The sequence below is a fragment of the Ceratotherium simum genome, chromosome 27, assembly GCF_057802395.1.
Source record: "Ceratotherium simum simum isolate JZ-2026a chromosome 27, ASM5780239v1, whole genome shotgun sequence".
In the NCBI taxonomy this organism is placed as follows: domain Eukaryota; kingdom Metazoa; phylum Chordata; class Mammalia; order Perissodactyla; family Rhinocerotidae; genus Ceratotherium; species Ceratotherium simum.
In genome coordinates, this window is record NC_141926.1 from 7,902,560 (window position 1) to 7,969,006 (window position 66,447).

A 66,447-nucleotide genomic window follows, 5' to 3' on the forward strand; every position below is an offset into this window, starting at 1 on the left:
AAGTCAGCAGCTTTGTGAAACATGACGGTCCTTCGGAGTGTCCTGAATGTGTGTTTCTTTGGGTGTTCAGGAAGCGCTATCAGTCGTGAGCGAGGACCAGTCTTTGTTCGAGTGCGCCTACGGAACGCCGCACCTGGCTAAGACGGACATGACCGCGTCCTCCTCCGGCGACTATGGACAGACATCCAAGATGAGCCCACGCGTCCCTCAGCAGGACTGGCTGTCTCAACCCCCGGCCAGGGTCACCATCAAGATGGAATGTAACCCTAACCAGGTGAACGGCTCCAGGTAAGGAGACCGCTGACTCTGTTCTCTGGGACTTCTGGTTTTCCTATCCCCTGAAAAGGCGGAGTAGAAGTTAGTCACGCTTCTCCAAAGATTATTTCAGAAAGTAATACCATTGAACAGTAACGTTGGGCAATGCTGAGAAAATGTGTTCTCCAGTGGTTTGCGCTGAGGATAGAGGTGGTAAAACCCATAGTACATTTACCAAGAACTCGCTTTGAAGATGTGGTGTTCAATTGCATTTCCCAGGCATGAGGGCTCTGTGGTAGGGGGCCCATGCCTGCATATGGCAGAATTCATCTCTGAGGTTTCTATTGCCTGGAAGATAATGCTGTCTTATGTTTTTGTGGAGGGAGAGTGTCGGCTAGTGGCCCCACAGTGTAGCATAAGTCCAAGCCATTTGACTTTGCTCATGGACCTACTTCATCTGTCCTCCCCTACCCACCCCTTTCCCCTCCCCTCTCCCCATCTCTTCGTGCACGCGGTTTCTTCTCATCTTTACTTACACTTAAAACCAAGCTCCAACATCGCCCATAATTATTGACTTTCCTGAGTTTGTCATGATAATGCTGCTGTCAGAATGTATTATCAAATGCAGAACAATCCCTGGGACTCAAAAGTGTTTCATCGGATGCAGTTTTGAAAAGTAAAGTTGATTTCAATTATGATATAGTATGCCATATATATTCAGGGAGGAAGAATATAATGTTGCATAATCTGACATAATGTCGAAAGAACAGCTCACATTTTTGAGTACAAAGCCCTTTTACATCCAATGCCTTGTTAATCTCCCAAGCAGCCCTGTGAGGGATGCTCGTCCCCATTTGATGGATGAGGAAACTGATGCTCAGGCATTTTCTGGCTAACCCAGGATCACCACTTAAAGCAACTCAGAATTTGGATTCAAACCAAGCATATTTGACTCCACACCCAGTGCGTTTTCCACTCTGTTGCAGCTATAATAGGCCCTTTTTGCTACATATATATTTTAATGCTAAATACGTTTTTTATAAGTGTCATGTTTTATAAGTGTGGAAACCATTGCGTCAACTTCTAGTGTGGTGTTGACAAAGGTGCCAAGTCACAGTACCTTAGAGGGAATGTCAACAGTGAGGCCAAATGTGCCAAACAGGGAGATGGGAGATGCCAGAACTTTCCCGGACTCTGAGACGTCAGTTCATTTCTGTTCATCTAGTTTCTTCTTGAAACTGGGAACAATAACTCTGATGTTGAATTTTGATACAACACAGGTCCCTGAAGTGGAATTCATGCCAAGGCAGGCCCATCTTGGACATCATCAAGAGATTAATTCCTAGACTTCTGAAAGGACCTCAGTAGAAAATGCAATCATAGGGTCCAGGATACCAGAGTCCAGGGTAGTTATTCATTATGCGTAAATATTTTACAGGTAAATCCTATCCATCTGATAGAATGTTTCCACTGATCATTAGCTGTATATATTTCTGAGACTTAGAAGAATGCAGTGTAATCATGTTCTAAAGAATGCAACTATGTTTATGTGGAAGAATGGTGTGGAGCTAACCCTGGAATCATTGAATGGCTTCTAATTTTGATGAAGTCATGTGATCCTGTACCCGCCAAGATAGTCACGGTGCAAACAGTAAGAGCCAGATGCATTTCTAAAGCTTTCTTCTTCGAAGGCTGGTTTCTACCTACAGGAAATACATCAGCGTGTGTGTTTGTGTGTGTGAGAGAGAGAGGGAGGAGAGAAAGGGAGAAAACACTTGGGGCAAAGGGTCACGGAGATGATTTCCAGCTGGTAGTTGCAGAGCAAGCCGTGGCCTGGCCCTTGTTTCTGGACTCTGGCCCAGGACCAGCTCCAGAGTGCCAGTCTGGATTTAGCAAGCCTCAGAAGGGAGACTGACTGAGAAGGTGAGAACGGTGTTGCAGAAACAAACCTCTCTCTTGTTTTCACCGTGCTGTTCCTGAATTTGAAAAAAGAGAGAAAGAAAAAGCAGCCTGCGGTCTTGCGGGAGAAACACGAGTACCATTTCCTTTGATGCCGGCCTGTGCTTTCCTTCACTAGCTGATATCCACTCGCCCACCTGGCCAGGCCGTGGGGCCGCCTTCCCAGCCTGAGGTGGTTACCACAGGGATTCTGGAATGGGGCAGGGGCTCGGGGCGACCCTGAGCCTGGCCAAGGGGCTTTGGTCCCCAAGAAAGACACGGACGCCTGAGCAGCCTCTCCCACCTTCCTCAGCTCAAGACTGGGGAAGGCCCTTCAGTAGTTCCTCTCTCAAGCAGGTGCAAAGATGGGGGCTCAGGTCAGGGTCTCTTCCCTGGGGAATGAAATTGTTTTTGGAGGAAATGGACAGTTTTCTTGCAAGGAAACAAAGGAAACTTTAATATCTTCCTCTCTGGGGCCCTCCCAGAATTCTAAGGTTACTCAGAATGCTTCCATCGTAGAATTTTAAAGGCAGTTTCAGCTTTTGAAGCAACCTGTGACGTGTTTTGGTGGTGGGTACGGAGGGAAGTCCATCACGTCCCTCTCTGGTCTTCTTTGAGGGTCTGTGGTGGTGTTGGTCTGGCAAGGCCTGTCCGTGAGGAGAACACTGTTGACTACATCTGCCTTTCATCAAGGTGCACGTGCTTCCTGGGTGGGAAATGGCGGGCCTGATGTGAAATAGGGAAGGAAGGGGCACATCCCTTCACGAACTTGCCCACCTCTGTGGAACTGAGCTATCGTACAGAGGTCAGCTGGTCACTGGGTGTCACTATTCCCCACCCGCAAGAATGTTCTGGGGAGACAGGAGGGTGACATGTATTGATCCTCTTTGTAGAAGAGAAAAGTACAGTGTTCCTGCCCATCCTTCCCAGAGCTCAGTGGGTCTGCTGGAGGTGAGCGTGGGGCTTGGCTTGGTGTGCCAGTCAAAGTTCTGCAGAGAAATAGAACCAATAGGATACATATTGAAGAGATTTGCAGACACACCTTATTTTATTGCGCCCTGCTTTACTGCACTTTGCAGATTCTGCAGGGTTTTTTTCATTTCTTTATTTTTTTGTGTGGTGAGGAAGATTAGCCCTGAGCTAACATCTGTTGCCAATCCTCCTCTTTTTGCTGAGGAAGATTTGCCCTGGGCTAACATCCGTGCCCACCTTCCTCTACTTTATGCGGGACACCGCCGCAGCATGGTTTGATGAGCAGTGAGTCTGTGCACGCCCAGGATCCGAACCCGCAAACCCTGGGCCGCCTGAAGCGGAGTGTGTGAACTTAACCACTGCACTGCTGGGCAAGCCCCAGATTCTGCATTTTTTACAAGACCCTCCACCAACAAAAAGATTACGACTTGCTGAAGGCTCAGATGATGGTTAGCATTTTTTAGCAATAAAGTATTTTTTAATTAAGATATGGACATTGTTTTTTAAAGACATAACGCTATTGTACACTTAATAGACTACAGTACAGTGTAAACATAACTTTTATACGCACTGGGAAACCAAAACATTTGTGTGACTCATTTTATTGTGATATCCACTTTATTGTGGAGCTCTGGAACCAAACCCGCACAATCTCTGAGGTGTGCCTGTGTTTTAAAGAAGCGGCTCACACAGTTGTGGAGGTTATCAAGTTTGAGATCTGTAGGGCTTTCTGGCAGGCTGGAAACTCAGGCATGAGTTGACCCTACAGTCTTGAGGCAGAATTTCTTCTTCAGGGAAATCTCAGATTTTCCTCTTTAGGCCTTCAACTGATTAGATGAGACCCACCACATTATCAAAGATAATCACCTTTATTTAATGTCAGCGGATCGTAGATGTTAACCACATCTATGAAATACCTTCACAGAGACACCTCCATTAGTGTTGGATTAAATCACTAGGTACAATGGCCTGGCCAAATGGACACAAGAACTTTAACCACACCTGGTGCTCCCAGGCCCTGTGCTGATCAGTGGTTGGTGGCGCCATTCTTTTCAGACCAAGGTTCAAGGGTTCTGGGAGGATGGAGAAACTTAGTTCCCAACCGAACAGTGGAATTGTACAAAACCTCAGCCCCAAGAGGCTCACAAGCTCCTGAAATGAAATACAAGTGGTGAAACGAGATCTGTTGCCGTTTTAACAGAGCTCTATAAAACGTAATAAAAGGAAAATAGGAGAGAAAGGAACCACTGCCTTGTGAGCCAACGGGGAGGTGATTGTGGGTTTTGCTTGGCTGCTGCTGTATCAGAGGGCACGATTATTGCAGACACTAATCTAGTTGCACGTTGTGTAGACACAGGACATGGTTTCTCAGCTTCAGTGGTTCAGGCCACCTTGCTTTTTTCTTTCTTCACTCCAGCCTCATGCACAAGAAACCCCCATGTGTGTTCACACACTGGAGAAGTGTTAGTGTACAGCCAAACTGGAACCAGCTGTTCCCTGCACGGTACGCACAAAGGGCCCTGCTGAGGGTTTCAGTGCCTGCCTGGCCTCTAGCAAGTCCCCTGCTGACAGCCTTAATTCGCTATGAGGTTCCTAAGGCTCAAGCCACTATAGACTGACAGGATAGGCTAAAACATAGATGCACACACACACACACACACTCACACATGATCCACAACAAAATTGCCTTCCCATTACCAGCAGGCATTACCATGTGCACAGCAGGCTGCTTTACTCCACCTAAGCATCCCTGGCTCAGAGATTCAGCCGAATCTCAGGCGGGTTTCACTGGGCATATCCTTCATCCTTCCACAGGCAATGAAAAATCCTTGTAGCCCACCTGGAGGCTCACTGCAGCTGGGACTTAATGAATTTGTGTGTCATGCTGTGAGTCCTCCTCCAGCCCCGTCCCCAAACCACCTGGAGTCATTAACTCGTTGTTTGAGTCTGTTGGGTGAGGGTCCCCCTGGTGCGGTTGTTCTCATAGTGGGTCCCAGGACCAGCAGCATCAACAGTACCTGGGAGCTTGGGAGAGAGGCAGATTCTCAGGCCCCGCCACAAACCTGTTGAATCAGATGAGCCTCTGGGATGGAGCCTAGCACTCTATTTTAACGCACCCTGCATGGATTCTAGTCCTCAGTGGTCCAAGAACCACTGCTCTGTTGCAGGATCCAGGGAGACGAAGAATGCGAATCCCCAGTAGCTGGGTGAAGGTGGCCCGTAGAGTGAATAGTCTGGGAGAAAACAGCGTGTAGACGAGGGTTTGCTCCCAGGAGGTCGTCTGCCTGAGCTGAGGAGCTCCTCTCTCAGCTCACACCACAGTGGTGTTTTGTCCAGCTGAGCCTGTGCAGTAAGAGATGGGGCCTTGCCTCTCTACGCGGTCTGGGAAGATTCACTGTGTGACATGACTAACTCTGCCTAGAATCAGATAGCAAGGTGATTTTGACATCATATTTAAAAAGTCTGTCACCCGTGGTGTGATGTAGATGGCAGAAAGGGAAGGTTACCCTATTGGTCCATCTTGGCATCAGACATACTGGTTGTGCACGCCATCCTTCGTTCATCCAACAAGTATTTATTGAGTGCCTACCATGTGCAGTCACTGTTCTAGGTCCTTGACATACAGTCATAACCCATACAAAGTAATTCTGCCTCGCTGTGTTCCCTTTCGAATGGGGAAGACGGCCATTGACCAGATAACGAATTAAAATACACGGCAGGTTAGATCCTGGCAAATGCTCAGGAGAAAAATAAAGCAGGATAGAAGCTGACGGTTCTAGATAGAGTGGCCTGAGAACTTCACCTCTGAGAAAGCGACGTTTGAGGAAAGCCTCAAAGGCAGGGAGGAAGAAGGCTCTATGGTTAAGCAGCAGAAGAATATTCCAGGCAAAGAAGGTGGTAAGTGCAAAGGCCCTGAGGTCAGCCTGAAGTGATGGAGGATAATCGTGGCCGACCTGTAGTGACCAAGGGGAAGAGGAATAGGAGATGAGGTGGAGGGATTGTGGGGCCATTGAAGGACTTTGATCTTCCCTCTGAGTGAGCTAGGAGACCATCGAAGGGCTGTAAGCAAAGGAGGCATGTGATTTAGCAGGCTCTCCTTCGCTCCTGTGTGGAAGCTGAGACCTGCCAGGAAGTCCCTGCAGGGACTGGGTACGGGAAGGTGGGGCCCGTGTGAGGGTGGTAGTGACAGAGGGATGGGGAGAGGCGATTGTGTTCTGGACGTATTTTGAAGGTTGAACTCATGTGCTTTGCTGATGGGCTGGACCTATGGAGTGAGGGAGAGGGAAACGAGGATGAGCCCAAGGCTTGGGGGGTTCACCCCAAATGGGGTGTAGATAAACCACAACTAAGAATCCTCCTGAGGCAGAGGATAGGCCCCCCTAACTGTCAGTCCAGACGCTGGAGACGTGCACTTAGCTCTAAAGACGCCAGGCAAAGTGGGAGGAGCTCTGGCCCCCTTGCCTGAGTTCAGTGGATTGTAACTCATTAAACCAGCTGTTCTCAACCACAGTGTGACCCCAGCGGACATCTAGCAGTGTCTGTGGACATTTTTGATTGTCACAGCTGGGGGGCATTCCTGGCATCTAGAGGGTTGAGATCGGGGATGCTGTTCAACATCCTACAACACACAGGACAGTGTCACCCCAAGAAAGAATGATCTGGCACCAATGTTAGTAGCGTCAAAGTTGAGACACCCTGCACTAAACCTACATTTATTTGGCGTTTACTCTGCATTGTGCACTGTGCTAGCTGCTGTGAAGATGAGTTAAGAGAAGGTCATGGTCCCTTAAAGGTGAACAAGATTCTGTGGGATCGCCTGATAAGGACAAGTACAGAGGGATGTTCACTGTCTGGCCCTAGCAGGGATGAGGGTGTGACTCACTCCTCCTGGGCAGGAAAGGAAGACCCCAAAAAGGGCAATATTAATCAATATTTCTACAACACACTGTGATTTATTAATAGATTTTAGGACACAATATATCATCCAATTTCCTCATTAAATCTATGAGATGGCATTTTGATTATACCCATTTTACAGATGAAGACCATCGAGTTTCCAAAAGTTTTCATAACTTGCTCAAGTCCACTGGTCATAGGCCATCTGACCCAGGCCTGTGCTCCTCTTCACTCCCTCGAGGCTGCTTCCTAAAGCTGGACATCTTTTCTGTGTCGACAGGGACAGCAGAGTTTCCTGCAGGTGACAGACGAGCATTATGTTCTCTCTCTCATCTTCTGAGAGGTATTAAATGCAAACACCAACCATATTTTGATTTCTTACATATTACACATTTAAAAAACGTTTACTTTCACCTCATTTTGTTTCATTACAGCAGGTCAATTTACCTGCACTCACCTTTACATTACCTTCACGAAGTGTCTCCAAACAAAATCACATTTTAAAAATGATGAGTGTGATGAAGAGCCCTGCAATCTGAGCACATCAGTGGCTCTCTGTAAATGCTTGCGGGCTGAAATTAAAAGTGAAAAATTCTCAGTTTTAGGATGGTGACTGTTCTAGTACCTATTTGTCATTGTGTTGGAAGAGGTGCTTTGATCAATTACTACCTACAAAATAGAATCTTGGCTGAAGGTCTTGTAATATCAGGTTGTCTCATTTTATGTGCAACACCCAATATTTGATATTTGAAAGTGGTTCACAAGGACTGGTCTCTCTCCATGCCTTTCTCCTTTGACTCATCGAGATTTGACTTAGTGCGTATTTTCTTACATTTTCCATGAGACTTTACGTATTATTTTAGGACAGCGAAATTCACAACTGTAATCGCATTTGCTCCTTTCTGCCTCAGGGTTCTGAATCAGATTGGGATAAAAGATGTCTCCCAATTAAGCTCGGCCATTTTCCAAGGTGTGGGTGGCACGGTGTTGGAGACTTGCAAACTAGTGATTTTTCTGCGCTGTGACAGTGAGGTCAGTTAGTAATAGCTTTTCCTACTTGTAAGGGGCTTTGAGTCTTTACGACGTCAGTTCATTGGGCTGCAGAACTGAGACATGGATTGAGAGAGACTCACTCAGGGGAAAGTTAGGAAGGGGGACAAAAGCTCTGTTGCTGTTTCTCTGCGTGGAGCAGAATTTTGCTCATCCCTTCTCCTTAGCAGACACTCCTAACCGTCTTTTCCATCTCTTGGGTGGTCAACTGGGTGGGCGCCCTTTTGCAGAAGAGAGCCTAAGAGTTATGCTCTTCATTATGATGCAAGTGAATTCCATCGGGTCACTGTGGGTATTGACAGCGGGGACGGGGGACTGCTTTGGCATTTTCTATCTTGAAAGAAAAATCATTTTGGTTAACCAGAATTTACATAGCCTGTTATGAAAATAAAAACCTGAAGCACCATAATGGCAATTGGGCTTAATTCTTTCCTTTCTGAAAAATGAAAGTGTTTCAGGCAAAAAAGAAAAAAAAGAACTTACAAGATAGAAAAGACACCACATCTCATCTTTATCATGTAACTCTTTGTAGAGAATTTATTTTATAGAATATGTTATTTCCAGATGATGAATCCCCAAAGGATGCATTTCCCCCCAGTTTTCAAGATCTAAATGGGACATGGTCTTCCTGATACTCGTTTTCAGCTGTATAGAGAAATATGTACTTACATAATGAAACTTTCTCAGGGAAACTTCAGACCCCTTGTAGGGACAAAGAACGAACTGTTGGTGAGTTGGTGGTGACTTTTTAATTAATTTAGTCTTCAACTGCTTCGGAGAAGGGGTAAGGCACCCGGACTGGTGGGAAGAGACTGACATTCCAGGTGTAAGAGAGAATATTTAGTAAGGGTAAAAATAACACACAGCTGTGAAGGCAAACATCTACAGTTTCGCTTTGAGCCCGGAGTTCTACATGAATCATTGCCCAGCTCCACCCGCTGCTCGGGCCATGGGGTCTGAAGCAGCTTTTCCACTGCCTCTGATTCAGAAATAAAACAGACCCACAAATTACCCCGGAGCTCTCCAGACAATCCCCTCCTTGTCTGGGCTCCTAAAAATACCTTTTGTGGCGACTTACCTCAATTCATGCTATGAAACTTGATTAGGAGTTTGTTCAGTCGATGAGGACTAAGTGTGTGCTTTTAGGATTCTCAGGAAGAAAGCCACCTGAAAAGGGATTTATTCGTACTCAGGGTTGAGACAGGCCTGGAATGCGTGCCCCGGCTAGCCTCCTTGTGGGCCGTCTCACGGAACTAGCCTCTTTGGGTCCTTAGGATAGAGCTGCCAAAGAAAGCCTTTGTATTTCTCCATCACCAAGTTCTTCCTCACATGAAATCACCTAATAAACCAAAAAGAACATTCTGGAAGACAGTGACATTCTAGTAAACAGTAAGGCGCTGAAGACTGCATGGTAGTAAACACTAGCTTGCTTACCCACATAAGAGTCAGGGGTGATGTGAAACATGGTCTTCATGGGCAGAGTATGCGGAGTCTGAGTGAGAGAGGTGTTAGACACTGATATTCAGGCACCATGAGACTAGGGACACTGATGTATCCCCAGCACCTGGGACAGTGCCTGACATAGAGACTTTCTCCATAAATATTTGTTAAACGAGTGAATGAGTTGAGGAAGCCCAGGGCCAAATAGCCAAGGAGAATCTAGGTGCTATGGGCCAAGGAGGGGCTTAGGTGGCCATGGCCAGGTTGGATCTGTATTTGGGGAAGATCATGCCAGTAGAAGGAGAGAGGATGCTCTTGAAGTCGAGCTTGGGAATATTCCACCAACATGGGATGGAGGGCAAGGCGGTGGAAGGTTGTCTCCAAGTGCAAGAGGAATTCAGGAACAGGAAGGAGGATGGGCCTGGAGAATGGGTAGATTTTCAAGAGGATTGGCAGTTTTGCCTCTACCCTCTAGAAGAAGTTATATTGACTTCCCAAATTTGATTTTGACTTGCCCTGGACTTTAAGGCCAAGCACCTCTGCTAACTGTACTGAAATGAGGGTGAATCACGGATTTAAAGTGGCCAGTGAGCTCAGGGCTCTCTTGGGGCTGCGTTCAGTGACATTCTTGGATAAATGAGGACCATTCACACTCCGCACAGATGACAGCGCAGGGCTGAGGCTCCATCCTCGTCAAGCTAATGGCCACATCTGTGCCATTTCACTGCGGGCTCTTTCCATGATGGAATCTGCCCTGCTGTAAGTAGACTGTGATGTGAGAAAACCAATGTCAGGTGCCAAGTTTATTTTGTTTTTCAAAAACCAAAGTCCTAATTTTAATTTCTCGCTGCCTTTTTATAGGGACATTACTCCTTTTCAAAAGCAGATATTATGTGTGGAAACAGCTAAATGAAGCTTTTGTCTTGGGTTGTGTTCCACTTAATCTTAGAAAATTAGATTGACTGCTTTTCCAGTGGTCCAGTTTCTATCCCGGTCCTCAATTCTCTCTCTTCTCAGGCCCACGACCTGAGTCAGATTCATTCTCACTCTGCCCTCTTAACACGTGAACTTCTCCTCTGATTTCTTCTCACATTTGTGAATGTTAGCCCATCATCTACACAGAACATGCAGCATGCTGAGCACCTCAAGGGTGTTTTGGGGAGGAGCATATGATATTCAACTGTAAATTGAAGTGACCAATTTTTTTTAATCAGACTTATCAAAATTCATATGTCTGTCCAAAAAAACATTGCCATCTTCAGCTCCCTGGAGGCTCTGCTTTTGTCTGCACATGCCTGCCCCTATGGTTCACATCTGCAACTCTCTCCATGGCTGTCCTCAGGACCACTCCCAGGAGACTCTTCTGAAAATACCCGGTAGTGATGAAACTGAGTCTTTGGAGAGTCCATTCATTGTGTTTTATGACTGTGCAAGAGACTACTCGTGTGGAGTTACCAGATGAGGTCCTATAGTGTGGTGGTTAAGTACTTGGACTCAGGACCCCAACTGTCTAGGTTAAGATCCCACCTTCTCCACTGCTGGTTGTGTAACCTTAGGCACAACCCCAATCCAACCTCTCTGCACTTCATCTGTAATTTTGCTGCTGTTTATTGGTATTGACCTCATGGAGCTGTTGTGTGGATGAAATGAATAAGAACAGCTAACACATAGCATTTCTCATGTGCTAGGCACCATTTTAAATGCTTTATCCATATACTTACTATAATGTAAATACATGAAAAGAGTTTGGAGCCATCCCTCGCATGAGTCAACAGTCAAAAACTGGATAGAAGATGAACCAAATAAGGTCTGTACACAATTGTTTACTCACAATGCATTAGGTGCTCTCACTGGCAAATTTGAATTGAAAACACAGAAATTAGAAGAGTGTGGAAACTGTAATACATAGCATTCCATCTCTCAAGATCTTTTGTGTTTTTTAATTACACATTTATTTTTTTTATATTTCTGCACTGATGTCTCTGGTTGGCCAGTTCTTTCCAAAACTAGTGTCAAGAAATGGCAAATATAGAGGACTGGCTGAGGACACACAGGCTCTCGATGTCTGTGGCTGAAGCAGCTGAAAGCTGTGTACTTCGAGCACCCTCCTTTGTCACCAGCTCCTCCTGGCACTGTGTGGAATGTTCTTAGATCTGTTATGGGATTCTGGGAAGGATACTGCTTGGTGTATCGCCAAGTTCTCTTCAGGAGAAGCCACGAGAGAAACTTCTTGCAAGTTTCAGCCCAGGTCTTTTGGCTTCTGCCGAATAACCGGTTCATTTTTATCTTTTTGACACCTTGGATTGTAATAAGATACACTTCTTTCTTTGCTTCGGCTAGTAGGAAGCTCAGAGATAATTGATGTCCTACCTCTAGCAACTAAAAATAGTAAGCTTATTCAAGGTGCTGATTTTATCTCTTGCTTAATTATTTTTCTACCCTTATTCACTTCCATTCCTTTGATAATTTATCTTATCGTTTTGTCTTTTATGCATTTTTATAATCCACCTCAAACTTCATATCGTTTGAGGAACGGTAAGGGAATAATATATTCAAAACCACCGCACATACACTTAGATATAGCTCTAGAGTTGCAGAAGAAAATGATGGAATCTCCTCCTTAGAAAAATGTTAACATAAGCTAAACACTTGTTCCTTCAAGTAGCTTCTGGAGAGTCATGCCTGGGGACTTGGGATTGGGGTTTCTTCCAGCCCTCTGATTCTGTAAGCCGATGAGAACCCAATTGAGTTTGGCAACATGTCTGACTTCTTGCCTTAATTTAAATTTAGTGAAATTTCCAGTTTATTTGATATTCTTTGCCGTGTCCTTCCCCCATTAATTCAGAATACCAGTATATTTTAAGTCAATGCTTATGTTCTCAACTCACCGGAATTTAATTCTCCAAATGCTTTTTAAGAGTGGTGAGTTAACTGATGCTCAACAAGCCAGCTTTGTTGGGTATGCATCTCCAGTTATTAGAAGGGCACCAGCACTCCATCTTTTTCACCGTGAGGGTTGAGGGGTCTTTCTGCACTATTTCTGTGTTCCCTGGACGGACCACAATTATGCCAGGTGCCATGGAAATCTATGAGATTGCTGCAGAGGCTAAACTCCTAAAGTTGTGTGGCCCCAATGGTGTTGTAAGGAAGATGGGGAGTGACATGCCTGACCTTTTGGCACCCCAGTGGTTGTCCAATGCCTTAGTGAAATTCTTCATCCTGAACCAGCCTTCCCCTCTGGGGGCAACCCCAGCCCAACATGGAATTTCACCTGCTGTGAGCAGAGGGAAGCACTGTCTTCCCAGCTCCTATCCTCTCTCACTGTGATGCCACGTATTATATGGGATTGGCAAGATGAGTGTTTTGTGGTTTACAAATTGAACTTGACAATATGGTTAAGACACAATAATTTTTTACTTATTTTGCTTTATTGTGATAAGAACACTTAACATGAGTTCTACCCTGTCAACAAGTTTTAAGTGTATGATGCATTATTGTTGACAAAGGTACAATGTTGTACAGCGAATCTCTGAGGTTTTTTATCTTGCTTGACAAACTTTATGCCTGTTGATTAGTAACTCCCCATTTCTCCCTCCTGCAGCTCCTGGCAACCACCATTTCACTCTTTGATTCACTGAATTTGACTATTTTAGATGCCTCATATAAGGGAGAATCATGCAGGATTTGTCTTTCTGTGGCTGGCTTATTTCACTCAGCATAATGTCCTCAAGGTTCATCCATGTTGTCATATATTGCAGAGTTTCCTTCTTTTTAAGGAGAATAGTATTCCATTGTATGTTAGACCACGTTTTATTTATCCATTCATCCATCAATGGACGTTTAGGTTGTTTCCACATCTTGACGATTTGAATAGTACTGCAATGAAGATAGAAGTGCTGATCACTCTTCGAGATCCTGATTTCAATTCTTCTGGATTCCATTAGTGGGATTGCTGATCATACGATTGTTCTTTTTTTAATTTTTACAGGAACGTCTGTACTGCTTTCCATTGCATCTGTGCCATTTTGCATTCCCATCAACAGTTTGCAAAGGTTCCAATTTCTCTACATCCTCACCAACACTTGTTATCTTTTGTATTTTTATAACAGCCATCTTGACAGGTATAAGGTGGTATTTAATTGTGCTTTTGATTTGCATAATAACTTTTGTAAGCCCTTAAAAGAAAGAGCCTTTGAGATAAATATCTTGAACCCTGCTTATTTGCAATAAAGAAATTTATGCCCCAAACGATAAGACAGACATTTCATATTCACCAAATGATTATCCATTTAGCAAGCCTCTAATGAATTGCCTTACAATTTTCACAGGAACTGGTAGAAAACATATATGCAAATACTAAGAATACAGTATTTAAAGGGATGCTCTTTGCTATGTGCATTTCAAAAGCAATGCATTAAACGTCCAAATCCTTATCATGTTAGAGTAGAGAACACATGATCCTCTGTTCTAGGCAGTGCTTGGGCAGGTGGAATACCCAGCAGTGTGTGGGAAGTTTCTCCCTGAGGACTTGTAAGCCTTGCAATGCACAGTGATAGTGTAGGTGCAGCACAGTAAGCAAGGAGAAAGATTTCTGCACTGTGGATTTTTTCTTATCTCACCTGGGCAAAGAGCTGAAAATGTTTATGGTGTGGCTTTTAAGTATACACTTTCCAATTCTCTGAATCATGTTAAGATTTCTTTTTCTTAAACAAAGCAGCGTCTAAATGGATGGCACTGAAAAAATTTTCTTTAGGAATTGCCTCTATTTTTTACTTACATCTTTTTATACATTTCCTGGTTGTGTCACACACCTGCAGTGCTGGGGAATGGATAGTCCCCTGGGGCCAGGATGGAGTCCTGGAATAGGAATTGTGTATGTATTGCAATGCATACCGTAAACCACAGTAACATGGATGTTGGGGCTTTCTTGGTGCCTTTCTGAAACTAAGATCTACTTTGCCCTTTAAATAAAGGATAGCATCTTGCCTTTACTTTGTGAAGGTGTTCTGTGCAGGGGCCAGAATCCTGGACAGTGAGTTCAGGCTGCTCAGCTTCAAGGCTCAGTTCTACACCCTCCCAGCTCTGAGACCTGAAGCAGGTCCTTTCTCTTTTGCGTACTTGGTTTACACCTCTGAGAAGTGGGGATGATGCCAGCACTTGCTGCCCCAGGCTGTTGGGAGAACTGATAGCTGGGAAGCTCTCAGAACAGAGCCCACACATATACATGCTACTCTTCCTCTGTTAAAATTTCCAAGAGAATAAACAAGGAGAAACAACTGAAGAGTGGGGATAAAACAACGAGAGCCCTTTAAACCAATATTTGTTGAAAACCTGCTTTGAGCCCAGCATGTCAAAGGTCCAGCCTGTCTGGGGTGACCCTCTCTCCCTTTTGAGGTTGGAATTCCCTTAGATTTTTTACAAAAACTATTTGAAATGATCAAAAACGTGGTTCCATTCTCTCTTCCTCTGGAGCTAAAACAAAATACGATGGAAGAAAGACTTTTTTCCTTGTTCTGAAGGTGCAACTTTTGAAAATAGGGTCTGATGGTCTCATGTTGCTGTTTTTCTACAATGAAAGCTGGGATGGGAATTAATAAGATGAATTTTGTCTTGTGGTTATAAGATGAAAACAAAGTAACCTTACTGGAAATTGCCCCTATTTTAAATACTTATGCATATTTTTAGAAAGTTCTGGTAAAATGCAGTTTAATAGCTCATCCTATCTCTGGATTTGGTGAGGGATCCATTTTAATGCCGTAGGAAAACCGTTGTGATCGGTGCCTAGAGCTGTTGTCCTCAGATATGGAGATTAAACCATTAAGAATTTAAAGAAAATGAAAGAGTTGGTGTGAAGGGTCCATAATCCCCGATGTCCCCTAAATCTATAATTCTATACATGTCTTTGACCTTTAACTTTTTAGATGATTAACTGCCTTGCTGGAGAAGAAAGAATGCATGGTGCATGGTATACAGCAGGCGCTCAATAAAAAGGGTCTAAATGGATGCGTGAATAAATGGATCTGAGCAGTGCTCACCCCAGACTTTAGAGTTGTTTCTTGAGTTTTACTCGTCACCTGAGCGGCATCTAAAGTCTTTTTCCTAAAGAACTGAATCCTTTTAACTCTCTTCCCTAGTAACTTCTCTCCTTGAGACAAATAGACCAAAACATACGCCCTCCACTCAACTGGTGGAATTTTCCAAAGGAATAGGAAACTAAGTCTCAAGTGAAGACATTCCGTGTTTTGATATTAGGATGGGTCTTTTAGAGATAAATGTTTGAAGCCAGGAAAAATAGCATCAAGAGGAAATAATGCATGTGTAGGCAGCATTGGAAATATAGAGGATCTGCACCATGGGAACTCAGACGGTTATTATTTTTAAATTTCCGTCATGTTAGTACAGCTGTGAGGATGCCATGAAGTAGGGCTATGTATTTCCAGGCCCGTGGTAGGGGCTTAGTCCTGGGTGATCCCAACTACAACCTCCGTCCACAGACGTATCTGCTCCTTCCTCATTGTCAACCCTAAACTCCTTCCATCAGCACCAGACACATGTGCAAGTGATGCTGAGGACAAACCTATATTTTCAGAGTCTCCAGATGCTGAACAAACTCCTTCCAGGGCACTGGGCCCTTGGTCTGCCCTTTCTGTCCACACTCCTGCCATGGACGTTGTGTCTGGAATGACCTTCTCTATCCCACCTCAGCGCTGTCCCACCCAGAGAGTACCCTCCTGCCTCACATGGTTTTGACCTTCTCAGACTTAGATCAAGTCCATGGCAGGCCAATTGTTCCATGATTCTGCAAGTTGGCTGCAGAGCTCCAACTAGTGATGTGTAGAGGAGGCAAAGAAAGGCTCGTTGGAATGGAGCGCACAACCCTCAGGTCCTTAGACACTGGAAATCTAAAATCCAGTGGAGATTTGTAGTTTCCCAAGAGTATGAAAAATCCTGTGTTTGGTAGAGCTTGAGAGACAATTTCCAGAAATTCACCTTAGAAAACATAACCCGACTATCAAAACCCCTCAGCTACAGTGATCCTGGGTTAATGATCTATGGGTTAACCATCTAAGAAGGCATGACATATTTTCCTGTTTCCTGGTTAAGCTGGATTTTCTATTTGGAGTTTTCCTATTAGATATGATTTCATTACGTCTTGTAACTTTCAACTATCACTTAAAAAAAAAATATATATATATATTCTCTTTTTTATTTTTCCAGAAAGGCAGGTTTTTCTTTATCCAAATGGCCACGGCTGCCTTACTAACAGCAGCCCTATGAACTGTTGCCTGAGGACCAGCATCTGAGTCCTTTCTGCACCCACACAACTAGTTTCCCACCCCTTTTCCCAGTCCTAGAGGGATGCTGGAGTCCGCTCTCAGGCTGCCTCCCAGGGCGCAAGTCTCGCTCCCTTTGCTGCCCTTCCTGCTTGCACCTAAGCCTGGAACATTGTAGGTCTTCAATGCTCCATATCTAAAGATTGCCTGCAGGGATTTGAAAGTCAACACAACGATTTTGTTGCGAGGTTTTGAAGAAGAACGTTGTTCTAGAATAACCCTTGCTGAGTGCCCCAGGTTTCGCCTCTCAGCATCTGTGTGCTCAGCCTGTTTACTGTCACACAGCAAGAACAAACCGCTCCACACTGTTCCCTGCAAGTCTTTCCAATCACTTGTCACAGATGGAGTTTTTTTTTTTTAAAGATTTTATTTATTTTATTTTTTCCCCCCAAAGCCCCAGTGGATAGTTGTGTGTCGTAGCTGCACATCCTTCTAGTTGCTGTATGTGGGACTCGGCCTCAGGATGGACGGAGAAGTGGTGCCTCGATGCGCACCCGGGATCCGAACCCGGGCCGCCAGCATCGCAGCGCGCGCACTTAACCACCAAGCCACAGGGCCGGCCCACAGATGGAGTTTTGACATGACAGTTTCAGAAGGAGCTGGCTTGAGAAATAGAAAGCAGGTGGCAGCTTTGCTTCCCACGTGTTCGCTCTGTGCTCCGACCGAGCATGGGCACTGTCTTCGTCAGCTTAGGTGGCCATAACAAAACAGACTCGGGGGCTTAAACAACAGGAATTTATTTCTCACTGATCTGGAGACTGGAAGTCCAAGATCAAGGTGCCAGCAGGGTGGGTGTCTGGCGAGAGCTCTCTCCTTGGGTTGCAGATGGCTGCCTTCTCACTGTGTCCTCAAGTATTGGAGAGAGAGAACTCTCTGGTCTCTTCCACTTCTTATAAGGACACGCTAATTTCATCATGTTGCCTTCACCATCATAACTTCATCTAAACTTAATTATGTCCCAAAGGCCCCATCTCTAAATAGCATTACATTGGGGATTAGGGCTTCAACATATGAAGACTGGGGAGGACACAAACATTCAGTCCGTAACAGAAACTGTATTTGCCTTTTTACACTCTTCCTCTCTCCTCCGTTCTTCCTCTGTCTCCTCCATCTTGCCTTTCCTTGGTTCTCTCTGGGCATCACAAGAAGACCAGCGAGGCATGCTTTTCAGTTGCCGCAATAATGGAAGGATATATCTTCTTCTTCTCCAGGAACTCACCCGATGAATGCAGCATGGCAAAAGGCGGGAAGATGGTGGGCAGCCCAGACACTGTCGGGATGAATTATGGCAGCTACCTGGAGGAGAAGCACATGCCGCCACCAAACATGACCACGAACGAGCGCAGAGTTATCGTCCCAGCAGGTCAGATGCTCCCGAGCTTCTCTCTGCTCGGTCAGCACACCACGCCTTCCTAAGGCGTCTCTGAACTTCTTCTACTTGCCTGTGGCATGGATCACCCTCTCTTGTCTAGAGTAATGGCTGTTAGTGGAAGCCAGCAGAAGTTTGTCCACCTATGGAGAAATGTTCGCTGATCTGTGTGTGTGTGCGTATGTGTGTGAGAGAGAGCGAGAGAGAGAGTGTATATCCATGAAAAGTGAACTTTCTAGGGACGAATTGCCCTTTCTCTGAGATTATTTGGCATTGATATTATTTCTTTTATGAAGTGTCATTTGTAATAGATGGTAGGCTTTTAAAAAAGTTTTCTTATCTGGCAAAAGGAAAAGTTGGGGGCCATACATTGCTTGTTCTCAAAATCTAAAGTTCCTGCTATGACTGGCCTATAATACAGATTCCGAGAACCAAAGTAATTCTTTACCACAGAAGTAATTCTGACCTTAACCGAAAGCAATAACTCTGAATTTGAGGAAAATGCCAGGAACTTATTTATTTAGGGAAACTAAAGGTAACAGGAAGGATGACTTAAAGCTTCTCAGAGGAAATGTGCTACGTAAAACCAAAAATATCCCAGCAACAGTCACTACTGAGCGAATCCTTACTCCACATTAGGTGTTTTGGTAAGCCATTTGGAGGCATCCTCTCATGAAATCTTGGGAAATAGGTATCCTTATCATGCGTTCCCTGAGGAGGAGAATGAAGCTCTGAGAGGTCAACTAACTTTTCCAGGGGCATATGGCTAATAAGAGGCCAAGTTAGAATTCAACCAGGTCTGCCTTGCTCCTTCATTCTCTTCCCTAGGTGTGGGATTAAATCTCACTCCTTACAGTGGCCCCCATGGGCTCCCTCCCATCACTCACTGCAGCCATCTGGTCACCCCGTGTTTCTGCCTCAGGGGCTTAAACTTGCTGTCAGCTTAGCCTGAAACCCTTTATTCCAAGTAGTTCTGTCCTCCCTCAGGGCTCTGTGCAAACATCTCCTCAGAGAGGACTTTCCTGACCCCCATCTAGAGTCTCTGCCCACTCCATCCAGTGACACCCCCCACCTGCCGTATTTTTCTTTATCACACTCACTCCCATCTGTCATCATAGTGTACATCTTTGTGAAAGTTTGCTTATATTTTCCTCCCTCCATAGAGTGTTAACCCCACAAAGGCCCTACTTCCGAGGCCAAGTGCAGTGTCTGGCATGCTGTAGGTACTTAGGAATATTACCTGAGGGAAGAATGGATGAACGGATGCCGAGCACTGGGCCCCACTGCAGGGCTGCTCCTCATTGCTAAAGTAATAAAAGGTATGCATGGGTGAAGTTTGCATAAACTTGATTCTCCCTTGCTCCAGGGTCACCTAAATTCATCTCTGTGAAGTGTGATGGCTAACAGGTTCAAATCCCCTCCATGGTATAATTCGCCCCCTTCCACCCCTTATTCTGCTTAAGATCCCATCTAATGGACTTCCATCACCTCCAAACAGGAGAGTTCAGAGTGCAGAGGACTTGGCAAAACATCTGACTTGGATTCATGGACTGAATTTCTCTTCAGGATTGCCACTGTGTGGCTTTCAGCAAACTGCGTGAAGCTGATTTGATGTAGTTAGGTATGAGAGGGATCATCCTTTGGAGCCATGCTCGATCTTGAAGCACGTTGTAAGACTTTTATAGGAGACAGCGGAGTTCAAGCCTCATGTGTGCCTTATGGGAGGGACAAAACTGGTTTTAATGTTTATTGAAAGGCATTTGACATTTATACAGAAGCCATATATTTGGTTTGATCATGCAAGCTGAGCTACATACCCGAGACCCGTCACTTGTTGCTGTGCCTTAGAAGAAGAGTCAGTTCCTGTTGCTGGGAAAAAATATGGAATGCAAATGTCCAAGGTGCCCATCCTGGATGTGTGGTACCTAAGAAAGGCTTGAGAATAGGGATGTGCCTGGGAAGGGACGGGAGGGCGGGGATGCTGTTGCCTCAGACACTGGCTGGATATGAACAGGATGAGGTAGAAACTGAAAGAACACTTACCCAAGCCCATCTCACCCTTTGCCCTCCCCCTTAGGAATGTAATTTCTTCAATTTAGGCAAAACAAAATTCTTAGTTCTCTAAGATGAGAGAATCAATCTGAGAAAAGGCCTGCATTGAAGATTCTTGTCTTGGTTTCTCACAGACTCAGACCCAGGAGGGAATGTCTGGTGCCACTTACATCCTTTAACTGATGAAGTCATATTTCTGTCATGCCATCAATGTGCTTTGATGTCATCAATATCCTTTCCAATAGGGCCAGACTTGAGGCTTTTTACGTTAAGTAAAATGTTTAAAAAAATATTAGAGTTATTTACATGGGGAAGAGGCAAAGAACCAATTTAATTAAGTCAGAGCATCCACCATTTCTGATATACAGTAGGTGCTCATTAAATGTCGGTTGGGTGGGTGGGAGGATGGTTTCGCAGATTGGCTCATATGAAGTTTTTGTGTAAAGGCTGGTTTCAGCTCCTGAAGAAAGTCCTCTTTCAGCTGTTCCCTCCTCTGGTTGCTTCATGCTGAAGTAGGCAGTTATTCAGTTAATAGTGTTTGTAAGAGAGCTAGTTGTGGCTGATTTTGCAAGTTGTGAGTCTTTCAGTTATTGGTCAAGCTTTAGATATTTGTGCTCATACACAGACACAAAGATGAACACACATGCATGCGTGCACACACACACACAGACAGGGCTGCATTGCATAATTCAGATAATTCCCCAATATGGCCGTGAGATTGCAGGACCAGCTCGGTCAGCTGCTGCATCTGTATCTTCAACCCTAGCTCTAGGATCCAGGCCTCTCACTCAGGCACGTTTGGGGCGTGGAGTACTCTGCATCCATAGGTAGAATTCTCCAAACCTGGTTCTGACTGGTTCATACAGTTCCTACTAGTTAAACACATTGATTGACACTCATAAGTGCAAATCATCAAGATAGCCTAATGAAAAAAACATGTTATTCCTAAGCATTTGCACCATCAATCAACTACACACCGATGTTCTTCTCATAGACCTAGAAATGGTCCTGATACACACTGACCAGAAAATTGGTGTGTAAACTTGAGAGGCAAAACAAAACCTGGAGGCATTGTCTGTGTTCAGATTGGGTTCTTGTACTAGGAACTCGGTTTTGAGAAGTGATTCCTCCCTTCTCAGTGTCCCTGGTTTTGACACTCAGTATCTTTAATTAACTCAAGAGCTATAAAGAAACTCATGAAATATCCCTAATGAATAAATGTATACCTTTATTTAATATATTTACACCGCCTCCTTCTTTCAGAATGGATTTAAGAAAGCTCACACAAATATACGCAAAGAAGCAAGTTGGAATCAATTTTAAAAATGAATGAATAAGGAGCATGGGCTAAAGTAAGAACTTAACAGAGACAGTGAAACCAGGAGTGAGGTTTACACATATATATATATACTTTTTTAAATGCAAACTTTCAAATTCTGCACAATCGCAAAGGTGGGTGTTATTCGACTTCAAAGTGTGAGCAGGCAGTGTGACGGGGATGCCTCCATCCATTACACGATTCAGTGTCCCTAGGGTAAAAAGAAAACTAATGTGGGAAAGATGGCCCAGCTATGAATTCCGAATCTAGAGAAAAATGTGTTCCTTGGTTACTCATAAGGAGGATAACAGAGGAAGTCATGAGAAAAACACTCAGCCAGTGGGTCCACCAGACATTCTGGGAAGCCCTAGCTATGCCTCTTGTCCTGGCAAGACTGTCGATTGTGCCTCTGCATCTCAAAGTGTACTGGCTACACAATAAATCTCATCTGTACTTTTCATCTACTATCTATCTATCTATCTATCTATCTATCTATCTATCTATCTGTCATCCTTCTATCTATTTGTCTGTCTATCTGTCTATCTATATATCTATCATCTATCTATCTATCATCTATCTATCTTTCTAGCTATTTGGTATGCATATCTGTATATCTAGGTCTGCCTTTTATGGGGTTGGGCTGTTTCTTACATTCTTGTAGATCAAAGTGTCATTCAATGAAATCTGTCTTAATAAGAGGGGCCCAGGAAGTGTGACCTAGTTAAACAGCTCTTTGTTTGGTCCAACTTAATTTGGAAGTCGACTGGAAAATGTTTCTCAAAATAGGGTCAGAACCGCTTACATCAGGATTACCTGGGAAAATTACAATTTAAAAATGCTCATTTCCAAATATTCTGAATCCAAGTGTGGGGTTGAGGATTCTACATTACTAACATGCTTCTCAGGTGATTTTCCTGCATAATATATAGATTTGAGAAGCTTTAATCTAGTAAAAAGACACCAAATAAATTTTACTTTAATACACTTTAATATTTTTAATAAAGGCATGATATGTCACTTTTAGAAGAGGGGAGTGGGCAAAAAGGAAGGATAAAAAATAACTACCAGTATCACATTGACATTCCCAATAATTAAAAAAATGAAGAATCACCCATTCGGTAGGAAGGAACTTTGTCTTCTTAAAGCTTCTCTCTTAACATGTATTTTTGTGGCCTGTCATTGGTTGGCACAATAAAGTCAAGGCACCCACAGGAAAATCCAGGACTGTAAAGACACTAAATACAATGTGAGAGCTGAGGAAGCCCCTCAGCTTCACTGGTTGGTGTCAACTCTGAGCTCCATTTTGACAAATTGGATCAAGTACATTCTTAGGCCTACATCTGTTTTGCTGTGTTCCTATCAACATCCAAAGACAGCTTGGATACAACTGGGGAATCTGACTTCCGAGTGTTTCTAATTCACCCTCACCAAGTCTGTGAACATAGATCAATGTTTATCAGCCATGGCTCCAATTGCACAATGGAGCTAACATGCTCTGAAGAACATAAATTTCATGATGTCTCATGAAGCACCTGCCATCAGGGATGCTGTCCCTCCATGTGCCTGGTGTGCCTCTGGCAGTCACTGTTATATTTTAGGTATTGACAGTGTACTCAGCGATGTGCTAACCAAGAGGGCTAACAAAGAGGAACGCATAGTCTTCATCTACTTTTCTTAAAAGTTGCAAAATGCTGACCAAAATGCAACAGTACCTCTAGTTTTAGCAGCTTACATCATTTTGAAGGATTTTTCTTTTTCTCTGTTTTTATTCTCTAAAATGGGTGCTAAAGCATTGGGCTTTTCATTTCTACTTTTATTTTCTAAATATCCATCTTGAGCACAAACACTCATGGTTGTCAGAAATCCCAGAAAAAGAGTTGCCACCTTCTTCTCTTCACTGGTTCACTCTCTTCATTCATTCATTCATGCTTTCATTCATTTACTGAGCACTTACTATGTTTCCAGTCACCATGAATAAAAGCTCTTATGTGACTTAAAACCCCCTCTTCTTTGCCCCCAAACACGCACGGCTGGAACTACTTGCGTTGTGTCTTACTCAGGCCCTCCATGCTGGGTAACTCCTACTCGCTTCATAAAGTGTTCATTGAGTACTTGTTGATCTTATACTAGTCACAGAGGAAGTGACCAAACCTGTCAGAAGTAGATAAGACCCATCCACATTTAGTAAGCAGTTCGTGACAAGAGAGTGTGTGATTAAGAGCTCAAATGAGTGATTCAGACAAATGTTTCGAAACGTCTGAAGAACGAGATGAATATAAATATGACTGGTCAAGAAAAGCTTCCTTTGTTCCCCTCATGATACGATTCCTGATCCCTTTGCAGCCTCCGCCATTTTCCTCTGCCATATCCTGCCCTTTAGTCATGTCGCTCTACTCATATGCTTCATTGTTATAACCTAGTGTCTTCATGCATTCTGTTCCCTTGGATGGAATGCCCTTCCTCCTTTCTCTGCTAACAAATCCTTCTCATTCTTCAAGGCGTCTTTGAAATCAACCCTGTCTAGGCAGTATCCTTGATCTTTTGGCAACTTAATTGCTCTCCTACAACATCTTGCCAGATCTTTTATTACCATATTTTATTTTGTTTCATGTTGTATTCTATAATGCATCTATATACTTACTTAAATATGGGTATGCCGCTTAATTCCACAAAGGATTTGAGATGCCCTGTGAACTAACTATTGATAAACACATGACCCAAAGTACTGATCAAATAGAAATTAGGGATCGGTACTAAGGCAATTAAAAATGTAGGGGCTGGCCCAGTGGCATAGTGGTTAAGTTCACGCACTCTGCTTCAGCGGCCCTGGGTTCGCAGGTTCGGATCCTGGGTGTGGACCTACACACTGCTTATCAAGCCATACTATGGCAGGTGTCCCATATATAAAGTAGAGGAAAATGTGCACAGATGTTAGCCCAGGGCCAATCTTCCTCACCAAAAAAATATATATATATATAAATGGAAGACCAAGATCACATGAAGAAAGAATGTAGCCATTTTGACCACAAGCTTGGCTGAGATGCTGTTGCTAAGCTTCCAGTATGGCTTTGAGCTTCCTGGCAGCCAAAATGAAAAGAGTCACTTAGGGAAATAATTCCTGTTTTCAAAAAGAAGTTTCACAGGGAAGGCAATGTTTTGCTCAGTGCAGATCCTAAAAGCAGGATCCCTGGACTTTGCGTTCGGGGTTCACTGAGGCTGTAGAAGTGACCACCTTCCTGCTACCGTTGCAGCACCATATTTCGCCAGCCTGTCTCTTGTGACATCCTCCATGAACAAAGTGAATTACATTAGAGAACAGCTCAGCACAGGTAGACAACATATGCCTGATGTGAGTTTTTGCTGGTCTGGTTTAACGTAAAGTCAGGATTTTGAGTTCTCAGAGTGGCAGAGGACTCGCATAGCTTTCACACGACCTGCCCTAAAAGTGACATCTCTAAGCTGGGCTTTGAAAGCAGATGAATAATAAATAATAGAAGAATATATGCTCTGACCAAGCCCAGGTGACCAAGATATTATGTCTTCATCTTATTAGAGTTGTTATTTATAAGCCTGTTTATTCTACTAGATTGTAAGCTTCGTGAGGTGGTGATTATGTCTTTTGCATTTCTAATCACCAGACAAAGCATCAAGCTCATGGCCTGTGTGCAGGGACCAGCAAATGTGCATTTATTGAGTGAATGGTCATCTAGATCTAGTTGCTGGGAATCACGGAATCACAGGAGTTGCAAGACTCTTGATGATCTTAGTTCAACTTTGTATTAGTCAGGTTCTTCAAAGAAATAGAAACCATTAATCTCCCCCCCACCCCACCTGCCTTTGGATAGAGAGATAGATAGGTAGGTAGGTAGATAGATAGACAGACAGGTTTATTATGAGGAATTGGCTCATGTGATTATGGAGCCTGAGGAGTTCCACAATCTGTGGTCTGCAAACTGGAGACCTAGAAGAGAGCTGATGGTGTAGGTTATGTCTGAGTCTTAAGGCCTGAGATCCAGAGAAATGATGACAGGAGATCAATGTCCCACCTCATACAGTCAGGAAGAGAGGGTGAATCCTCTCTTCTTCGACCTTTTTGTTCTATCTGGGCCCTTAGTGCATTGGATGATGCCCACCCACAGAGCGGAGGGGGTCTCTGCTTTACTCAGTTCACCTATTCAAATGCTAATCTCTTCTGGAAACACCATCACACCCAGAAATATCCAGACACACACGGAAATAATGGGTTTGACCAAATATCTGGTGTCCCACGGTCCAGTCAAGTTGACACATAAAATTAACTATCATGAATCTCTTCTTTTAAACTTGAGAAAAGTGAGCCCTAGAGAGGTGAAACAGCTTCCCCAGGGACACAGGCACAGGTGGGGACGACCGGAGCCAGTTCCCAGGCCTAGGCTCATTTACACGTAAAGAACTTGGTAAAACTACACATTTCTTCATTTTACTTTGTCGTGTGACTAAACACTCCCACAGGTCACTCCTACTATGTCTGCATTATGGAATATGTTTCTATAAGCTCATGTTTAAATCCTTCTATGCTGAGTCCAGCAATTAAACAACCAAACCAACTAAAACGTAAATCCTAAAGTCAAAGTTAATTACATTTTTGAACCATGAGCTGAATAGTGATTGAGGAAACTGCGGTTGGGTTATATGTGTGACCGAAATTATAAAAACAGAAATGATGACAGCTACCATCTATTCAGTCTCACTATGGTCAGGCACTTGGCTGTACCCTTTTAAAAAAGATATTATCTTGTTTAAACTCCACAACCACCTATGGTGTAGGTACTATTTGTTATTCTCACTTTAACAGATACAGAAACTAAAACTAGGGAAGCTAAGATAGTTGCCCAAGATGTCCCAGCCAATAATTAGGAGAGCTAGGATTCTAACCCAGTTCTGTCTGACACTAGAGCCTGAGTTCCTATTCCTATACCACACTGTCAGAAATACCCAGGAAGAACACAAGGAAATGGAATGATGGAATAAATTTGTTAAATTGTTGCAGAGATTCTGAAACGGCCTTTTCAAAGGAGACTTAAGTGAAGAGGGAAGGGGAGGGGATATTCAAAATAGTTTACTGTGTTGCTCAGCACTTAATCTTTACATTTGCACAATGATTTATCTGTTTTTCTTGAAAACCAAGGAGAAGAATGGAATTGAAAATAGCTTAGACGTAACATGTGTGACTCGGTGGATGTTAATGAATGTAGAAAAAAAGTTTTTAAGATACGTGATTTTGGTTCTGTTCATTCTGTGTTTAAGATAGCGGTAGGGACACCCACAGGACTGCCCAGTGGGCCCACGTAGAACTTAGGGTCAAGAGTCCTTTATCAAGGGTCACAACACTTAAATTCTAAACTCTGCGATTTACTAGCTCTGGGAGCTGGGAAGTTACTTAATCTTGCTGTTCTTTAGTTTTCTTACTGCCAAAATAAATGTAAGAATGCCTACTTTCCGTGGTGCTCTATGGATTAAATAAAACGATACATGTAAAATGCTTAAACAGTGCCTGGGATACCTCAAAAACGGCAGCACTTCTTTTCTTATTTGGGCCTGACATTTGGAAGAGAGCCCCAGACTCAAGAGATGGATTGGCAGACATAAGCATGTGTTATGGGTTGAATTGTGCCCCTACAAAAAGATGTGTCAAAGTCCTAACTCCCAGTTCCTTAGAATGTGATCTTATTTAAAAATAGAATATTTTCAGATTTAATCAAGTCAAGATGAGATGATGAGGGTGGGTCTAATAAAATGACTGTTGTTGTTATAAAAATGGGACAGTTTGGACACAGACACACAGAGGGAAGATGATGTGAAGACACACAGGGAGAAGGTCATGTAAAGATAGGAGCTGAGATTAGACTAATGCAGCTGCAAGCCAAGGAACACCAAGGATTGCTGACCGCCACCAGAAGCTAGAAGAGGCAAGGAAGGATTCTACCCAGAGTCTTAGAGGGAGCATGGCCCTGCCAACACCTTGATTTCAGAGTTCTAGCCTCCAGAACTGTGAGATGATAAATTGCTATTGTTTGAATACTTTGTTATGGCAGCCCTAGGAAACTAATACAGCATGCCTGTTGCAGTCAGAACATGGGAGAAGATAGAATGTCCAGGGATATCAATGGAGTGAGGAGAATGGCAGATCAAGAACAAAACTAACATTTAAAGAAGGGCAAAGAAAAAAAACCTAAACAGGGAGAAACTTTTAAGTGGAACAAATCATTACATTTCTAAAACATGATGAGCATAAGCAGTGTTGTCATGGAATAACTAAGGGGAGGCAGCAGGGGAAAAAATGAGGAAAAAAAGATCTGCATAATCCAAAAGCTAGACGATCAGCTCAAAAAGAATTGAGAATGGCTCCATCCAGTGAAACATTTTGGCATGTCAGAATGTCAAAGATACATTTAGAGCCCAACAAAAATAATTTAGTCATATGTTTTTTTGAATAAAATACATAATGGGATTGTTGATTCTTAGGCAAGTTGAGGATAGGCACTCTTTCTTAGTTTGTGACTTTTTTGCAGGGTATTGCACAATTCCCCTGTACAGTTACGTTTTTGACAATTGATTAATAAATGAATAAAGTAGAGCATAGTGTGAGCTAGGTTGACGGCTACACTGGAAATGGAAAAGTTTTAAAGTAAATAGGTGGGAGCCAGCCCTGATGGCCTAGTGGTTAAAGTTCAGCACTCACCGCTTCGGCAGCCAGGTGTCCTGGTCACAGAACCACACCACCTGTCTGCCAGTTGCCATGCTGTGGCAGCAGCTCACATAGAACGACTTAACAACTAGGATATATAACCCTGCACTGGGGCTTTGGGGAGGAAAAAAAAAAGAGGAAGATTGGCAACAGATGTTAGCTCAGGGGGAATCTTTTCCTGCAGAAAAAATGAAAATAAATAAATAAGTAAATAGGTGAAAAATATGTGATGAAGACTCTTGGTTCCAGTAAAGTTTTGAACTTAAAAGGACCTAAAGACATTCCTCTTGCAGAACACCTGGAAGTGCTCCATAGAATCGGACATCGTTTTAAATACACCCCTGAACTGGGAAGAAAGTCAATGAATTCCTTAGAGACTAAAGAAAAGGAGGGAGTGGAGAACAGAACAGCCGATCCTTGTGTTGTCAACTGGTTGTCTTAGGTGGCGTGGATGGCAGTGGGGTACCAGTGTCTATAATACAGAGATTTGGGTTTCAAAGGTCAGTTAGGGGCAGGAGATGAGGTGTCAGGCTTGCACAAAGCAGAAAGTTAGACTTGAGTCCCTCCCCGTCCCTTATACACATATTCACACAGCTACCTGTCACAGCAAACCCCAGGATGAGAAATTAACCATTGAAAAGTGGTCATGGGCTAGTGCTAACCGCAGACACCTGGCAGAAGACAAAACCTTCCTGGAGAGACATGCTCAATCCAAGCTTTACAGCATTCGGGCAGGCAAAGACCCACTGAAGATGACTCTGCAACTCCAAATGACAAAAGCAGGAAGAAACTATCTACCTAGACCAAGATTCAGCAGAAACAGCAAACAACGTGATTCAACTCTCAAGAATGTTAGATAATTGAAGTATGGGATAGAGAATATAAAGTAAATAGGTTTTAAAAAGATTAAATATATAAAAGAGGAACCAAAAAAGAGAGGAACAAGACATTACGGAAGAGAATAGGTAATTTTGAAGAAGAAGCATGAGTACTCCTAGAAACACAAAAAAGGATTCAAAACTTGGTGTCAGAAAGTCTCAGAAGCTCAGTAGATGGGTTAAGCAGTTGATTTGAAAAAACTGAAGAGTGAAGTAAAGAAAGTAGACTTGAGATTCCTTTCAGAGTGCAGCACAGTGACAAAGAGATGGAAAATATGAGAAAAGGTCAAAAGTTGGGAAGGACTCATGTAGATCCAATAGACGTTCTAGAGAGGAGGAAATAAAGAGAATAGAAGAGATAAGATATTTGAAGAGATAAACGTTAACTTTTCCAAAATTAATGAATAAGACCATTTTTCAAACACGGGAAGCACAAATCAGAGAAGGATAAATAAGAAAAAGTCCACACTAATCACATTCTGGTGAGACTGTGGAACGCCAAAGGCAAAGTACCTGAAAGCCAACTAAAGAAAAAAGACAGAGCATCTGAAAATAAATACAGTTATAGAGACAGCAAACTTCTCAACAACAAAGCAGAACACAGAGGGCAGTAGGAGAAAATCTCCAGTAAGCCGGGAGAAACTGACAAAACTCTAGCTGTCTTCCGGGCTCTTAACTTTTATTTTTTCTGCCACAAACCCATTTAGTAGCTTGGTGAAGCCAATGGGTCCTTTAGAATAATGCCTTTCAATGAATAAAATAAACCTCAGAGGAATACGAAAGAAACTAATTATATTAAGAGTACATTCTAATATATTATGTAAATTGTGGGCAAAATAAATATATTTTCAAACAAAGGGTGAGAATTTCTTGCTAACTGACCCTCCCTTCAGGAAATAACAAAAGATTAAATAAACAAAGAAAGAAAATAGATCCTAGAAGAAAGGAGTGAGATGTAAGAAGGAAATTGGGACAATGAAATTGGTTAAGAAGAAGGTAAATCTAAATAGAAATGGCTATAAAATGACAACCACAGTCTCCTAAATAGAGAGTAGAACAATAAGGTGGAATAAAACATATTGGACAACAATATTATATAAGATTAGGGGTGGATGACTAGAGTTGAAGCTTTCTAAATTCCTTGCATTCTTTGGGAAAAGGATATATTTGGTGATTAAATTTAGTTTTGTGTACAGATTAACAAGTAAAGAAATAGAACTAGAATGTTAAACAACCAAACCAGCAGAGAAAGAAAAGAAAAAGAAGTGAAGAAAAATAGATGGATTAATAAGACGTTTGGAAAGGAAAAATAAAGAACAGACACAGGAAGTCAAATCTAAAGCACAAAATAAGGTGGTAGAAATAAGGTAGATCAGTAACAATAAATGTAAGTAGACCAAACGTGCCATTAAAGAGAGAAAGTGACAGACTGGATTTTTAAAAAGTACTCCAAAGTCTGTTTTGTACTATTTACAGAAACATCTAACACAAAGAAGGAATGACAGCAAACAGATAGAATAAGATGCACTAGTCAAATTCTAATCAAAATAAAGCTGACAAAAATGGAAATGGAAAGCAGAAAGCATTCCTGGAGATAACTCAGGGTTATTACATAGTGAAAAAACAGTTTACATTCATGAAAAATACATAACAATGATAAACTCGTATATACCTAATAATATATCCTCGAAATGCATAAAGAACTATATAAATAGGAGAAATAGATAAATCCATTTTAGTGAGAGATTTTAATTTGCCTTTCTCAGTAATTGATAGATCGATGACAAAAATTATATATACATTACTAATTTTGATTCAATGGTTATTTATGGAAACCTGTACCCAACAATTAGAGAATATGCATTCCTTTTAAGCACTCAAGGGGCATTCAGTCACCAAAAAAGAAGCAACCAGTATAAAAGAAAATCAGTGTCATATAGATCTCATTCACTGACCAAAGTGCAATAAAATTAGAAATCAATAATTACGAAAATGATAACTGAGCCCCATCCATCCATAAGTGGAAATTAAGAGGTTCAGAAACAGCCTTGAGTGTAGGCTATTTACTTGAGGTCAGATTTCAGTATCTGGTGGAGTGAAGCTCAGATTCAAGCCAGTTCTCTCTGTTGGGCCTGCTTTATACATGTAAAGACTATCCCTACGATGAGGTGAAATGTTAAATCTTATTTTTGCAGGCTTCTGAATGTCTTGGATAGCAGACTGGCAGACTTGCCCAAGGCCTCGTTTTATAAACAAAGAGCTCATAGTACTATGATATGGCTTAGGGGTACATTTTATTTTTTTGGTATTTTTTTCATTACCGAGGGTGATTTTTCTATCTGGAAGCCAATATTTTACATTGATAGTTGTTCAAGAAAAATGACACTCAGGGCTTATATTATCATCAATTTGGCTCTGGTTTAATCTTACTTTTGTTCATTCCTCTAGAGGGTTCTCTGAAACAGGATGTTTGCCTGCATGAAGTATTTTGTTTCATGAAGATGCAGTATATCTCCAGCAATGCAATATCCTTTTGCCTAATTTAAATATCTGCTTAATATTTTCCTGGCAGCAGTGGAACTCTGCTAGGGCAGAAACCAGTTTCGGGGAAATGTGAAAAAAATTACAACTCTCCTCCCACCCACCACTTGCCCCCCACCAGCAGCACAAACAATGCAACTCCAGAAGTCTATGCTTTGCTTGTATTTATTTTTTTAATTCCAATTTACTGAAATAGCATTTGTAAAACTTTTGCATATTAAATATGCAATCTAAGATACAAATAAGAGGCTTCACAGAGAGATGGCTTCTTTTTCCCTTTTGCTCTGTACCTTGGGGTTTTACCATTTCGATGTCCATGAAATGTGGAATGATGACACAGATGTTTTCAAAACAGTTGGACTGGAGGGCAGAAAACAAAACCACTTATCTTCAGTAGTTCATGATTCATCTGACAGAAGCACCTCCAAAAGCTTCTTAAAATAAAGTGATAAATCAGACTTCTGTGTTTAAAGGAAGAGGCCGCCCCTGCGATAATAGATTGTTGATTTCATTTTAGCAGAGTGTGCAGTGCAAAAAATCCAGTGTGTGGATGCATTATTTCTCTGCAGTATGTTATTGTTGGCAAAGTGCTTTCACACACATTATCTCATTTACTTTTCTATTCCCCTAACATTTCACTTAATTACTCACAGAAAAAGAAAACGAATTCCAGAGAGGTTAACATTTACATCTACTAAATGGTTGAATCAGAACCGAATATGGGTATTCTGGTTCCCAATAAAGCCTTTTATTTTATCACCAAGTTCGCTGGGCTTGGTGGAACTTTAGACATTCTTTGATTCCTTAGACATTTTTCAATGACTCTGGAATTCCTAAATCTGAAAGTTCAGCCTTCTTAGCAAGACACCCAAGGCTCCCCATGATCAGACGCCAACTTCATCTTCATCCTCAGATGTCTCTGTGCTCCCTCTTAAAGCGTCTCTCCAGCCACGTCGAATTCTCACTTCTCCCTCAACACATCAGATATTTCATGCCTCTGTGGGTATGAAGCTGGGCTCCAGCTGTCCCCCTAAGCTAAAGAGCTTCTCTGCTTCTGTCACCCTGCTGCCGTCAAGATCTTTTTCATTTATGCAGGCTCAAGCCAAACCCTTCTGAGGCAGCCTTTCCCTTTTTTCCTGGTTGGGATCAGTTTCTTCCACATCCTGCTGGGATAGCATAGATTTAATTCTGCTTTGTGGGTTCTCTTCATAGCTGCCTCCCTGGGTAGAGTCTCGGCATCTCTCTTTGGCTTGGCCGCCTCTGAATCCTTGTAGTACTTGTAATATAGTGAATGCTCAAGAACTCTTACTTGTGTTAAATTACTCTCAGTCTTTGTATTAGAGTCATTCCATAGGTCCTTGAATTCTACGTATTGTTTTATAAAAGAAGAAACCCAGGCTCAGTCATGAGGTCAAGTAACAGGTTCTAAGTTGTACCACTACCTGGAGGCAGGAGGTGTGGAATGCCATACCTAAAACCTAGGCAGAGGTGACGCCTCGAGTGGGGTTCATTATGTTGCCCCTCCCCTTTCTCCTTCACATGCATAGTTGGGGGTCAAGGAAGGAGGTAAACCTGTTGGATCTTGTGAGACCTTGTGAGCCCTGTTATGTGGTGGTAAAGTGGGACAGGAGCAAGACAGCTTTACTGACATACCATGGGTCATGGAGGAGACCTGGGAGACTCCATTGGGCTCTCTATGGAGTTGAAGGGTGAGCTGGGACCCAACACACTGACCTGAACCCTAAAAAATTCTATCTACAGCTGCAGCGTCCATGCCTGACCAGGTAGCTGGGGTCACTGTGGGTCTGTCACTGGGGCAGGGACTGGGCTTCCACTCTTGTATCACTTCCCTGCTCAGAGATTCATTGTAAGTGCTTACACCTCAAGATCATTGAGGACAGATGCCCAAAGGAGGTGGTGAATGTAGGTGAGGGTCCATGAAGGGGTTAGTCCTCCAAGCAGTGGATGATGTGTGGGTACAGGCATGGGGCATTGGTTCAGGAGATGGCAGTTGGTTGTAGGATAACGTGGTGGGGGAAAGGTTGGGAATGACACGTATGAAGACAGCAGGGACCAGCGAGCAGCAAGGCCATGTGCTTCATGCTGAGGAGTTTGGACATGTCCTTACTAACTGTTCTCTATTACAGCACCTGTAGAGTAGGTCCAGAATAATTGTGCCCCATGGACAGGCTGGAAAGGAGCATCCTCATTTACTCCATCAAGTGGCCGTATTTTGTTTTTAATACTCTTTTCCTATAAACTTATAGGGCAGAGGTGTGGAGCTCAAATTCCACAAAGATACAGGAGTAACCTGACTTTGTGTAATTTTATTCTTTTCAAATGAAACAATTCTCATTAATGAACTGTATAAGAAAGTGCAATTAAAATTTTATGCCCTCGAAAGAAGTTTTATAAAAACACTTTAACAAATATATATATACATATATATGTATACCTAATCCTTTGTAAGACCTTGTTTTGATTTTGAAACATAGAGAATAAATTTTTTATAAATAACTTTTTAACCCAAGTGCCGTATGTTTATTATAGGAAAAAAAGAGAAGATATACTTTAGTGAAAAAGAAAAAAATCTAAAATTCTCTGTTGCCTTTTCCCCAGAGACAACAGTTGGCAATTTGCTGTATATCCCTCCAAAATTCTTTCCATGGGTATATTTACATTTCTTTGCAAAATATAATTATACCACAGTAATGTTTCAAACTTCTTAATTTAATCTACTTTGAACATTTTTTTAATATCAATAAATATGTTCAGCAGTGTAATTTTTAGTTTCTAAATATCACAGGAACATTCCTAAATGTACCACAACTTAACTAATTCTCTTTCTGTTGGACATTTAGGGTGTTTCCAATGTTTTGCTATTATAAACAACACTACAAAGAACATCCTTGAAAATAAATCATTGCGCACATCCTCTATCGTTTCCTTAGGATAAATTTCTAGAAGTGGAATTTTTAGTTCAGAGAGTACGCACACGTTTTTTAAAAGACATTTGAAATGTATTGCTGAATTGTTCATTGGAAAGGTTGTAGGCATTTACACTCACGCCAGCAGTACAAGGGAATGGATGTTTCACCAATCGAAAGTGAGAATGGTAGAATGAGAACAATACAGGTCAAGGAATTGGTCTCCGGGGTGTTGCACATGATACCTTTCAAGGAAAATTGAATGAGCCTGACAACTCTGGGCTTAGCAAGGGAAACCAATTAACGGGCACACCAAGGGACGATAGAGAGGTTGATTGGATTTCTTTCTTGGGCTGTCTTCCTATGTCATTTCACCATTTTAATATGAACCTAGTGACTTTCAGGAAGATGTTTATGTATCATTTTGAGAATATCTGGTTCTATCATTAAGAGAAGAAAATGCATTCCCAGAATGAACTGATTTCTAGGAAAGAGTTACACCAAAAAAATAGTCCTCTCATGTTGTTAAAGGCAAATCAAAACATAACAAAAAAAGGGTTTGGCTAATACCTATAATGGAATATGAAATTTCCATTTTATAGGAAATGACTTGGGGACGACTGTGGAAGAGAGAGCCTTTTGTCTGAGTGGGCTGCTTGACTGTCCTCTGCACAGAAGCAAAGATAAAGAGGAGTTGAATTAGGGGTGTTCCAAGACCAAAATATGATCTGTTTCTGTATAATGAGGAATCATGACCTGCCATGAGAAAAAAGACCTTTTATGAAGAAACTCTGGAGTTTTGAACACTGTATCTCTGAAAGCAGAATCCTCACCTCATGGCAAAGAGCCATCTGAACTTCCATGAGTTGGCCAAAGTTAACCTTCCATATACACATTCAATTTTCATAGACTAATAAAATGTTTCCATGTGTTTGGATTACAAAGGAATTGCACACCTTTCTGTCAACACTGCCATTTGAGGTTTTGTAGATGTTCTTCTCTTTGTAGCAGAACCTGAGTTCTCTTTAGTTTTCAGATTCTATGCACTGATGGCTGATGGAGAACGTGAGTGTTATAATATTGGTTGAAATCCAGTACGACTGGTGAAGTTGAAGATGCACGTGCCCTAGGACCTAGCAATTCCACAGTTAGGTACTCAGTTAGCTTAATGTGCACACGGATCTGCCAACAATCTTGTGAAAATGCAGACTCTGACCCAGCAGGTCTAAGGTGGCACCTGAGATTCTGCATTTCTAATTAGCTGCTGGGTCCCAGGACGACACTCCAAGTAGAGAGGCCCTAGGGTGCATGGCCTGATCCTTGGCTACACATTAGAATTACCTGGGGAGCTTTTAACAACTCTGATGCCTGGGCTGCCCTCCAGCAGAATTAAATCAGAATCTCTATGGGTGAGACGAGGCATCAGTGGTTTTTCCATCTCCCCGTGATTCCAGTGTGGAGCCCAGGCTGTGGACCAACGCAGATTCCTTCACATGTGCGCAGGGACGTAGACACAGGGACGTTTATTGATAAGTAAATTGGATATATTCATATGGAAGAAGCCCAAGAGCTGCTTAAATGATTGAATATACCCTCATGGATTAACTTGGACACATCTTGAAAATATAGTGCTGAGTGCCAAAAGCAAATCAGATGTCACTGCTGTTAACTTTACAAACGCAAAACAAACTATATTTAATATGGTGAAAGCATTCAAATATGTATAGGGATGATGCAAGTATCGACTTCAGGATAGTTGTCACTTCCGGAGTGTCCAGGAGGGGAAGGGGATGGGAGTGGATTCTACCGAATTTGAAATAATTTCTTTCTATTAAAAAAGATATGAAGCAGAAAGGAGGGAAGAAAGGGAAGAAAAATGGGAAAGAGGAAGGGGGAGAGAAAGAGAGAGAGGGAAAAAGAAAGAAAAGAAGGAAGGAAAGAAGAAAGGGAGAGAGGGAGAGAAGAAAACCTGATGGTGTGACTTTCTGTCTATTTCTCGCCATTGATGCTATTTATTTCTATAAACTTAACATGTCTTCCAACAGCATACTACGTGCCCCATTCTTGACTAGCCTGAAGCATTAGTGAGACCAAGCAAGGTTCTAAAACTATGAGCTAAAAAGTGATTCAAAATGATGTTTTATTCCCCCACCAGATTTTTTCACTCATTATGATCAGAGCGTCATGGCATGGCTGACCTCTATGGGCCTGTCCAGAGAACTGAGGTCAAGGCTCTCAATTTGCGTCTAAGACAGACACAAGAAGGAAAAGCAGCCTCCGGAGAGGTTGCAGCAAGTTGAGAGACCCCGGGATTAGAACTCCGGGTTCCTGCTCCCTGCCCAGGTTTCTGAGTGCTCAGGGACCCTGGGAAGGAGCCCTGAATACCCTCCACCCAGGCCGTTTGCGTGGGGTGGTCCTGGCTCGTGTTTCCGTTGGGGATCGCCTGCTTCTTCTCCCCAGGGCCCTGCCCTCCTGGTCCTAGTGGGGTCCCCTCCACTACATGGCAGCGGAGCGTGATGACATTGCCTGCATCCTGTCGGGTGTTTGTGCACCACAGCTGGGGAATGTGACAGTCACCCAGCCAGCCCCTGCTCCTGCAGGTGTGAATTTGTTGCAAAACCAAGCTCTCTGCAGGAAAAGCGTGTAACTGACAGCTCTCTCTCCTAGAAATACAAGCTTCTAGGAGGTGCTGGGCTTTTGCTTCACCTATACTTTATTTTCAATTCTATGGTCAGTATTTTTCAGTATAAAACACAAATACTGGTTGTTGTTTTTTTGTTTTGTCATCTGTAATTAGCATCTTCCTGATATGCATTAACTCTTATTTTCATCTAAGATACCAGCAGTTTTCTAAGTTAAGAAAATTTCCATTTCTTCTTATTTATTTTTAAATGAACAAATAAAAATGAATACAAAAAAAGCTCCCTACAGGATACTTTAGATTATGTGAGCAACAAAGGGGCAGGTGGTGTGAATAAGCCTGAACTTCCAGAACAATTCACTTCAAAGACAATGGTCTATGGGTGTGAGTCAGTTGGTGTTTTGTCTTCCTCCAAGACGTTCTCTTTGACCAGTCCCTGAGCTGGCTTGAAACAGTACTTCTGGAACAGCAAGAGCGGCTGCTCTGGAAAACTGTGGCTGGTGGGAGATCTCGCTGGATATGACTCTGCCCTGGAAATTTGTCTTCAGGAGTTGACCGAATATGTTTCCATCCCCTTTCAGATCCTACGCTATGGAGCACGGACCATGTCCGGCAGTGGCTGGAGTGGGCAGTGAAAGAATACGGCCTCCCAGACGTCGACATCTTATTATTCCAGAATATCGACGGGAAGGAACTGTGCAAGATGACCAAAGACGACTTTCAGAGGCTCACCCCAAGCTACAATGCTGACATCCTTCTCTCGCATCTCCACTACCTCAGAGAGAGTAAGATGGTCCCCACTCAGGACGGAGATCACTGTCCTGATTGTTCTTGTTAACCTAAGCTGCAGAGGGTTCCATCCAGTTTGTTGACAGCATCTTTCTTCCCTAACCCAATGCCATTTAGGACCTGAAAGAACTAAGTGTTTAGAAGGCAAGGACTTAGGTGAACGCATGGTGAGAAGTAGTCAGAGCTTTTATGAGAAGCAGAAAAGTCACCTTAGCATTCAGCTGCCTCCTCCACGGTCCCCTGGATTGAGAAGACCCCATGTCAAAGGGAAACGAAGCTTTGTCTGGTCACACATTATTTCATCTCTGTGGTGTCCACGCTGAAATAGAAACATGATGGAAAAGCCCCTACTTGATGGGAATTATGGAGTTTATCTTGCCCAAAGCTAAACAAACCCCCCTCCGTATCCAACCTGAACGCAAAATGAGGGAAATTTTCACTTGGTATGGCTGAACCTGACAGAGTGGAATGGCATATTGGCGATTAGAGGCATGAATCCTCGCAGTCTGCTGCATGCTTTAATTCTTCAAACATCAAGCATGATCAGAAGGAGATAGTGGGCGTGGTGCAACAGTGCAGTGGGATGAAGTCTTTGATGTAAATGCTTTGCCTGGCGTCCCAACCACTTATTCCCTAAATTAAATATGGGCCACCATCTAGGTTTTAACATGCTAACAAGTAACAGGGCCATGGAGAGATTTCCAAGCAGCCCATGACATTAGGGTGGGAGTGGGGGGATGTTTTTCTTTCTCCTTTCTTTCTTTTTTTTTTTTTTTTAAGAAAGGTCATTTTCTCCCTTTTTTTTCATTTTGATGTTGCTTTTTGTTTTGTTTTGTAGCTCCTCTTCCACATTTGACTTCAGATGATGTTGATAAAGCCTTACAAAACTCTCCACGGTTAATGCATGCTAGAAACACAGGTAATGCTGGCCCTGCCCCTTCCCACAGACAAGTGTAGGGTCTTGTCTACAGGTTGCATGCTTTAAAGGTGGAACGTGGGATGGTCAGTGGTCAGGAAGGCAGAACTCAGAGAGGTGCATGGGGGAGGGGTTCTTCTTGATTCATAGGAGGCTCTGTGCTTGAGGTACCACAGTCTAAAGGCAGGGGGCGCCCTTTGGTTTCTGAGCACTTTCCCCTTACCCTCTCCCTTTGACAATCAAAGGATTTCTTTTAACCAGGAGATGTGCAAAATTAGTCTTTAGCCATAGCCTTTGCTCACGTTTGCTGAATTACAGTCTGTTGCTTTTAGTCCCAAATATGCACTGTTCTGACTGTAGAAACTAAAAGCACGTTCGATATAAAGGGGCCCTTAGCAGGCTCTCTCTCTCTCTTTTTTTCTTTTTTCACTTTTATTCTTAGAGAAATATTTACTAGGATAAGGAGGAGTTTTATATTTCCTTTCTGGTGAAGTTCTAAGCCATTTGACTTGTCTTGACTTTAATCTTCTTGCACGGACTCTGTACATTTGCAAAAGGCAGTAGGAGGGAATGTTGGTTACTTTCTGTGAACTTTTGTTCAAAGGGGAAACTGTTATAATTTTGAGGGATATGAAATTAGTTACTAACTTAATACCTACTTTTCTGTCTCTAACTGTTGATTCTACATTTTATTTATTTATTTTGCCTGAGCCCAGTAGAGTTTAACATAATGCTTCATACTGGCTAACCTTCCCCTTCCCCTTAAGGTAGAGGCTCAGAGTAGAGGTTGGGCTTTCTGTGGGTGAATGTGCTCCTGGTTGGCATCCGTTTCCTCCCTCCTGATGGAGACAACTACAGAAGCCTGGCCACAGGCTGCTTACCCCACTGTGTCTGTCTTCAGGGACCCTCTGCCATCACCCAGGCTAGGGATAAAACCATCAGGTGCTGGGAAAGCTAGGTGACCCCTTGCAAGCAAGCAAGCCAACTCATGGTTGGCCCTCACATAGAAACACAGCAATGTTCCAAATATTTGCCAGTTTATTTTAAAATATATAATATGAGTCCAGCTTTGAGTATTACAATGAAATTGCTAGTTGATATTGGTCTTCAATATTCAAGACATTGTGCTTTTAATGTAAAGGAAAAACATGCTTTGAGTCAGTAGTACTTTTTCAATGTAAGTTACACACATCAGCCTATTAATGACCTTGTGGCCAGAAATAACAAATAACTTAGAGTTTAATTTCCCCCTGTTAGGAAACACCTTTGAGCTACACATATTTTCTGATAATTTCATTGTCGTTTAAAAATGTTTTAACAGTGAGTGAAAGTTTTAAGAAAGCTCTGACTTCATTATTTTTGTTATTGCTAAACATAGGAGCAATTGAAGAACACAAGAACCAATTTCAAATGGATTAAACTGCAAAAAGGGAATTTTTTCTGCTAACAACACAGGCATTGATTGAGAGAGAGGAAAAGGAGAACAAGCATTTGAATAGAGATGTGGATTAATTTTTAATAAGATCCATATATTCTTGGCAAAATGTTTATAAGTCTTCGGTACTACTTTCCAAGGGCTCTGCAAAATGTTTCACGGGTTTTTGTGCGATTTCAAAATTAAAACACACACCATAGAGTTTTTTTAATAAAATGAGATTGTTGGGAGGAGGATGGGGACGACATGGATGGGCTTCAGCAAGAAGCTATAAAATCAAAACACAAGAGGCTTTATGATAAATGGGGTGCAGGAGAGCTTCATGTGCGCTTCTGTCTGCAGAATCTAATGTTGACCCATGTGTGTGCCCAGTCCTCCCGCGGTCTGGTGTGGCGGGTCCCTGGAGGTCACCTCCCTTTGTTGTCAGAGGGCAAAGTAGACTGAGCGCTGTTGCTGAGACAGACAGCCACAACAAAGACCTTCACGTGTTTTGTCTTTCCTTTTGTCTGCAGGGGGTGCGGCTTTTATTTTCCCCAATACTTCAGTATATCCTGAAGCTACGCAAAGAATTACAACTAGGCCAGGTACGAAAACACCCCCCGTGTGATCTGTCCATTGAGAGACATCCCAGGATGTCCTGTGAGATCTGTGACCCCTGTCATGTGATAGGAACAGAGCTGATCCTGGATCTGAAGTGGGTCCTTAAGTCTCATTCTGCCTCTGAGATCTGGAGCCTAAATTCGGTCAGACCATGTCGTTCAAAAATTGCATGAAAGGTCCCTAAACTGCAGAATTCAAAGCAGAGCATCCTCTTAACTAGCTGCTCTGAAAGACAGACGGGCAAAGACGGCATCCTGGATGCCTGGCATAAGGAATCCGTCCACTTTCGAGTTTGTAGACAGACTTAAGTGTAGTCATTTATCCCTTCTCAGGGAGCAGCCCAAAGCAAGAGGAATCCCCATGTCACTGGGGACTGATTCCCAGCATGGCCCAAGAGCCAGTCGCTCAGAGCAGACACCATTTACATCTGACTCTTACTTTATGTCTTTCCTGATGATTTAATTAGCTAATTAATTTACATGTCTTTCACGAAAATTATAAATATTTATCAAACACCCATTACTGTTAGATCCTGGGAAAATAAAGATAAACCAGACTTTGGAAAGCTTCCTGTCCTCAGAAAGCTGGCCTGACCATTCCGCAGATACCCATCAAGCACCTCTGTGCAGCCACGGAGGGTGCGACAGGGCACAAGCTCACAGCACACATTCATGTTTAGTCTAAAGTTCTGGATGTTTCAGTAGAGCAGAGACAGACTCATACACATAAACAGTCAATCTGAAGGGCTACCAACCTAGAGCCAGAGAGGCAGATATGCACGCGTGGCTGTTTAACCTGAAGAGCTGATTTTGCAGTGGAGGCACCACCTCTAACAGTAGAGGCTGTAGGAGTAGGACGGGGAAGGAATTCCCTCCATGAAAGGAAGAAGGAGGCTTCCAGAGGAAGGACGATATGTCAAAGGGGGATTTGATGTTCGCCAGGGGCAGAAGGAGGGAGAGGGCACTTCAGACAAGGGGCAGCGTGGCTTAGACGTCTGTCCTCTCACTGTTGGGACTTACAACAACCCCATGACCTGGATATCAATGCCAGCCTCACAGCTGAGGAAACCGTGGTTCAAGGCAGTGGGATGGTTTTTCCGTATTCAGACGTGGATCCAGACTCATGTCTTCCAAGACCCAGGCTGTTGCCCTTGACCTCTATCACATGTCCTGGCTGCACAACTCTTAATTTGAACTGGTCCAAGGCACTAAGCTTCGTGCTACTGCCTCTTTCCCATGAACAAGACTGGGGGCCAGTGAGCTAAGCAGCAGGAGTGAAGAAGCTTCTTGAGTTGTCCTCACCCCGACACTGCCTTGTTACTGCCCTGGTGACTTCAGGCTGGCGATTTTCTCTTCTCTGATCTCGGAGAAAGTGTTTGCTCCCCTGCTCCGAGGAAGCATGGTGGAAAGGCTTAGCCACAGTGCTTAGTTACCTCTGTCGTGTTAGAGATTGCACAGGCCATTTAATCATGGACAGACCCAGGGTCTGGAGTAACTAGACTGGCTGTAAGGAACCCACCATGGGTATTTGAACATGGAAAATAGAAATGCACGCTTTACTCCAGCTCTAGAGATTTTTGAGCTTACCATTAGTAAATGTATCCTTGGGAAAACAGAGGAAAGTGTAGGAAAATTACGATGGTTTTGTGAGCATTTTTAGAACGTTTTCATCCATACTTAAAAAAATAAAAGCTATCTGTAAAATATTTGGCCAGGGTTTGTTTGTTTTAAGCTATCTCATAGATGCCTCTGACTGAGTTGGAAAAGCCAGGGATTGTGAGCTAGTGTTGGGGTTATGTCAAAAGATCCCAACCTCGGTCAAACCAGTTGCTACAGCCCAGTGATCAGACCAGCCAGCTGGCTGCTTCTTGCTACGTAGGTAGAACTATGGACCCTGGAACTACGTTTTTTTCCTATTGTAGGATATGGTGAATTTGGAATATATGGCCCATCCAGGTGTATGGAGAGGAGAGTGGCTGGGAGGGTTATGGATGGGACACCCCTCTGTGCTTCAGCCGAGGGAAAGACAGGGGGGCAAACTCAAATGCACCTCACATAGCTCTGATCGTGCTCCTCCTTGGGTCCATCATTTGAGTATGACCTGGAAGACATCACACTTCCATATCTCCAATACCAGTAAAGTATGTTTCTGAGACTCAATTTGTATCAAAAATACCTGTTTTGATGACTGCTACTGTAATTATGAAAGGAGATACAAATATTGGTATCTGAGCTATAAAGAATTTAAATCAGACTGAACAAGCCAGAGAACTCTTGGCTGTAAGCCAGATTCAGGGATCTGACCTTGGAGAAGAGAGTTATTTATACATCTTCAGTGGACCAGTGATCAACCTTGAAGGAACGGGCTTGTGAAGGTGAAAGCCTGCAATGGTGCAAATGGAGAACTTTGGCATGGCTCAGGGGGCATGAGTGTTACAAAGCTGGTTTCCAAGCTGCCTGGGTCATTGGGGGAGGAGGAGACACTGGGAATCCCACTACATTCCTGTGGTCAGCGGGTATCTGACTGCTTTGAGAAGAGGTGATTATAGACTCTTTCCTTGGGAGAGGTCCTTGGGTCTCTGGGGATAGAGACCTGAGTTCCTGTTCCCCTGAACTCTTGGTTTGCTGTGTCGCGACCTTCATGTCCACTCCATTTCTCTAATCCCACATCCATGGAAACAGAGGACTCCTTCCGCCCACCTGTGTCATCTTGCTTCCCAGTGCTCCCTCACCACACTTCCCATGCCGCCTCCCTCTTTTCCTTCCTGCCTTGAGTAACCCATCCTTGGGCTGCTGTCCCCAATCTACCTTTCCCTCTTTTTGTGGCCGAACTTCCCAAATGGATCATTTATTCCAGAGTCCCCTCTGTCAAGTCGCTGTGTCATTTCAATTTTACCCCACAATTGGCCAAGACTGTTTAGTGACATTACAGATAACCACATAATGGACGTTTTACTCCTCTGTTTATGCCTCATCCCTTCTCTTCCCTTGCTTGCTCCTATTTACTTTTCCCAAATTTTCCTGATTCAAAATGCACCCTCTTTCATGATCCCTTTGTTGAATTAGCACTGACATCAATCTCTTCTCTACTCTCATAAAGTGTTAGCATGTAGGCATATCATTTTACATTCTGTTTTTTATGACCTTTATTTTATGGTGTTTCATGTGTTTCTCGGGTTGTGTCAGTTACTTCCAGAAACCCCATCTCCCCCGTAAGCATCCTCCACCTTTGTGGAACATGGGCCTTTTGGAGCCATGGCCCCTTGAGTTCTCAAGTGGTATAAACAGAGACAGGTCTGACTCATAGAAATTTGCAAGCTGGTTTTTGACCTCGTGGTGTGCCACCTCGCCTGGCATCTTAGGAGCAGTTTATGTGAAAGCTGTGATCTGTGCCTGAGGAGGATGTTCTGTAACCCCGTCCTCTCCTCCTCCATCACCATGGCAACCCGTGTATCATGATACCCATCTAGGATGTTATCAAAAGATGCTGGAGAGTTGAGTCTGCAAATGCAGCCTTGACATCTACTTCTCAGCTGGTGCTTTTCAAGGCTTTCTCAGAATCTTAAATTATTACTCCCTTGAGTTCAAAACTCAGTGCCGTTCAGCATCATAAGTCATAGTGAGACAATGCATCTAATGTACTTTCTCCTCCGTTAGGTGTTATGTAAATCCTATATCATAATAAATGGCTAAAAATGCGTTCTTTGCTTTTTCCTAGCTATAGTATAACCACAGAGATCTGCAAACCTAGGCGAGAAGGGAATGCAAAATGCCCCCAGATCTACATGTTTTGATACAGGATTTTAGAAGACTGTAGGAAGATCTGGAGGAAAACAAGAGAAAGCAACTTAATCATGTTAGGGTTGACTCTAAAAATTTCTTCCATTAAACAGGGTTTTATAGATTTATTTTGAGCAATAGCTCTTGGTCTTTCTGTCTTTGCCATTAGCATCTAAGTCCATTGAGAGCAGGCAAATCTCATCCTTTCTCATCCAGCCCAGCCAGAGGACCTCCAGAGGTGCTTTATAAATGTAGTATGGATCCTGCAGAAGAAGGATGAGCTTTCCCATGATCCAAGTTCTGGCCCTTTGAAAAATAAAGTGGGTGGGTAGATGTAAAGGGGGCTAGAGGGCTGTTCTTCAGTAAGCTTGACTAAAGGAGAATATAAGACTTGGTGAATTTAATCCTGTGGGTAGGGCAGTGAGGATGTTGTCTTGATTTGCTGATTTCTAGGGAAGGGAGTGGGTGGAGGGAGGAGTCTCATTCAGAATCAGGAACTGATCCTAGCTCCCAGGGAATTAACACAGGTGCAGGGAGTCAAGCTCCCTATCTGTAGCTTCATGTACTTTGGTCTGGAGCATGGTATATGACATGCTTCTATGGTAACCCTAAGCTGCCTATGAAATGGCTTTTATAATGTTCAGTTTTTAAACACAGTCTGTTACAGAAAAAATAGCAGAACCAATGCCAAAAAGCAGCCTTCCCCAATACAGGACCTTCTGCCAAGTGTATGAGTTAATTACCTTGAAGATCAAAATTGAAGAGAAATGGGAGAGTGTGTTGAAATGACCACCAAAAATTAAATGTAAAATATGTTCTTATTAGAAGTCCTATGATCTGCTGTCAATGAAGGACAAATAGCAAATGTACACGGAGTAATAATTTTTCAAGCAGCCAAAGAGTAGAGCTACTGAAAACTGGCTCTGCTTTGAGGTAGTGTAGCCGCTGACTGTCTCAGCGGATAGAGTTCACCGCTGGTTGCCTCCCATCTCAGCAAGGCTTAGTTCAACATTTCCCAATGTCACACCCCCCAGGAGGGGGCTTAGTGCCCACAGCATGTGATCTGTAGCTGATAAGGAAGCATTGGACCTGAATTTCATGAACGAAAACAAAAGCCCGCTTATCTTCCATGGCAGTATGTTTATGAACATGTTAATCATTGTTCACATAAACATCTCAAATTCTTGGCTAAAAATCAGACTTCGTGTTGTTTAGGTCCTGACTTATTTTTAAGGGAGGATGGGACATGGACCCTGAGAAGGATTTTATGAATAAAGACTTTCAAAATATTTTTCTATCCATAGTTTGGTGTTTAATTTTTTCCAGTCACATTTCATGAGCGATACTTTAATGTGTAAAATAGTGTTGGACTAACTTACTGATGCTTGCTATTAATTCCATTAGCGTTCTTATAGCTCAGGCAAAAGCATTCGATCCAGAACTCTTTCCACACATTATTTATTTGTATTGACACACTCAGACAGCATTTCTGAAATCATTATCTGTAGGAACACAGATTCCTAGGAAAGAGCAATGGAAACCATCTAGAACAGGCTTTCTCAAACTTCAACGTGCATGCAAGTCTCCTGGGTTCTTGTTAAAAACAGCTTCTGATTCAGTCAATCTAGAGGGAGATTCTGCATTTCTAACAAGCTCCCAAATGTTGCCAATATTGCTGGTCCGTGGACCACACTTTGAGAAACAAGGATCTAGAACATATTTCTGTATTACCTTGCTTTTTCATTTGGTAAACAGAAGCCCCTTGTGGATTTGCCTGTCTGCTCCTGAATTTGGCTAGGTGCTGTTATGACTGTCTTGCTAGTAGATTTTTGTTTCTGAGCCAATTCTCAAATTGAAACTCTGCCTAACTAATTTTTAGACAAAATTCAACTGGATGAGAATCCATGTGCAAAGTACGCCCAGAGACTTAGGTTGAAATTTAGTTGTAAATTGATAGCGGCTGCAGATTTAATTCCCATGGGCAACCCCAACACCAGAAAAGTGAGCATCTGAGGAGCTGAGTGGGAAAGGTTTATGGTCCAAAAATGCAAAAATGCCAGCTGAGAGGGAGTGGTGAGCAATAGCAGAGTTTAAAAAGAAAGATTATCTAACTCAACCAAAGCTCTGGAGGGTAGGATTTCACAGACCACACTAGTCGAGATGCTCATTGACAAACAGATCAAATAAATTAAGGCAATTCTGTGTTGAATTTCACGTTGCATTTCATTGCTATTCTCTTTGGGATGTGAAAATGGGAAGAGACACCTCTTTTGCAACATAGTCAAGCTTTTTGAAGACTGACCCACCAAATTGCCAACTTTAAACAAGGTTAAATGATCTGTTTAAAGAGAGGCTTAAAACTAATTCCATTGCCCTGCCCTCTGAGTGAGATTTTATAGCCATTCCAGGTGTCTGGCAGCAGAATTCCTGCTGAAATATTTGGCTGTGGCTTTCTCTTGGCCCAGAATGACACATGGCATTGAACTGAGACCCATCAGTCCAACAAGACATAGTTTTGAAACAGTTCTTTAATAAGATTGGATGTAGAAATAGATTTATGTACGCACAGTTAGTAAGAGCATGCATAATAATCTTTCTGGTATATACTTTTGAAAGAAACTTGAAATGACTTAGAGTCTTCATAATCATTAATAGAACTCACACTGAGGATGCAGAAGTATAGTTATTAAATTTGCATATGCAAAGTGCAATGAGGGTTTCTGGGACAAGTGATAATATATTATAAATACAAAGAAATCATTGGCATATACTTAAGCTCTTATGGTCACTGTTAACCTATTGTGAGGGCAGTACTATTTCAGTCTTGCAATTGATTTCATGCAATTCATTTTAGAGAAATTCTAAATTCATTTAGAGAAAGAGAGAGTAGACATTTGTGTAGAAAAATAACTAGACACTTATGACTGATTTAATAAAATTGGGTGAGATTATGTAGGGAAAATGAGGGGTGACTGAGAGAGGCAGCTGGCAAATAAGGGGATAAGAAGCCAGTGCTCATTTCCAAGGAAGAAGAAGAAGGGAAAGGAACATGATGTCATTTGTGAATTTAGGGGCAGATCTCAAGCAACAGTTGGTTGATTCATCCAAGTTGTGGGCTCTGTTTTGGATGGGTCATGAAGATAATAAAGGGATGGATCTAGGTCAGTCCCAGTTGGAAGCAGGACAAATTAGATTGTAAGAAACTTTTATTATGGTCTTGACCTATGATTGTAGGAAATTGCCTTAGAAGAGTCAGCAAGCTCTTTGAGAATCTGTCAATGGGAGTTTTCAGATTAATGGGTGAAAATGTTACATCAATAAAATATACAAAATTATAATTTGTAAATAAAACTGAAATTTAGTGGAATCTGGGTTGAATATTTCTTTGGATTACTGGATTTTCTTGCACAATATTTATTCTAATAAACAAAAAACACAAAATATCTATTCTAAAATTACATGATTGATCTTTTAGTCAATTTACTTGTCTTTACAGATTTACCTTATGAACCACCCAGGAGATCAGCCTGGACGGGTCACGGCCACCCCACCCCCCAGTCAAAAGGTACCGTGTTGGCTCCCACTGCCTTGATGTGTGGGTCACAAGGCAGTGGATAACTGAGGATGGAGTAAATAATTTCTGTAGCTAATCTATGCTTTTTCAATATGTAAAATGTTTGTCCCATTGGCCACAAAGCACGACTGATCTTTAAGTGCAATGATTCTTTCCCTGTTGGAGTTATACCTATTTCCATAACAAAAAGAAATGAAGGACGTAATGTATTTCCACATGAACAAATGCATGTCTCATGGGATGTTTGAGTACAGATTAAATACTGGGTGATTTCCTCATCTTGGCCATGTTTAAAAGTATCCCTTGCTTTGTTTTCTTTTCCTGGTGGTTTCTCTTTATCTATTTATTTTAGACTGTGATTCACTTTAATATTTTGTAAGCCATCTCAAACTCTATTTTTTTTTTTTGGTTTTGGAAAAAGTGGGGTACAAATAAACTTTGAAAATAATTTGAAGTGCGCCCTTTGTTTTGCTACAATGTTTACATTTGGTTTCATTAAAAAGGAAAATTTTTCCTTATCATAAGATGCTTCTTATTATAAGAGTATGACTATTATGTTAATAACTAAGATAATTGATGGAATGATGATGTAACATCATCAAAGATTGGTGACCTAATTGTCTCTTTTATTTTTGGCTTTTCAGCTGCTCAACCATCTCCTTCCACAGTGCCCAAAACTGAAGACCAGCGTCCTCAGTTAGGTATGTTTCAGGGAATACCTCAATGGCCACAAGAGAAGAAACAGGTTTAGCAGCGTATTTCTAAAAGTTGTCACTTTCTGAATGAGATTAATGTTACTTCGTCTTCTTTATGACTGCTGCATATATAAAATGGGGACCAAATTATCAGTCTACTCAATTGGGATGACTGGAGATTTTGCTAAAACATTTCCAAAATCTATGCAGTAAATATGGAAAATAACATTCCACTTGCACACAGACTGCTTCTTCATGACCCATGAATTCTTTTAATTTCACCTTACAGGCCATGTACAGCAACATCAGCATTTGTGCCAAGTCCAACGTAGAAACGCAGTGGAAGTTTGATATTGCTAGTGCTGAGCTACAGGGCCAACACGGCCCTGGGGCTGACTGGGGACTTAACACATGTTTACCCTATTTATATCCTGGGATGGAGACAGCACTGGGCTGGGTGTCAGGAACCCCAGGCCAAATCTGAGCTTGGCCATCAACTAGGAGACCTTTAGCAAGAAAATTCTCTCAGATCCCGTATGACATCTTATCTAACACAGGAAGTGGTGCTAGGTGACTTTCGTGTGGGGGACATTTTCAACTGTGAAGTCCAGAAACACAAGTGGGTCAGCATTATGCCCACAGTTACATCATACCAAGTCAGGACTACGTCACTGGGATTTGACTTCTTCTCTTTCCACTGTAGATCCTTACCAGATTCTTGGACCAACAAGTAGCCGCCTCGCAAATCCAGGTGAGATACTGCTGATGATTTTGCTCTCACAAAGTTATCTTTTTGGCAGTGGCTATTTGGAAAAATAAACTAATATTGATGAGAGATCCCTTAAACTGAACAAATTTTAGTTTTAGATCTCAATGGATTATTTGCCTATGTGGAAAAAAATGGATCAGGTTGTAAATTAAGATTGTAGTTTCAGCAAAGAGCATTATTACTTAATCCAAGCTGTATCAGTTAGCTAGGGCTGCCATAACAAAGTACCACAGACTGGGGGCTTAGACAACAGACATTTATTGTCTCACAGTTCTGGAGGATGCAAGTCCAAAATCAAGGTGTCAAGTGTTGGCAGAGTTAGTTCTTTCTGAGGGCTGTGAAGGAAGGATCTGTTCTAGCCCTCTCTCCTTGACTTGTAGATGGCCATCTTCTGCCTGTGTGTCTTCCTTCTATGTGTCCCTGTGTCCGAATTTCCCTTTTTATAAGGGCACCAATCATATTGGACTAGAGCCCATTCTCATAACCTCAACTTTAACTTGACTCCTCTGTAAGGACCCTATTTTCAAATAAGGTCACATTCTGAGATACTGAGGGTTAGGACTTTAACATATGAATTTTGGGGGGACACAATTAAACTCATCACCTAAGCAGATCAAATAATATTTTTAAAAGGAGAACCTTAATTACAATCATAAGACTATAAATTTAGGATCATCTTCAATGAAGGGTCTGTGTCTGAACTTAGATGCTAGAAGAAAGTGCAGGTTCTTAATTGGCTCATTTGTAACCTGTGTCTTGCCAAGGAACGTCACCTGTCTTCATAGTTCAGTGCCAACCAAATTGTTTTATTTGTTTGTGTCCAGATCAGAACCAGCTGTGCTGGCATCAACTTCAGAAATTCACAGCATATGCTGCATATTCTCAACAGCAAATTTAAATGCCAAGATGTCACAGGCATATTGCAAGTATAGGCTGGAATGTATATTTCCTAAACATTGAGGCCAAAATAGGGTTGGAAATGGAAAAATTCAGATTCAATCAGCACACATCCCCACAAGGGAATCTATATTTTGAGAATGTGAAGTATCATCATTATTGAGCATCCGCATCTTTGACATTAAATTTTAGTTAATGTTAACCAATTCAGCAAATATTTTTTAAGCATCTGAGCAGTTAGAAGGGACTGTTTTGTTTACTACTCTTCCCCAGGGCCTAGACCAGGTGCTCAATAGTTATTTGTTGAATAAATGAATGCAAGGAATAACGAGATACCACCCTTGACCCTCGGGGGCTTACATGGTGGTGGAGAAATGGACACAGGTAATGACAACACTGTCTGAACCATGGAGCCACAGGCTCTTTTCTCGTATGTGGGCATCCACCTGGCGGCCAAGTCTGCTGGGTCTCTGGTCCCTCCTCACACCTGTGCTCAGCTTTCCATTTGCAACTGCTTCCATAACCGTTCAAATAAAAATGATTACTATGTTTTGAGATGATTATTATCAGTCATGCTTCAGGAAGACTGATCTGGCAGCAATATTCAGAATAGACTAGAAAGAGGAAAAGGATGGAAGCTGAAACCCTCTGGGAATGTTAACACAATAATGTGAAAGAACAATCAAATAGCTTCCACCCTCTATAATGCCTGGGCAAGGGCTTATGTCTGTGGTCCATCTCATAACAGCCCCGGGATCTCATTATCTTCATCCTACAGAAGAGGAATCAGAGGTCCAGAGAAATTAGATAACTTTTCCTGGGTCACACAGCCAATAAGAAAGGAGGCCAGATTTGAACCCTGGTGCTCTCTCCCCAAAGTCTGCTTTTATTTTCATGCCCTACAATATCCCTGAGTAAGCATGAGAGACAAGGGAGGTCTTGGAGAATGGGGACTGAGAGAATAGAAAGGAAGGATTTCCATTTCTATATTAACAATTGTTTAGGTGCATGGGTCTGAGGTCAGGGATGAAGAAGAGGAACGTGTCAGGCTGCACCAGACAAGACCAAACTGGCCTTTTCACTCACACACATTGGCTAAATGACATCTGTGTTTATGCCTACGATGTCACAGTTCAAAGATGTGGCTTCGTTGGACAGTGGGGCCAAAGAGAGTTGCTGGCCCCTAAGCAGAGCACCAACTCTTACAGTGGCACACTGTGCCCAGCAGCCTGCAGATGCCCACTGTAGGTAGAGGGACCCGGGGGCAGAGCAAGGAGGATACTGCAAACCCATCCCAAGCCTGGGAAAGTGTCTTGGTACATAACACGTCAGCAGCACTGGCTTCGTGAGCAAAGGACTCCGCTTTATACCACTAAGACCATTCTCACTGGGCCTGGGGAAAGTAGCAACCTCCAACTCTTGAGTGGAAGATAAAAATTTATTTTACTTAGTTTGTAATGAATTAGGCCTTCTCTCCATCTCTCCTTAGGCCGTGTGTCTGTTGTATTCGTGTGACCTTTTCCCCTGAAATCAGAATGTCTTTTATCTTTCTATTAATGAGAATGCTTCTTCCTGTTTGACTTCATTTTCCCATTCTCTGATAAATAAATCCTTCATCACTTAAAATTGCTGCCTTTGCTCTTTATACAATGCAAACTCTTTTTAATCATTTTTAATGGGAAGATGACATCATACGGTATGAATACACAAGATGATAACAGCGTCTCAACATCTCCATCCCAAATATTCATTTGGTGTGCACTTTGGACCGTATTTCTCCTGCTGAGAAAAGTACGTCCCTGCGTTATCATGTCATAGATCAGATATAAGCGACACAGCTTCTTTATGTCTCATCAGAATGGCTGGGCATTTAATGGGGCTCCTCTAATGAACCGAGGTTGCCTTTCCATGAAAAAGCTTTCTTGGGTTATGTTCAGTGGCTCCCCTGATGCTAACTGGGTAGTCTTTAATGGTGGGCATGAAAAGGTATCCTGCCTCATGCAAAACCAGAGACCAGTTTTAGGGATGTTTTGCCCTTTGTTAGGATGTGGGAGTGTCCAGTCTTCCACTGGGGACTCACCAAGATCCAGGCCCAGGGAGGGGACCGCCTGGAAAGGACTCGAGGAGACGGTGGAGGTGTGTGCAGAAACCAGGCCTGAAAGCAATGGTTTATGCAGTGATTCATTGTCAAAGCCTGGAGTCTGGGTGTCCACCCTTGCTGACCTTGGCCGAGATAAGTCATTCTACCTCTTGGAGCTTTAATTTCCTCATCTCTATAATGGGCCATCACAGGATTCTTGGGAGGATTAAATAAACGCATGTAAAATGTTCAGGACCGTCCCTGCCACACAGTAAGCTTTCAGTGGATCTCAGCCAGCCCTGAGAACCCCACCATCCCCAGCTTCTGCACGGCCAACATGGGGTTCCATGGGTTTAGGTGTATTCCTTCTGGCTCTAGGCACAGAGAGCTAGGTGAGCTTCCCAATGTCCCATAAGTGGCAGAGCCAGGATTCAGCTGAGGCAGTGCCAACTCCAAGGTGGTTCTCCCAGCTACCGTCCTACCCTGACCTTCCAACAAGTCCTGTCTGAGCCACACTGAGCCCAGGGCAAAGCTTTCCACCTGGGACGTGCCTGCTGCCTTGATCTTAGCATGGTGGAGGGTCCAGGCTGCGCACATGGGTTTTTCTGCAGCACCCCAACTACTGTAGAAAGTGGCCTCAAACGATGGCCACTGTGGTGCTTACTGGGCCCCTCTCTGCTTTATTTACTGCTCTGTCCCTCTGTCACCTGGCAGCCGCAATGCCCTGCTCCGGGACACTCCTCCTACTAGACCCACAGCTGCTGAGTCACTCCCAGCTCTGCTTTTCTCTGTGGTTTATAAACCGTTTAGATGTTTTGCCCTTTTTTGCTCAGTCTGTACCTCTTTGCTACTGTGTTTCTCTTCTTTTCTTTTAATTGCATTAGGAGACTACTTTCCTCCTAAAAATTAAGGGATTGCCTTTCCCCTTCTAAGCCCTGCCCCTCTCCCCTTCATCCCACTGGGCTCTCTTGCAGGTGGACAGCCTACATCTTTGGGATTTTTCCCTCAGTCCTGATATTGTAGTTCATTATCCTAGACAAAACTAGGACAGAAGTAGCTACTCCCTCCTGATGGTGCAAGGGTGTTATTAAGATTGAGTGAGAAAATAGGTGTGAAGGGTTTTACCAAAGAAGGGTGATTCACAAGGTGGAGGTGGCAATGCTGTCCAGATGGAAGATCTGGTCCTGTAAGAGCTTCTTCCTTTTTACTTGTTGGTTTGGCTAATGAGCAACCCAAGCCACTCTTAGGCTTCCTAAACCTTAAATACTCTTGTTTTGGAAGCCCTATTCTATATTCTAAAATCCACCTTTATCGCATAGGAAATGTTATTGTTTTGACAGTGAAATAAGAATTTAATAAATTACTTTTGAAATTCTGTGGCCACGAATTTAATTTACCATTTAATTTACCATCATTTAATTTATCATTGACTGTGATTTCCCGCAACCATTGTGCATCCTTGAGAATTCTTGCACAGTGAGAAAAATCTATTCTATACTGTAAATGCAATGGATTTTGTTATGAATATGAAATTTAACAATTAAAGAGCTTGACGTAATGCTACATTTTATAACATTTACTTCACTATTAATTGATTTTGCATTTACAGTTTTGTTCTCAGATTTGGAAGCTGATGAATTTTGTTTACAGATCTCTTATTCCCACAGACCCTTGAAATGCTCAGAGGCTTGAGCTCTGAGTCTTAAAGGCTAATGGGTAAAATAGTCTGGTGAGAAACTGCTCATCCGTCCTTTAAGCTTTGAGTTTCCAGCCATGAATTTAGGTTCCTGACTTTCTAGTTCTTTAGAAGTAGGAGAGATATAAAACCACTTTTGTTCACCGGTTCTCTTCTGTACATGTTTATAAAGGAAGTAGGCGAGGGACAAATTCCCAAGAGGCAATGCCAAGGTTTGAATAGACGCTGAATATTATTTTGGCTGTTTAGGAATATCTATGTATTTACAGAAAATCTGTGGCATTGCTCTCTCTATGGGAGGAGGTTGACAGTGAATATTTATTTTCAAACAACCCTGTATGTTTATATTGAAGCATATGTTACACCATTAAATCAAAAATCCATGTTTAAATTCCCAGGTCATATATGGAATTTTTTTCAAGTAGTAATCCTTCGGTTACAATATATATATAGTAAAACCATATGGTTTTCTCATACCATTCTTTATATTTTTTAAAATGCATATTAATGAAATGTTGAGGGCAACAAAACTTGATTGAGAACAGTTTGAATACGTGGTTCTGAAAAAGCAAAGCCTTCCACTGCAATGAACTACAAGCTGTTAATACATTTCAAATGTGTTGCTAGACTGAAAAGGATCATTTTCCAGAACACATTCAGAAAAGGCTGACCTTTCTCACGATGCTATCGTATGGATGAATTCAAAAACATATCCATTTCCATGTAGCAAACGTGGAAACAAGGATTTATGAGTTGGACAATTTATACAGGGAGCTAGTGGGAAGTATTTAGAGAAAAACAAATTTATAATTTATTTTTACATTACATCAATTCTCTGAATAGTTGCCAAAGTACTTTAATCATTTTACCACATCTATTGATATTTACTGATAGTATAATAAAAGGTAATCTTTTTGGTAATAAGCCCAAGGCATGCTGTAGCTGGAGTTTGGGAGGAAAGACCTGCCTCTCATCCACTTTCAAAACTTCGAAAATCTGTTCAACACATTTTAGCTTCTCCTGGTACTCAATATTACTATCAATATTTACATACTTCTCTCCTTTAGGGAGCCATAAATGATCTTAAAGTATTGTAACAGAGTGGGTAGAATGTGCCTGGACTTTTCTCTAAATTTAATAAAACATAAAAGCAACGTCTATATGCCTCCAATGAGATCAAGAAAATTCTGATTGTGTGCATCCGGTTAACTGAATTGGAGTCTCATTGCAGCTCCCCAAGAGGGCATACCATTGCTCATTGTTACAGTTTTTCTTTTGGAAACTCTTCTTAACACAATGGGCATTGCAATGCAGGGCAACACGTGGATTTCCGTTACGATGCATTTGCCTAAATACTGGAAATGGGTGATCTGGTTTGAAAAAGAGCCAACTTTTTTCTCAACTTCCTCATTTTGAGTGGGTTAATTCTGTTCTAGGAAAAGTTTTGACAGAATTGCTTTCTGAGTGCCAGCAAAATGTTATGTTAGAAATAACAGTGTTTACTTCCATTCTCTATTTTTTTCCATAAACTTTTAGAAGTTCATTTCCTAAATTTGACTTTTATTATTTGGCTTGACCTAGCCAATATAAATGGTATTAGGTCATTATTGCCATCAACATGGCAGCACTTTCTGCCTCACAAAAATAGGAAAAATAAGCCCTTCCACCCCCGAAACACAAAGTTGATCAGGTTGTCCTTCTAAGGAAGTCAGAAATGGATGGAACCAACCTGAACTCTGCTCCGTAGGAATTCTTTGCATTCCATAAAGGACTCAGATTTGTAGATCAGCCTGATAGTCACCAAGGATCATCATCTCAGGTCAGATTCCCTAGACACAGAGCTTGGGCTAAGGATACTTGTGCAAGTGATTAATTAAGTATCTGTTCTTGGGAGAGAGGGTGTGACAAAGCTGGGTAGGGCAGGGGAAAAGCTTAGGAAGCTTGTGGTCTCAGCTGGAACTTCGCTTCAGTCTGATCCCATGGGGAGCTCTAGAGCAGGAACAGCATCACAGAGTTGGTCCCTCCTTGAGGTGAGGGGGCTGGCTCCTGGTACTCTGTGTCAGTCCATCTGGCTGTGGGTGGGTGAGGAAGCTCCTGTTCAGCCAAGGGCAGTTCTCTGGAGAAGAGAGGTTGGCTGTGGGATGAGAGAAACCAACAGCCCTGGCAGCTGAGGGATGGGAAGGGGGATGTGGGAGGAACACCAATAGCACCCACTTTTATCACTGAGGAAACAATGCCTTTACCTCAGAACCCGTGCTCACTGGTCTTTTACTTCCTTTTCCCACCTCATTAGGAAGTGGACAGATCCAGCTCTGGCAGTTTCTCCTGGAGCTCCTGTCAGACAGCTCCAACTCCAACTGCATCACCTGGGAAGGCACCAATGGGGAATTCAAGATGACGGATCCCGATGAGGTCGCCCGGCGTTGGGGAGAACGGAAAAGCAAACCCAATATGAACTACGATAAACTCAGCCGTGCCCTCCGTTACTACTATGACAAAAATATCATGACCAAAGTCCACGGGAAGCGCTACGCCTACAAGTTCGACTTCCATGGAATCGCCCAGGCCCTCCAGCCCCACCCTCCAGAATCATCTCTCTACAAGTACCCCTCGGACCTCCCTTACATGGGCTCCTATCATGCCCACCCCCAGAAGATGAACTTTGTGGCCCCCCACCCTCCGGCCCTACCTGTGACGTCATCCAGTTTTTTTGCTGCCCCGAACCCATACTGGAATTCGCCAACTGGAGGGATCTACCCTAACACTAGGCTTCCAGCCAGCCATATGCCTTCTCACCTGGGCACTTACTACTAAAGACCTGAGGGAGGTCTTTCCCAACAGCACACGATCACCGATAACTTGCCACAAACTCTACTGGAGAACATGACTCAAAAGTGCCTCAAGAGGAATGGAAACGCTTGACTGGGGCTGGGGAAGGAAGCCAGGGAAGAGACCCAAAAACTCTTAGTGGGAGGGAATTACTAAAATATTACCACAGAAATAAAGAAGATGCTGAAGATGTAATGTATACGGACATGTAATCTGTGGACCAACCTTGTAAAAGACGTTGTAAGTAGAAGCATGACGTCATGAGGACAGAGTGCCAAAGAAAGTGTTCTTAAGAAGTGTATAAACTTTAGAGCAGAGTTTGGGATCCTGCAAATGCAAACTGGGATTAGACTAAACCCACAGAGATAACACAGTCTTGACCTAACGTCCCATGTATAATGTCATTTTAAGGAAAACTACCTGTATTTAAAACAGAAACATATCAAAAACAAGAAAAGAAAAGAAAAAAGAGAGAGATTGTGGCCCATCAATGGACGTTGATATGGAACTCATTGGCACTTGCTGTTTTGGGTGAAATCAGATTCATTCCATTTGACGGAGAGCTACCAGCTCTCTCAAACTGTGAAGACAACCCAAAGTTTCCAACTCCTTTATAGTATTACAGGAACTGTGAGCCAAACGGGGGGACTGAGAACGTGTGCAGAGGGAGCATGTGGTTGTGGACAGTGAGCTGGAGAAGGCAGAAGAGAAGGAAGCAGAGCAGGAGAAGCAAGTACTGGGAGAGAAGCTTTCTGAAGCAGCCAAGAGCGGACTTAGGACAGTATTGGGACTGTGGAGGATGAGTCATGGAGATTTGAGGTTACAGAAGGTCAGCGTTATACCAAACCCAGTGTTAGGAGGAAGGACACAGCGTCAGGGAGGAAGGGGAAGTAGTGGAATTCAGAAACAAAAATATGCATCTCTTTTTTTTTTTTGTTTGTCAAAAGAAAATTTTAACTGGAATTGTCTGATATTTAAAAGAAACATTCAGGACCTCATCATGACGTGGGGGCTCTGTTCCCCACGGGGTCAGGTAAGAGATGGCCTTCTCGGCCACCACAATCCAAAATCACCTAGGCATTGGGGTTAGGCGGGCTCCAGTTTTCCTGTCGAGTCGCGAACGCTGTGCGTTTGTCAGAATGAAGTATACGAGTCAATGTTTTTTTTTTTTTCCTTTTTATATAATAATTATATAACTTATGCATTTATACACTACGAGTTGATCTCGGCCAGCCAAAGATACACGACAAAAGAGACAATCAATGATAGAATGTGGCCTTGAATTTTAACTCTGTATGCTTAATGTTTACAATATGAAGTTATTAGTTCTTAGAATGCAGAATGTATGTAATAAAATAAGCTTGGCCTAGCATGGCAAATCAGATTTACACAGGAGTCTGCATTTGCACCTTTTTAAAGTTGCCTAATAGAATCTTGTGCTGAATGTTGTGGGTTTCGTGTTATAATTTTATTTTGTCCAGGAACTTGTGCAAGTGAGAGCCAAGCAAATAGGACGTTTCGTACCCAAACAGTGTCAGCCTCTCCAAGTCCTTCTTGCCCACTCTCTCTTGTTCCTAGCCCCTTCTGGAGCAGAAGGACCAAAGGTTTCACATTGGAGCCTCCATATTTATGCCCAGAATGGAAAGAGGCCTCTACAGCTGAGGTTCTAATTGAGAAATTCCAGATCAGCACCGAGTTCGCCTTAATTCCTGCTATGATCACAGAACTTTTATCGAATGATGAAAAAGCTGTTGCTCTCAGTGCAAACTGTATTATTGTTGGTAAATAAGGCATCGTGGATAGCTGCAATTTCTCACTTTAAAGGGACAAGGGACAGCTTCTAAATTTGCCACTTGGCTTCTCTTTCAGAGGATCTCACCAGGTAGACTGTTGCCTTAACCTTCCCACACCAGGATAATCTGGGTACCATGCTTTGGGACTCATCAGCCCTGAGCCTGACATATTACCAGACACTGTTTGTTTCTGTGATTTAAAGTCCATTCCCCTTGACATCTGTCCCTTCTGTGTGTCACAAATGGTGCCAACCTTGGCCAAGGTGAAGGCAATTCCAGAGATGGAACACAAGGCAATGTTAAGAGGGAGCAAGCCTGAGCAACTTCTTAGCCTGAGTCAGTTTCTGAATTGGCCCATTTCATAGCTGTTTGGGGGCTCGTTTTGCACTTTGTAATCTTTTTGCTATGATTAAATGAAGTTGCCAAACCTCTGTGCTATGGATATTTTGGCAGCGGTCTTCAAAGTCGGTAGGATCTGACTACCAAAGCTTCAGACACTCTGCATTATTTGAATTCAAAGTCTGACCATCAATCATTTTGCAGCAGTGGCAAAGGCCCACAGAGTGCCTGCATCTCCTTAGGGAAAAAATACATAAATAAAAGCAAAAAAGCTGGCAGCTGGGGTGACCCAAACTGCTCTAATGGAACAGATCAGTCATTTTTATTGTGGAATGCAAAGTCAAAGCACACCTACATTCTGCATATAAATACAAATTTACTGGGATAACCACTCAATTCCACTCTTTCAAGATTGTATCATGAGCAACATCGTAAAAACAGGACGTGATTATCATATTCAATTTTAACAGATGTTTTCAGTTAAGTTCCCCGCCATCCAGATTATTAGCAGACTTTATGACAGGCATGAGCAACTGGGATAATTTTGGATAAAATGATGATGCTGAGTTCTCCCAAATAAATAATTCTCAAATTATGTCTTAAACTAATGTTAACTCTCTGCTCCTGTCATGATCTAAGTCCAGAGCACTCTCCAAGTTCATATTCATAATTACACGAAGAACCTTTTTCTCTCTCTGCTTCTCCCATCCCTTGGCTTGCTCCGATGTACACTCATGATTCCTGCATAATCTCACTTCTGATGGCAAGAGATTTGCTCTCTCTTCTCGTCTTCAATGGTCTTCTGAGCTTGGTTCTTGATGGAATCCCTGCATATTCCCAAATCTCAGTCAAGACTTCATTTTTGCTCCCACTCGGACACCCTTGCTATGTCTCAGAGGGGTTCATGATGGAGTGATTTGTCACAATGGATGCACTGAGTGGACTTTCTGCTCCTCTGAAGCACCTCTCTGCGTGGCTGCAGCACCTGCCACCTGGGAACAAGGGCCCGGAGGGGCTTCCCTGGGATGGCAGGTGCAGCATAGATGGCTAACGCTCGGGAGCTGGGAAGGTGACGGCAGACAGAAAAAACATGGAAGTCCTGCAGGTTCCCCAAATTGCCCTTTAACCTGTAGCAAAAGAACAACATGATTTTTTAAAAACCTGGTTTAATTAGTCTCTCGTCACTCCACCCAAATAGAAGTTCTGAGATGACTAATCGGAGAATAAAAAACACTTTGGATTTCTCAAAGTATATCAAGTTCTGTTCCTTCTCTTTATCTTAATCTTGGTTTAAAAAATCTTGTTTAAAATGTTTTCATGTCAAATGGGAAAAATATTGGAAATAGGAATCAAATATTAAAAATAACTGGAACCTCTTTGTTTATCAAAGAGCAGTGCTTCTCAAAGTGAGGTCCTGGAGCCAGCAGCATCAGCATCACCTGGGAACTTGTTAGACATGCCGATTCTCAGACCCTGCCCAGACCTCCTGAATCAGAACTCAGGATGGGGCCCAGCCATTGGTTCTAAGAAGGTTTACAGGCAATTCTGATGCATGCTGAAGTTTGAGAACTAGTGCAATGGAAGAAAAGATAATCTATGTGTGGAATGTTCAGTGGGAAATTTCAATCTCATAAAGTTTTTCCTGTGGCCAAATTGACCATTAGGGAGACCAATTTACTCTGGAAGTGTCATCCTGAGTTATGCTTCCTCTGAGCAATTCTCCTCTCTACTGTTAACTCCTCCCTGTGTGTATTCGTTATCTACTGCTGAGTAACAAGTGACCACAAACTCAGCTTGAAACAACACACATCTACTTATCTCACAGTTCCATGGGTCAGGAGTCCAGGCACAATGTAACTGGGTCCACTGCTCAGAGTCTCACCAGGCTGAAATCAAGGAGGCAGCCAGAACTGTGATCTCATCTGAGACTGGGGTCTTTTTCCAAGCTCACTGGTTGTTGGCAAAATTCAATTCCTTGTGATTGTAGGACTGAGGTTGCATTTCCTTACTGGCTGTCAGCCAGGGACCACTCTCCACTCTTAGAGCCCACTTAGGGTCCTTGCCACATGCCCCTCTCCACACAGCAAGGCAGTTGCTCCTTCAAGGCCAGCAGGAGAACCTCTCTCACTCCAAATCTCTCTGACTTCTTTTAAGGGCTCACCTAATTAGGTCAGGCCCACCCAGGATAATCTCCGTTTTTTTGTTAACCCAAAGTCAACTAATTAGGGATCTTACTTACATCTGAAAAATGTCTTTTGCCATAGAATATAACCTAATAATGGGAGTGATAACCCTTCATAGTCACAGGACCCATTCACACTCCAGTAGAGAGGATTATGTAGAGCACATACACCAGGGGATGGGAATCTTGGGGGTCATATTAGACTTCTGCCTACTCACCGTGGATATACTGCCTGCCCTCTAGCATTTTCCAAGATCCTCTGGTGAAGCAAACCTCCTTAAAACTCACATTGCCCAAAAGGCCAGCCATGACCCAGAAGCCCTATATACCTAAAGCCCTGTTCTCCATGGCTCCCTCTCCCACCAGCAATGTGGACCTCTTTAAGCAAGTCCAATGGTCTTAATCTGACCAATCTAAAGAGCTTTATGTTGCAAATGTAAGGGCTAATGCTAATTTTTCAATAGTATTTACATATTCTTTTGATTTTATTTAAAAAGCAGCCAGTTATTTCTACATAGAAAGAACCTATGCAGACTCTTCTAACTTACAATTTTTATCTTAAACTAATTCTGTAAAGCAAAATAGCTTCATTGATTTTCTCATAAAGTTGTTTTACAAAATATTATTCTGTTGAGGCAAGCCATAGTATGACTCAATTATGATTTATGCTACAACATGTTGAATTACAGACTCATGCAGGAAGCACGTTAAATGTAAGAACTTTATGAAAAAAATAAATAGAAGTTTTCATGTTTCATAGACACAAAGCATGTCCTCTAAAGAAAATAATACAAAAATGGTAGGCAGAATTTCATTCTGAGAGGACTTCATAAAACAGTTTTGAGATTTTACAAGGTCATGACTGGCTGAATGAGCATGGCTAAAGAGTACTAATTAACAGATCAACACCTATCTGGGAGGGAGACCCCAGGGACAGACCCCAGGCCTCTGCCCTTCACCTTACTTATTCATAGCTTACTGGGATGAGGACATAGAGGGCAACTCCAGATGCTATGGGCTGAGAGGACAGTAGGTTACATGACAAACTCAGGACCCCAAATAGCAGGCTGAAGGGATGGGCTGAGTGTAACAAACTTACTGTAACTTAATGATGTTAAGGCCTGCACCATGTCAAAAGACACCTGGGAGTTGGACTGAGCAGAGTCACATGTGAAAGCACTTCAGGGTTTTGGAGATGACAGCAGTGACATATAGAATAGCCAGCATTTAATAAGCTAAGAGGCAGACACCATGCTAAGCACTTCAAGTGCATTGTCTCATTACTCCTTCCAATTGCCCTCATGATACTAATCAAAAAAAAATCCTGACACTCAGAATCAACAATTTACCTAGCACACCCAAGGTAAGAGGGTGAACTAATGCTTGTCCCAGTACTCTCTGACTCCCAAACCTCTACTCCTAATCTTAGACTATTTTGCCTCATATTGACAGGACATTCAAGGCTGACATGACTGTCCAAACTTGGGTTCCATTTTCTAAAATAGATGATTTATTCTGTTTTGTACTGATTCCAACATCAATTATGGACATACACTTGCAGAGGGACATAGGCCAGCTAGAGCAAGCCCAGCAGAGAGACACGAGGGGAATGTGGGAACCCAAGACTACGCCATGGAAAAATAGCTGAAGGTACTGTCCAGTGTCTCTACTGGAAGCAAGATTATAATTACACTTGATCAATCCAGGACCCAGCATGGTTCACAGCAATATTAAGCTGTCAGTAAATGTCTTCAGCTGTGTGCATGAATGAACATCCCGAAAGGTAACATCTGGACCAAAGGTGGACTCGGCAGCGAAGCCCATTGGCCAAACTCAAGGAAGAACTTTTTAATAGTCAGAGAAGTTTGATATGGAATAGCCAACCTTTGCCCAGGAGTTCCTGGTTGTGGGTGTGCTCAGGTATAGACCGAGTGATGATTCACCAGATGTTTAGCAGCACTCGGTCAGTGGACTAATGGCTGTTGAGGTCTTTTTCAGTTCTATGTAATTCAGTTCTGCAAAATGATTAAGTGTCATATACACACATACACAGAAGATCAGGGAAGAGGGTCTGAGAATGTATGCTGGCTTAGAAGCCTCTCTTCATCAGTAGCACTAAGTACTGAGAGCATGAGCACATTTGGGGATTAGACATTATAGAGGCACTAGAATCTCCCCAGATTTGCTTGTGATGTGGCTCCGTGTCTCCAGATGGACTTGAGCCCACTCCGCTTGGAGGTCAAAACGCATCACGTCTGTTGGGCACCGCGGGGCCCCGGTGAATGGCAGGAAGCATCCGGCTAGTGGGGCCGCTGAACTGCCCTCCACGTTTTCTCACTTAGCAGGAAGACCGCCCTCCCGCAGCACTCTTCCAGAAAGGCACACAGCATGGGGGGTGTTGGTCACAGCCTGCTCCGCATTAGACATGCTCGGCTAAAGAGTGTCAGGCTGCCCCAGTGTCAGGGAGCCTCAACCCAGCTCCAGACTCACCATCTCCGCCTCCGAGCAGGCCGGGAGGCTGGGCGCCAGGGCTGGCTTTCCACTTAAGACGCTAAGCAAGGGGTGGGCTGAGGATAACTGTGTAAGAAGGAATTTGGGTTGGAAGTTATGAACCCATTTGTTAAAGTCTCTGGATTGGAAGATCACGATATTCCAAGAAGTTGGAGGGAAGGAGCAAAGCAGGAAAGCACAGCCTTCTTCCGACAGGGCGGCCCCAGGGAGACAAGCCCCAGAACCAGTGTCAGTCACGGTAGGTCCCGCCTCTTCCTGTGTGAGAGAGCGGAAGGGGTGGGGAAAACCAAGCATAACTGCGCGGAGGCCCTCCTCACGGAAACAGGCATGGTAGGGAATAATCGTTCCTGCCCAACAATAAGACTAGTCTTGAATTGGTCGACTGGACAGTTCTCTTTAGAAGAATTTCATGCGCTCATCATCTTTTCTAATTTGAGACTCTGTGCCTGCTGTGCCTCTCTCCTTTCACGTTTATGCAGCACAGAGCATTTCACTGTAGGATTATGCAATGGTCACTGGGTTTTAAACCAACACTGGTCCATGCTCACAGTTAAGCTGCCCTATTCCAATTAAGAAGAAAATTGGAATAGTTTCACTAACAGGGTGCTGTATCATTCACTCAATGAGCGCTTGCTAAGATTATTTTATTCAAGTTCAGTGGCAGGGACAGGACTTGAATCAGGGTCTGTCAGACTCCAAAGCCTCTATGCCTAGCCACTGTGCTGTTCCACCTGTCAGAGAAAGCTGAATTAAGAATGAGACTCATGGGATGGGTAACCATCATAGGATGAGCAAACAGAAGACTTTCTATATGATGGTGAGGAGCTTGGTAAGCAGGAAGAAACTAGTAGGAGGGGAAGACAGTAGGAGGCTGAACTGTAAGTTAGTGTGTAGTGTCCAGTTGTGTGTGTGGGTGATGGGGGGAGCTGGTCAGCAAGAGACAGAACTATGATGACTACTGGAGACCTCATAACAAACCCACACATGGGGAAGGACCCTGTCTCTCTTACAGAGTGTCACACACAAAGTAAATAAATTATGCAAAATCAAACCAGATGAATCCAGGCTACAGAACATTCATCTTTAGTTGAGTGGATGCTATGTCTTGGAAACTACATCATCTGATAACTGTGTTGGGAAGTACCCCTCAGGGCGCTTTGCTTCTTTGTTTACAACTTGTGAACCCACCAGAATTTTCCCTCTTCTTTGTCTAGTGCTTCAGCCCGATTTCCACTTTTCTTCCCATTGTGGGACAGATGCTATAGGAGTGATTTTTGGAAAGAATGTTAACATAATTATTAGAAATCAAGATAAATCAATGAGGAGCAAGAATGTCTACTTTCATTTATTCAACAAGCATTTATTTGGTGCCTTTGCTGTCATAGCACTGTGAGAAGGACAGAAAGGTGTTAGAGAGTTCTGGAAGAGATTATAATCTAGAGGAAAAGGAAAAATGTGCATGAAAACCTCTAGTGACAGACTAGACAGTGTGTGATCTGCACATGAGTATTCAGAGGACAGGTCTCTCTAAGTGGGTGGATCAGGGAAGGCTTCTTGAAGGAGGTGGAGGGTTTTGATGGATAGACTGTGTTACAGGCAAGAAGATTTTCTTTTCTTGAGCAAAGGCATGGGATTAGAAGACAATCTTCAGGAGAGAAACATATCAGTCATGGAGAAAACAAAACAAAATAAATCAAACAGCTTGTGATTTACAAAGTAATGTAAGGTCAAATAGGATGTTCATTCTCATACATAATGAACCACATCCGAGTTGTGGGAGCTGTGTGGACCACATCTGAAGAGACATGGCACTTGTGGGTCTGACCTGCTATGGTCTGTGGTATGAAGAAGGCTCAGGGTACTAGAGAGTGAAAAATGAACTCTGTACCCATTCTAACATACAAGCCATTCAAATGATAGGCCATTTTGGAAAATATTTCTAAGACTTTTTTTCAAGTGACTCCTATCTCTTCCTTGGGCAGAGATTATATTAAACAATTGCTGAAACATACCAAACTATTGAGAGCTGATCTGAAGATTTGAGGGTGGAGGAAGTGAGAAGATATTTAAGGATATCTCCCATTGCTGTGAGATATAATAGAAAAGTGATAATAACAATGCACATTTTTGGTGGGCTTGATAGTTCACAAAGAGCTTACCCATGTGCTTTCCCAGATAATCAGAGCAACAGATCTTAGAGATAGAAATTAATTTACTCATTCAT

General features: G+C 42.7%; 1 protein-coding gene across 1 annotated transcript; it reads left to right on the forward strand.

The window, feature by feature from the left end:
• The first annotated feature begins 18,097 nt into the window (after positions 1-18,097).
• ERG (ETS transcription factor ERG) lies at positions 18,098-58,763 on the forward strand. Its single transcript, XM_014786856.2, has 8 exons — positions 18,098-18,249; positions 37,921-38,124; positions 38,967-39,047; positions 40,992-41,063; positions 48,355-48,423; positions 49,077-49,133; positions 49,831-49,878; positions 56,863-58,763. Exons 1-8 carry the CDS (start codon positions 18,120-18,122, stop codon positions 57,381-57,383), a joined length of 1,182 nt encoding a protein of 393 aa, XP_014642342.2. The 5' UTR covers positions 18,098-18,119; the 3' UTR covers positions 57,384-58,763.
• Positions 58,764-66,447: the final 7,684 nt, after the last annotated feature.

What these genes read in the sequence shown, in the direction of transcription:
- ERG (XM_014786856.2), top strand. Translation starts at nt 18,120, where the DNA reads ATGGCAAAAGGCGGGAAGATGGTGGGCAGCCCAGACACTGTCGGGATG. An exon ending in TCTCCACTACCTCAGAGAGA is followed by an intron (nt 38,125 to 38,966) that starts GTAAGATGGTCC and finishes TTTGTTTTGTAG; the next exon opens with CTCCTCTTCCACATTTGACT. An exon ending in AAGAATTACAACTAGGCCAG is followed by an intron (nt 41,064 to 48,354) that starts GTACGAAAACAC and finishes TTGTCTTTACAG; the next exon opens with ATTTACCTTATGAACCACCC.